Source organism: Physcomitrium patens, chromosome 21, assembly GCF_059467195.1.
Source record: "Physcomitrium patens ecotype Gransden chromosome 21, ASM5946719v1, whole genome shotgun sequence".
Taxonomy (NCBI): domain Eukaryota; kingdom Viridiplantae; phylum Streptophyta; class Bryopsida; order Funariales; family Funariaceae; genus Physcomitrium; species Physcomitrium patens.
In genome coordinates, this window is record NC_143430.1 from 11,364,853 (window position 1) to 11,436,941 (window position 72,089).

General features: G+C 33.2%; 4 protein-coding genes and 1 long non-coding RNA gene across 9 annotated transcripts; 2 read left to right on the plus strand and 3 right to left on the minus strand.

Moving 5' to 3' along the window:
- Positions 1-2,986: 2,986 nt before the first annotated feature.
- Positions 2,987-5,338, minus strand: LOC112274197 (tubulin beta chain). The gene is made up of 3 exons (XM_024503455.2): positions 4,779-5,338; positions 4,342-4,611; positions 2,987-4,137 (listed from the first exon to the last, which is right to left on the minus strand). Exons 1-3 carry the CDS (start codon positions 5,170-5,172, stop codon positions 3,470-3,472), a joined length of 1,332 nt encoding a protein of 443 aa, XP_024359223.2. The 5' UTR covers positions 5,173-5,338; the 3' UTR covers positions 2,987-3,469.
- A 5,281-nt stretch (positions 5,339-10,619) lies between these two features.
- Positions 10,620-12,971, plus strand: LOC112274203 (tubulin beta chain). Its single transcript, XM_024503466.2, has 3 exons — positions 10,620-11,179; positions 11,347-11,616; positions 11,821-12,971. The coding sequence occupies exons 1-3, from the start codon at positions 10,786-10,788 to the stop codon at positions 12,486-12,488; spliced, it is 1,332 nt and encodes a 443-aa protein (XP_024359234.2). The 5' UTR covers positions 10,620-10,785; the 3' UTR covers positions 12,489-12,971.
- Positions 12,972-17,311: 4,340 nt separating this feature from the next.
- LOC141044711 (uncharacterized) lies at positions 17,312-18,454 on the minus strand. The gene is made up of 2 exons (XR_012216377.2): positions 17,869-18,454; positions 17,312-17,716 (listed from the first exon to the last, which is right to left on the minus strand). It is a non-coding gene; the product is annotated as an uncharacterized LOC141044711 (long non-coding RNA).
- Positions 18,455-28,830: 10,376 nt separating this feature from the next.
- LOC112274363 (polyadenylate-binding protein 2) lies at positions 28,831-32,571 on the plus strand. Of its 4 annotated transcripts, none has more exons than XR_002967410.3 (8): positions 28,831-29,318; positions 29,755-29,857; positions 30,225-30,295; positions 30,520-30,623; positions 30,848-30,935; positions 31,115-31,221; positions 31,568-31,674; positions 32,374-32,571. XR_002967410.3 is itself a non-coding variant. In XM_024503802.3 (7 exons), exons 1-7 carry the CDS (start codon positions 29,181-29,183, stop codon positions 31,614-31,616), a joined length of 660 nt encoding a protein of 219 aa, XP_024359570.2. In that variant the 5' UTR covers positions 28,831-29,180; the 3' UTR covers positions 31,617-31,888. The 4 variants fall into 4 exon arrangements, 2 of the variants coding, with proteins under 2 accessions (XP_024359570.2, XP_024359571.2); XR_002967411.3 differs by having other exon boundaries at positions 31,115-31,185; XM_024503802.3 differs by lacking the exon at positions 32,374-32,571 and having other exon boundaries at positions 31,568-31,888.
- LOC112274361 (aureusidin synthase) lies at positions 32,488-35,147 on the minus strand. Of its 2 annotated transcripts, XM_024503797.3 has the most exons (3): positions 35,031-35,147; positions 34,796-34,860; positions 32,488-34,490 (listed from the first exon to the last, which is right to left on the minus strand). In XM_024503797.3, the coding sequence occupies exon 3, from the start codon at positions 34,430-34,432 to the stop codon at positions 32,792-32,794; it is 1,641 nt and encodes a 546-aa protein (XP_024359565.1). In that variant the 5' UTR covers positions 34,433-34,490; positions 34,796-34,860; positions 35,031-35,147; the 3' UTR covers positions 32,488-32,791. The 2 variants fall into 2 exon arrangements, with proteins under 2 accessions (XP_024359565.1, XP_024359564.1); XM_024503796.3 differs by lacking the exon at positions 34,796-34,860.
- Positions 35,148-72,089: the final 36,942 nt, after the last annotated feature.

The window sequence follows — 72,089 nt, forward strand, 5'->3', positions numbered from 1 at the left end:
GAAGTAAGATCACATTTACTAGAATATCCAATATATTATTATAAATGTCAAATTTTTAGTTTCAAGAAATTAGAATGATATTTATATAGATATTTTTAATATACCAATAATTATCTATATAATCTTGCAATTGCCAAATGACAATAATATATATATATATACATACATACATACATACATACATGAGTTTTAAAATAAAACTATCATCTTTGCATAACTTTTTATGTGATACAAATTACTTTTGAACAATCTAGAAAATACTATAACTTGTTTTATTTCATTTAGAGAAAATGTCTTCATAATATCTTGGATCTTTATAAGATCTAATAAATTATTCTTATTAAAAAATTAAAAAAATCTAAATCTATTTAAAAACGTATCAAACAATGTGTATTATTTAGAATGTAACTAATTCTACATTATTACCAACAATTGAAGCATTAGATCAACTTTGATTTTTTTACATATGTTTTTATTATAACCACAAAATTTATTTAAAGTCAACTTTTTAAATGTTTCAAGGTAGTAGATATAACATCGATTTTTAGAGCAACAATTTGGAGTCAAAAATGAAAACAAGTTTTTAGTTATTTATTCTATTTAACAGTGAGGCAATCAATGATGGCCATATGGTGTCATCTATATACTTTATAGAATCTATTCAAAGAAGTTTATAATGAGCCACTTTAGTTATTTTAATGCACTTTGAATTAATGTAATAATGATTTCAATAGACAAGATTTATAATGCCACCTAATCTAATATTGTGTTAGACAATGCAGTCAACCAATGTTTTTGTACTGCTAAAGAAACTTTATTGTCCCAATTCCAAAAACAAATTGCATCAATGCATTAACATTGATTGTCTAAAGTAATAATATTAGTCCAAAAATGGTAAATATATCCAACTTTTGTAGAACAAATTATTCACAAAAAATATATTAAAAATATCAGAATTGGAAATTATACCAGTTCTTGACATAGGAATTCATCTACCATAATGTTTAAAGCTCAATTATTTTAAAACTAATGTTCTGTACGATTCCCAAATTAAATCCTACGGATTTAGCAATTGGCAAGGTTCATTATGTTCTGATTGTTGTTGAATAAGGCAGCTTAACCAAATCAACTTTCAACAAGGTAACGATGCCAAAAACAAAATAATCATGTACGAGTTAAGCAATTTGAAAGTAAATGAATCATCGTCCAATGGTTTGCAGTAGGCACGACGACCAACGATAAAATTATCGTGATATATTTAAAAGTGATGAAGAATTTGACGCATCACTTAAGCAGTTAGATCCATTAAATGACTAAAAATATAAACACGGTTAGTAGACTATTCTATTGGCGACATTACACAAATTACGAATGTACGAAATAGTCACATCCTACTCCGAACATTCCTCCCCATCAAGTTGCGTCTGTTGCTCTCGTGCTTCATTTTCTATTATCATTTTTGAATATGCATAATGCATCAGACAGCGCACAGCCCGATGTTAGGTTTCAAATCTCAGCACAAAGTCCGTGTCTCCCAAGTAATACTCCATGTACACTGAATCATCTAGTAGTCTAAAGTGAGAATCCGGGAAAGTAAAATGCTTGAGCCACCCGCCTTCACTATAAAGACTGACCAAGATTGGAGACTCTCAGTAGTAACGAATTGCCAATGTGCCCTCTGGAACCGCCACCTCTCTGGATCACACGGTTCTCTCACATAAAACTCAAGTAACAAGTTCAGCTTAAGCATGTTTCCAATCCATGTGAAGAACGACGCAACGAAGACATTCTTAGATACCTGGAACGATGGAATTGTCACTGTTTCATGCTCGGAAGCGACGAAACGAGCGTAAGGAGCTTTTAATCACTTCAAGACCACAACAACGGACGAATTTGGTAGATGTTGCATGAAAGACAACATCTACCAAATCGGTCTCATCCGTCCTCACTCAGTACGATAAATGCGCACCGAATACAGGCAAACGTCACCAAAGTAAAAACCGATTTCCAACCGACTAAACAAACCGGTCCAGGACAAGTAATCAAATGATATTCACCATAAACTACGTAAAATCTGAACCGCAGTCTGTGTTCTGCGTACAAGACGGTGGCCACGGTGACGCAGTCATCACCAGGGACACAATATGAAATTGTATAAGGCTGCGAGCACACAGAAACGTACTAATCAATATCAAGACAACGGCAATCGACAAAGACACTATGCTTCAATGAATTTCCATTCCGTAAATTCACTAAACCGTAAAGCAAACGCAAACCAATACTTCAAAATTAGACAAATACGAAACGAAAGAGGGGACCTCTCCCATGGGAATGACAAGACGCACTTAGTTGCTGCCGATAGAAACGATAAAATTTCCATCCAGACCAATACTAACAATCCCAACGCAAACGTCACAAGCAAACATGCGCTGAAGGACAAAGGAGGCTAGGCAGGCGCCAGCCTTAAAAGACAAAACCGAAAAACCATCCCCTTGGAATGTCTGCCTCAATCAAAACGCTCACAGTTCATTGACACAAACTCACCATTCCGGTGTCACACATCGGTGCTCAGGTCTACTTCGCACAACATCGATTCAAACACCACCTCGTGGACATCATCCAGGACACCCTCAACTCTCTCTTCCAATGCAAACTTCCAAGGCAACCCATGACGCCTGAACGTGCGACTGTACCAACTTCCATTTTCCGTATCGGCATCACCAAAAGAGACTTTCATCTGGGCAATACCCGACATGACCCTGTCTTTATTGCGAGCCCATCATCTGCATGCCCGCCTTGTTCACACAAGCACTACAAACATCCACCGTCTCCAGTCCACGAAACCAATGGACCAAATAATCCAGTAAATCATTCCGACAGCACGGCCCATAACCGCCACGTCAAGCACACAACCACGCACTCACACGCCTCGCACACACCAACATACAGGAATCAGACAATTAAACACATCGCCACTACACACTGCTTAAGCTCAGGGTAACAATGTATTTCCAACAGCTCAAACTTCTTAAAAACGTCTTTCAACTGCCTCCAAAAACAACCCGAACTTCTCAACTCCAAGTCCGGTTCCAATTTCAATCCCCCCACCACCCCCATGCAACTACGGTTGCACCCTGGGGTCAAACGCCGGAGCTTATCCGCAACAACGCTCCCGAACTCTCGCTCCAACTATCTACTACCGCTAGCCCCGGTGGTTCGCGCAGGATCAACGTCAGTGTCAGTCTCATACTGTACACGTAAAACCGCCCCAACCCCTCCACCTCGTTGGCCATCGCGTCCTTCCGCCGCGCGTAATCTTACTATATTTACCCCTCGCTTCTGTACCCCAGCCAACCGGCAAAGTCCCTCCGCATCACCCCAGCGACGTGCTGCACCTGACTGCCTGCCCCTCCTGCTGCTGCCGCTGCCGCACATCGCTTCTCGACTCTTCTTCCAGCCAACCGCGCGCCTAAGCCTCCTCCAGATCCTCCTCGTACTCGCCTTCCTCCTCGGCGCTCGCGTCCTGGTACTGCTGGTACTCCGACACCAAATCGTTCATGTTGCTCTCCGCCTCCGTGAACTCCATCTCGTCCATGCCCTCGCCCGTGTACCAATGCAAGAAAGCCTTCCTCCTGAACATGGCTGTGAACTGCTCGCTCACACGCCTGAACATCTCCTGAATCGACGTCGAGTTACCGATGAACGTCGACGACATCTTCAAACCCGTCGGGGGAATGTCACACACACTCGACTTCACGTTGTTCGGAATCCACTCCACGAAGTACGACGAATTCTTGTTCTGCACGTTGATCATCTGCTCGTCCACCTCCTTCGTCGACACCTTGCCCCGGAACACCGCCGACGCCGTCAAATACCTACCGTGCCGGGGGTCAGCCGCGCACATCATATTCTTCGAGTCCCACATTTGCTGAGTCAACTCGGGAACCGTCAGCGATCGATACTGCTGAGAACCCCTCGATGTCAACGGTGCGAAACCAATCATGAAAAAGTGTAGACGGGGGAACGGAATCAGGTTCACGGCCAGCTTCCGGAGATCGGAGTTCAGCTGCCCGGGGAATCGCAGGCAGCAAGTGATCCCGCTCATTGTCGCAGAAATCAAGTGGTTCAAGTCTCCGACTGCGTATCCCCGCAAGACAACACGCATCAGTCACATTCCAACCACACCAAACACCACGTTCAAGAACACACGCCCTACTCCTCACCCATGCACCTCACCTACCCCCACCACATCGACATCCGCGCCCATGTCCTCCCACACCACACCACACCACACCAATGCCGTACAACCAAAAGCTCATCCCCAGGTCATCTGTCACTCACATGAGGGCGTGATCAGCTTCAATGTCCTGAAACAGATATCGTACAGCGCTTCGTTGTCCAACACCATGCACTCGTCCGCGTTCTCTACCAGCTGGTGAACTGACAAGGTCGCATTGTACGGCTCCACAACGGTGTCAGACACCTTAGGCGAAGGAAACACCGAGAACGTCAGCATCATCCTGTCGGGGTACTCCTCTCGGATTTTCGAAATCAGCAACGTCCCCATTCCGGATCCGGTCCCTCCTCCCAAAGAATGACAAAACTGGAAACCTGCACATCGCGCAATCGTGTAACCCACCCTGCCCTGTCAAAACCCGGCCTCACATCTCGCCGCACCAGCTGTGCAACGCAGTCATGGGACCAAGCCATTACACCCTCACGGGATAAGGAACCACACACTCATACGTCCACCAACCACACAACAACGACGGGCATACCTTGCAGGCAGTCGCAGCTCTCCACCTCCTTGCGCACCACGTCCAAAACAGAATCGATCAACTCAGCTCCCTCCGTGTAGTGTCCCTTAGCCCAGTTGTTTCCGGCACCAGTCTGCCCGAACACAAAGTTGTCGGGTCGGAAAATCTGTCCATACGGACCCGTCCTAACGCTGTCCATTGTTCCGGGCTCCAAATCCATCAGCACCGCACGCGGCACATATCGCCCGCCGCTCGCCTCGTCGAAGTACACATTGATGCGCTCCAGCTGCAAGTCCGTCACGCCCTTGTACGACCCCGTAGGGTCGATGCCATGCTCCTCGCAAACAACCTCCCAGAACTTGGATCCGATCTGGTTACCGCACTGCCCACCCTGGATGTGCAAGATCTCTCTCATCTTGCTCAAGCTGTGCGAAGCTCGAAAGACCACAAGACCTAATCCGCAGACAACAGAGAAGAAGAGCAGAGAAGGAGAGGAGAAGAGAAGGAAGGGTGGGAATGCCCAACCTCGGAAGCTCGGTGGGAGAGAAGTAAGCGAGCGGGACAGAGCTCGGTCCGCAAGGGAAGCGCAGATATCGGCCTTTGAAACACACAGCGGAGGTAAAGGGGATGGACGCCTCAGCCAGAAGAACAAGCAACGACATCGTTCCCCTGCCCGCCGGTTCAGGTCTCTCCTCCGCCCCGCCGTCAGATCTCCCATCTGACGCTCCTGGCCTCCCGGGCAGCCGAGGTGAAATGTTCGTCAGGGAGAGGCTGACACTTTCCAAATGCCGGAGGGTACAAGTCCAGGATGGGGCGCAGTGGCCGTCGGATGAGCAGATCTACGGCTGGCACGGCAGAGCAGCTGGCTGGGAAACCCTGGCTGGCCCACAGATATTTTGTCTGGGATGAGCGATTTTCAAATTTTTCTCGGCATCGCTGTCCCACTCGTGGCCTTCAACTCCAAGGGTCTCGCATTAATGATACTCTTCCCGTTCATCCCTGGTCGCATCCTTCCATTTTGTCGTCTACTGCACTCGAGTTTCGTTACCATGGATGAAACCAATGCCGATGAATTTTGGACATACTGTGACATTTTAGCGGATGAGGAGAGAGACTAGTCATGGCCACGCCCTTCCTATTGAACATCATCCATAATACTTTGCGATGTTCGCCATTGAAACCAAATTTATTTATTTATATATATATATATATAAAGTTTTCAACAAAATTGGAGACAAATTTTAGATAGAATTATATATGAATGGTAAATATTGTAGACATACTTTTAAAATTTTCATGTCAATATTCAATTATTTTATGTATTATATTTTAAGTTCTATTAATATATTTTATATATTTATTAATTAAATAATATTATTTATTTTTTAAATCTTATTATTTTTTAAACATAATAAAATATCACTTAAATTAATTGTCTTAAATATTATGAATATAAATGTCAAATATAAAAATATTACAGATATATAAATTTCAATTGCATTTTTGTAACATCATTTAATTAGAGTGATTTTTAGAAATCTAAACTATTTTTTATTAGATTCTTAAAATATTTCAGCAAATTCTAGAAAGTTCTAAGAGGATTAAAGAAGTTGTTCGAGAAGCTTCATAGAGTTGTTTCATCTTCAAGCAACTTGAGAACTTCTAGAGAAGCTTTCTAAAGTTGCTTCATATTTAAGCAACATAAAAAACTTCTTTAAAAGCTTTTTAAGGTTGCTTTGTCTTTAAGCAATATGAGAACTTCTTAAAAAGCTTCCTAATACCTAATATATATTCGAGTCAAGACTCAAGGAACCTCCAATCTTGACAATAGATCTCTTGGAGTTCTAACTCACTTTTCTTGATGTTGATCTTGTATTTATCTGATATAATTAAGTTTTTACTAGTTTTTTTATTTAAATGCTATTATTCAACTTCTTGTTTGGTCTTATACATAGTGTATCCTTGATTGTTTGTTGAGAGTAAGTTTTTATTAATATTAGAGCTTGATCCTTCTTGATAGAGAGTGGATTAGTCCTCTTCTTGAAGGCACTTGAATACTTTAGAAGTTATAGATTATCTTCATATATATTGGTATTGTTTCAATTTTTTATTTTTATTTTTATTTTTTCCTTTTGAAATGGTTGGAAGTGAAGATGTTAATACAATTGAATTTCTCAAATCCAAGTTAGGTATTATTCTAAGTACACTAAATGCTTTGTCTCATAGAATTATTAAATTTAAAGAATTTTTTACAAGATTTTATGATGATGCAAGATCTGAAGTTGTTAAGTTTGTGATGCAACATCTTTCTCAAGCTTTTACCTTTTAGAAGATAGTTGCATTTATACTTCATCAAGATAACTCACCTATTAAAGTCCAAGCATCATCTTTAATATTTTTTAGTTTTTATTCATCATAGCATGGATGGTTTTTTTTGTTAAAAAGATTGAACTTTATCTTAAGGATAATCTATAATGGTTTCAAGAGTTTGTATAACTGATTTCGTAGAAATAATAAAAAAATGCTCTAATTTAGCTCTACTTTGAAATTCTTGATGTAATGACTTTAAAACTCTCTTTAATTTGACATATTGGATCATAAACTATACACATTAAACTCAAAGATTATTGCAAGTAATATTTTTTTTTTCATTATATACACTATTTTAGTAGTAGTTTCATATAAAAGTCTTCCTTAAATAGGTTTAGATTTTTAATGATAGCAATGTTGAAACTTTTAAACCTTTTTTGGCACATGAATTAGATCTTTTGATGGTTGTGACATATGTTTATTGATATCGTAGCTACACTAACGAATAATATACTCTAACTTGCCAATCTTTGCAAAAAATCTTTGATCTTTTTTACTTTATTTTTTTATGATTTTTTAGTTCAATATAAGGCAATACTAGTTATATTATTCTTGGGATAGTTGATTTTGTACAAACCTCTAGGAAAGAAACATGAAAGACTAGATGTACCTTCTTAGATATCAATAATTTCAATCACTTGGCGAGTAGTTTGACTTGCTTTTTAATACAAAATTATAGTCTTTAGTAGTCTTATTTATTGCAAGGTTGATTATTCTTAATATCTTATTAAAGAAGCCATATTTCATCTTCAACTTTAAAAATATGGAATTATTTTCTAAATTTGTTTGAAGATGTTTTTTAAGAATCTTGAACTACTTGTAAAATGAGCTTCAAAGTTGTGTAGAGTTGTAATAATTGTTTTACAAAATTTTGCGTACAAACTCTTATGTTCAAAAACTTATTTGATCTTCTATATGGTTTATCTATGAAAGCAATTTTCCTATATGCATCCCACATTGTTAAGTTATACTACAAGTTATCGACTTATGCATTACATGGCTAACTTATTAGCCAAGATTCTAACCTTTCAACTTAATATAAATATATCTTATGTCAAATATGCATCTATGAAGCTTGTAAAAAGCTATACAATTCAATAATTTAAAATCTACCTATATTTACTTTTTATCTAATAATTCTTGTGTAGATAAATATGAACACCTCTAACATATAGAACTTTGAGTGAAGGCTTTTATACTTTAGAAATGTTCTTCTTTGTTCTAATTTAAGTTTAAGAATTTTTAATATTCTAAATTTTAGCAACTACCCTTTTAGTTTTTTTAAAATATTTATATTGAGTGATTTTAAAAAAATATGGTACATATGTATGAGTCAATAAATAAATAGAGTGTCACTAATATCATTCATAAAGTGTTTGAAAAAAAAAAAAAAAAACATATATATGACATTACATTAAAAAAAACCGTCTCTTAATCAAAATGTTGTCTTTCATTCATCTCTTTCTTTAATTTGCACTAAATGATATGCACTAGAAAGATCTATTTCAGTATAGATTTTGATATAATTGAGGTGCTTCAAAAACCCTAATATCAATAATAATGGATAAAAATTCTTCACCAATATTTTTTTGAGGTTACAATAATCAACAAATATTTAATAAGATCATTTTTTCTTTTTTTCTTTTTTTCTTGTCTTTTTTGTTTCTTTTTTTTCTACAAAAATAATTAGTACACTTGCTAGAAATTCGGGATGTCGAATAAATTTCTTTGCAAGATTTTGGTCAATGCAATCTCTTAATGCCAAAAGCTTATTTTGTGATCTTGCAACAACTTCAGATCTTGCATCATCATAAAATCTTGTAAAAAATTCTTTAAATTTAATAATTCTATGAGACAAAGCATTTAGTGTACTTAGAATAATACCTAACTTGGATTTGAGAAATTCAATTGTATTAACATCTTCACTTCCAACCATTTCAAAAGGAAAAAATAAAAATAAAAATAAAAAATTGAAACAATACCAATATATATGAAGATAATCTATAACTTCTAAAGTATTCAAGTGCCTTCAAGAAGAGGACTAATCCACTCTCTATCAAGAAGGATCAAGCTCTAATATTAATAAAAACTTACTCTCAACAAACAATCAAGGATACACTATGTATAAGACCAAACAAGAAGTTGAATAATAGCATTTAAATAAAAAAACTAGTAAAAACTTAATTATATCAGATAAATACAAGATCAACATCAAGAAAAGTGAGTTAGAACTCCAAGAGATCTATTGTCAAGATTGGAGGTTCCTTGAGTCTTGACTCGAATATATATTAGGTATTAGGAAGCTTTTTAAGAAGTTCTCATATTGCTTAAAGACAAAGCAACCTTAAAAAGCTTTTAAAGAAGTTTTTTATGTTGCTTAAATATGAAGCAACTTTAGAAAGCTTCTCTAGAAGTTCTCAAGTTGCTTGAAGATGAAACAACTCTATGAAGCTTCTCGAACAACTTCTTTAATCCTCTTAGAACTTTCTAGAATTTGCTGAAATATTTTAAGAATCTAATAAAAAATAGTTTAGATTTCTAAAAATCACTCTAATTAAATGATGTTACAAAAATGCAATTGAAATTTATATATCTGTAATATTTTTATATTTGACATTTATATTCATAATATTTAAGACAATTAATTTAAGTGATATTTTATTATGTTTAAAAAATAATAAGATTTAAAAAATAAATAATATTATTTAATTAATAAATATATAAAATATATTAATAGAACTTAAAATATAATACATAAAATAATTGAATATTGACATGAAAATTTTAAAAGTATGTCTACAATATTTACCATTCATATATAATTCTATCTAAAATTTGTCTCCAATTTTGTTGAAAACTTTATATATATATATATATAAATAAATAAATTTGGTTTCAATGGCGAACATCGCAAAGTATTATGGATGATGTTCAATAGGAAGGGCGTGGCCATGACTAGTCTCTCTCCTCATCCGCTAAAATGTCACAGTATGTCCAAAATTCATCGGCATTGGTTTCATCCATGGTAACGAAACTCGAGTGCAGTAGACGACAAAATGGAAGGATGCGACCAGGGATGAACGGGAAGAGTATCATTAATGCGAGACCCTTGGAGTTGAAGGCCACGAGTGGGACAGCGATGCCGAGAAAAATTTGAAAATCGCTCATCCCAGACAAAATATCTGTGGGCCAGCCAGGGTTTCCCAGCCAGCTGCTCTGCCGTGCCAGCCGTAGATCTGCTCATCCGACGGCCACTGCGCCCCATCCTGGACTTGTACCCTCCGGCATTTGGAAAGTGTCAGCCTCTCCCTGACGAACATTTCACCTCGGCTGCCCGGGAGGCCAGGAGCGTCAGATGGGAGATCTGACGGCGGGGCGGAGGAGAGACCTGAACCGGCGGGCAGGGGAACGATGTCGTTGCTTGTTCTTCTGGCTGAGGCGTCCATCCCCTTTACCTCCGCTGTGTGTTTCAAAGGCCGATATCTGCGCTTCCCTTGCGGACCGAGCTCTGTCCCGCTCGCTTACTTCTCTCCCACCGAGCTTCCGAGGTTGGGCATTCCCACCCTTCCTTCTCTTCTCCTCTCCTTCTCTGCTCTTCTTCTCTGTTGTCTGCGGATTAGGTCTTGTGGTCTTTCGAGCTTCGCACAGCTTGAGCAAGATGAGAGAGATCTTGCACATCCAGGGTGGGCAGTGCGGTAACCAGATCGGATCCAAGTTCTGGGAGGTTGTTTGCGAGGAGCATGGCATCGACCCTACGGGGTCGTACAAGGGCGTGACGGACTTGCAGCTGGAGCGCATCAATGTGTACTTCGACGAGGCGAGCGGCGGGCGATATGTGCCGCGTGCGGTGCTGATGGATTTGGAGCCCGGAACAATGGACAGCGTTAGGACGGGTCCGTATGGACAGATTTTCCGACCCGACAACTTTGTGTTCGGGCAGACTGGTGCCGGAAACAACTGGGCTAAGGGACACTACACGGAGGGAGCTGAGTTGATCGATTCTGTTTTGGACGTGGTGCGCAAGGAGGTGGAGAGCTGCGACTGCCTGCAAGGTATGCCCGTCGTTGTTGTGTGGTTGGTGGACGTATGAGTGTGTGGTTCCTTATCCCGTGAGGGTGTAATGGCTTGGTCCCATGACTGCGTTGCACAGCTGGTGCGGCGAGATGTGAGGCCGGGTTTTGACAGGGCAGGGTGGGTTACACGATTGCGCGATGTGCAGGTTTCCAGTTTTGTCATTCTTTGGGAGGAGGGACCGGATCCGGAATGGGGACGTTGCTGATTTCGAAAATCCGAGAGGAGTACCCCGACAGGATGATGCTGACGTTCTCGGTGTTTCCTTCGCCTAAGGTGTCTGACACCGTTGTGGAGCCGTACAATGCGACCTTGTCAGTTCACCAGCTGGTAGAGAACGCGGACGAGTGCATGGTGTTGGACAACGAAGCGCTGTACGATATCTGTTTCAGGACATTGAAGCTGATCACGCCCTCATGTGAGTGACAGATGACCTGGGGATGAGCTTTTGGTTGTACGGCATTGGTGTGGTGTGGTGTGGTGTGGGAGGACATGGGCGCGGATGTCGATGTGGTGGGGGTAGGTGAGGTGCATGGGTGAGGAGTAGGGCGTGTGTTCTTGAACGTGGTGTTTGGTGTGGTTGGAATGTGACTGATGCGTGTTGTCTTGCGGGGATACGCAGTCGGAGACTTGAACCACTTGATTTCTGCGACAATGAGCGGGATCACTTGCTGCCTGCGATTCCCCGGGCAGCTGAACTCCGATCTCCGGAAGCTGGCCGTGAACCTGATTCCGTTCCCCCGTCTACACTTTTTCATGATTGGTTTCGCACCGTTGACATCGAGGGGTTCTCAGCAGTATCGATCGCTGACGGTTCCCGAGTTGACTCAGCAAATGTGGGACTCGAAGAATATGATGTGCGCGGCTGACCCCCGGCACGGTAGGTATTTGACGGCGTCGGCGGTGTTCCGGGGCAAGGTGTCGACGAAGGAGGTGGACGAGCAGATGATCAACGTGCAGAACAAGAATTCGTCGTACTTCGTGGAGTGGATTCCGAACAACGTGAAGTCGAGTGTGTGTGACATTCCCCCGACGGGTTTGAAGATGTCGTCGACGTTCATCGGTAACTCGACGTCGATTCAGGAGATGTTCAGGCGTGTGAGCGAGCAGTTCACAGCCATGTTCAGGAGGAAGGCTTTCTTGCATTGGTACACGGGCGAGGGCATGGACGAGATGGAGTTCACGGAGGCGGAGAGCAACATGAACGATTTGGTGTCGGAGTACCAGCAGTACCAGGACGCGAGCGCCGAGGAGGAAGGCGAGTACGAGGAGGATCTGGAGGAGGCTTAGGCGCGCGGTTGGCTGGAAGAAGAGTCGAGAAGCGATGTGCGGCAGCGGCAGCAGCAGGAGGGGCAGGCAGTCAGGTGCAGCACGTCGCTGGGGTGATGCGGAGGGACTTTGCCGGTTGGCTGGGGTACAGAAGCGAGGGGTAAATATAGTAAGATTACGCGCGGCGGAAGGACGCGATGGCCAACGAGGTGGAGGGGTTGGGGCGGTTTTACGTGTACAGTATGAGACTGACACTGACGTTGATCCTGCGCGAACCACCGGGGCTAGCGGTAGTAGATAGTTGGAGCGAGAGTTCGGGAGCGTTGTTGCGGATAAGCTCCGGCGTTTGACCCCAGGGTGCAACCGTAGTTGCATGGGGGTGGTGGGGGGATTGAAATTGGAACCGGACTTGGAGTTGAGAAGTTCGGGTTGTTTTTGGAGGCAGTTGAAAGACGTTTTTAAGAAGTTTGAGCTGTTGGAAATACATTGTTACCCTGAGCTTAAGCAGTGTGTAGTGGCGATGTGTTTAATTGTCTGATTCCTGTATGTTGGTGTGTGCGAGGCGTGTGAGTGCGTGGTTGTGTGCTTGACGTGGCGGTTATGGGCCGTGCTGTCGGAATGATTTACTGGATTATTTGGTCCATTGGTTTCGTGGACTGGAGACGGTGGATGTTTGTAGTGCTTGTGTGAACAAGGCGGGCATGCAGATGATGGGCTCGCAATAAAGACAGGGTCATGTCGGGTATTGCCCAGATGAAAGTCTCTTTTGGTGATGCCGATACGGAAAATGGAAGTTGGTACAGTCGCACGTTCAGGCGTCATGGGTTGCCTTGGAAGTTTGCATTGGAAGAGAGAGTTGAGGGTGTCCTGGATGATGTCCACGAGGTGGTGTTTGAATCGATGTTGTGCGAAGTAGACCTGAGCACCGATGTGTGACACCGGAATGGTGAGTTTGTGTCAATGAACTGTGAGCGTTTTGATTGAGGCAGACATCCAAGGGGTTGTTTTTCGGGTTCCAGGGTGCGAAGAGTTGGAGCTGCTCATGTTTGGTGTGGTGTTTTGTTTCGGGGTTAGTGTGTTGCGCATGCACTTGTGGCAGCATGCATTGTCAAGTGTGTCAGAGTCGTATGTATGCGGTGATTTTGCTGGAGTATTTGGAGAGGATGTGGATTCCTAACGAGCTGTGGAGATTTTTTAATAGCATGTGGATGGGATGAAATTTCGGCGAGTACGCACGATCGTGTTGACGTGGGTTGCTGCCTACACTGGTTTGCTCTGCTTGGTCGGTCGTTGTTTTGGAGAAGATTGTTTATGCCCCTAGCACTTGTCCCTTCGCTATCGATTACGGGGTAATCGTTCTTCTCAGTCAATTCAACTTTGAACCTCGTTGCATCGCCATTTTTTCGTAAGTGCAGCTTTCCTATGTGGACCGTCTCTATTGTATATCACTTGGGAGGATTGTAAGAGTCAGAGAGGTGGATGTGCCTGAGGGTTCGTGGACTGAGGTTGACAATGGAGAGTTCCCATTTCTATTCAGTCTTCGAAGTATTGGCGCTCGGGCTATTTTCCTGTTAGGAAGCTCACTTGAAACTTCGAGATGATTAAGTCTCCAAGAAAATAGTGCCTGGGTTTTTTTCAATTTGCAATGTCGTAGACATGGACTTAGTGCCGAGACTTTTAATCTTGTCAGGGGCTGGATGAAGTCCGATGCACTAATATGTAGAGATGGTAATGAGAGTGTTAGTATCAGCGCAACATTCTCGACTTTGTGAAGAGGATGTTTGGAGTAAGATATGAGGATTTCTCACATTTGTTTTTTTGCTTCATCCAAGTGCAATGTTGATTCTGATCCTAGTGGTATTAAAAACTTGATTTCTGGTTGAGTTGTCATAACTGAATTGGCATTCACTCCACCCACTTTCAAACCTCAGTTTTGCTTTTGCATCCAGTTGTCCAACTTGTAGAAGGTTTTAAGAGTGAATCAAGCAAAGAATTTAGTCGAGGTTTTGTCCTTGTCTCGATTTCTGTGCATGGAAAGGGATTCGTGTTCACTTTTGTTTGGAAATGAAGTCTCTATAATGGTAGTGTGCCTTTTTTAGCACATGTGGAGGCCCTTCTAATGTTCTACTTTTGCTCTATTAATTTTGCTTCAGAATGCAGTTGCACATCTTCATAAAGAGCGAAAATATCTGTTACTTTATTCTATTTTAACTTACAAGGGTTTAATTTAGCGGTTTTCAATAAGTTCAGTTTTATACTTTACTAGTGAAAATTTGTGTCTTTTTTTTATCATTTAAAACATGACAAATAGGACAATGTCGTTTATTAGAGTATGTGCTACCATTTTAAGTATTAGAGATAGTATTATTTTTGCCATTCTATTTGATTTGAATTATTTTTTACTTTTTTGAAATGTTTTATTTGTAAATTGAATTGATTGGATGACATGGAGTTGAGCTTTGCATGGAGCCTAGGTTTTTTCTTAGATTAGTTTGTTTGGAAGAATTTATGTGTGAATTGATAATTGTTGTTAATCATGTTATGAAACGTTTTATTGCTTATGGTTAGTAATTCTTGGTATATCTGATACAATTTATTGTTATTTTTAAAAATATTTCCTATCATTTTCACGATTATAATTATTTGTTGGATTGAAAGTATGGTGTGTCTTTTTAAAGTTTATCAAGGTTAATTAAGTAAAACAATGTATTGATTTATTTATTGAGAACTTTAGGTGATTGTTGAAGTTATTTGTAAAATTCAAATCTTGATTCACTTAAACTATTGATAAATTTTGCTTTTGACATTATTTCAAAATATTTTATGTGTATTGATGAGCTGGATAATTTTTGATGAACATTGTATACCTTTTTATTTCTTTTTATTATTGTGTCTTTTAAGGTATAGTTTTAAGTGCAATACATTTTTGAAAATTTTATATTTTTTTTTATCATGAGCTAATTATGTAAATTATTTTTGACGTCTGTAGGATTATTATACCAATTAGAATTATAATATTAATCGTAGTCATTATCATTGCATTTTATTGAGATTTTACTTTTACATGTATAAAATACATTCTATTTCATGTTTTACTTTTATAAATTTATTTGTTAATAGATTCGACTATTTTACATTAATGCCAAGGAGAATTTTGATAGATTTGCTATCTTCTATATTATATTTTTTTTATAATGTCTTTAATATACTTGCATTTTTTTATTATGATAGTTTGTTTAGCACAATTTCTTTTAAATTGAACTCCAGTTCAAAAATAAAATCTTCTTAAGTTGTTTATCTTATGTTCATTGTCAATATTTTCTATGATTCTATTATTGTTTTACTTTCCTGATATCGATACCATTATTTTTATTCAAATCAATGCTTTAATATTAAATAAAGTCTCTTGTGATCCAAGTGTTGAATATGACATATTTGATAATCTTTGTTTGTTTTGTTTTGTTTTTTTTTTTTTTTTTCCAAATTTCAAACTTTATACTATTGTTTGTTGGAAAAATATCATACATATCCTTGAAATATGTTGAAATATCATGAGTACCCTTGTATTCTTGACAATAACAAATATACCCCTCACTTTTGTGATAATCGCCAATCTACCATTTAGCTTTAGAAGCTATCACAAGTAAGTTTTATTAAGTGCAACTGGAGTCTTACCTGCTCCACAAACCGTCTTTTACATGCCGCTGCAGTTGCTGCCACCACTGTGTATTTAAATTTCTGAGTTTATATGCATTGCACAGTGCATGTTTCAAAGTGATTGATCCAAAAATCGAATTTGTTGATGCGAGTTTGTTCTAGCGGTGTAGGTACGTGTCACACGAATTAAAAGGTGTGACTACTTGCAACTGGCAATCGAAAAGTTGAGTTCAATTTCTATACCTCCAGGAAGAATGAAACTTTGCCATAGTCTTGCAGAGCATAACGTCGAACACATCTACAGCGGTTTATGCATTCTGTATGCACCACATGACTGGGTGCGGGTGTTGCCTTCGTTGATGAGCATATTCAAAAGTCCAACTAAACAGCAAACCGTTCCTCTGTCATCTGAGTTAAGCTTGGGCGTAACAATTTCGTTCAATGATTTGGGTGAGAGAAGAAACCGAAGTTCCTTAGATGGTTCCTTTGATACCGATTATCAGATTGAGAAACTGGACAAATCGGAGTTGCCACTCATTCGGAATGGGTTTATTTTTTAGAACTCTGGAACATCAAACCATTACAATGTTACTGATTATAGTTTCTTATGTTGGTTGGAACCATTGATGCATGTGGGGTATTTATTAACTTTGATAACACTCCTTGGTGAGAATTTTACCCTACCTTTGGACTACGACTACTTTCGAATGATACGTGCAGTTAAAATAGGAAAAATTCAACAACACGCAAGACGTATTTTGAAGCTTGGCATTGCATGATGTGCCTGGGTTAGGGTGCTCAGCTACAGACAAGCAATAGCAGAGCTGCAAGTTAACCATTTCATGCTAAAAGAAAAAGCAGCAAGTTCAAGAATCGGAAGAGATTAGCCCGAACTGCTCTATTAATATTAGTATGTGTTTTCAACGGAGTATTAACTTTCATATTATACAATGAGGAAGGACTGCATCGATGGCTGGGTGAAGGAGACGCTTTGAAAGATAACCATGAATGCTATTTCTCTTCCACCAAACAGGAACACCAAGCTACCGCACAATCTGCATATTGTATCACTTTGCGCCTCTGCTTGTCTTTACATGTGAAAGCAACATCAGTGCAGCTCTACACCATGAGTTAAGACTGGTGAAGTGAAGGGAAATCCTAGAGTCTTCACATAAAAAGTCCAAGTGAAACCTGGATTGTCATTTTTTAATAGAAAATCCGCAATTATTTTAAACGTAGGAAACGAGGATCGACCAACTCAGGCTAAGAATACAAGATTGTATCAACACCAATGCCTTCTCAGGTGGTGATCCATGAGCACCATCAAAACTCCTACACAAATAAGTGTGATCCATGGGCGATGGAGGCTACGAGATTTGGCCGCGCTGTGGGAGGTGGATGGGGCTTCTCCTCTACAAAATTCGGTATTGTCTCCGATAATATCCTTGGAGCACTAGCAATTGCCAATGGCACGCTGGTCACTGCAACCGCCAACCAAAATAGCAACTTGTTCTTTGCTCTGTGCGGCGCCAGTGCAAATTCCTTCGACATTGTCACGCAATTCACGTTCCGAGTGCACGACGTATCTTTCCCTGTCACACATTTCAAATACACTTGGATCATGAAAAACCAACAGTTCCAGAGTTTTAAGGCATTTCAGACATGGGGAGTTGAGATCTCCGACTACATCTTGGCATCCTTGTACATGGATCCCTAGGGCGACATCAACATCAAAGGAACTTACCTACGACCGAAGAACTCCCTTTCTCAGTTGCTGAAACCTTTTCTCTCAACTGTTACCACTCTCGCATTCCCTGATACTCGACACAAAAATGGCCATGCAGTAGTCTATGCAGCACAAAGAGGGCCTGTGGATATTTGTGATAGCTTATCAAGTTCAAGGGTAAATTTGCAACTATCACAGAAGTGAGGGGTATATTTGCTATTATCAAGAATACAAAGGTATTCTTAATAGTTCAACATATTTCAAAGGTATGTATGATATTTTTCCTTGTTTGGTTATATTTAGTTTAAACTATGTACTTGGTGTTATTTGTATTATATTAGTTAGTCTTATAATTTGGCATTTTAGCACATGCATTGCATCCAAAAATCTTTGTGTGTGTAATTGAAGGCATTATACGCTTTTATGCTTCTATACATAGTATTTGTGCATTATCATGTGTGTTGCACGAATTTTGTCATATAATGTATTTACTTTGACTTATATTTTGAATTTATGGTTGTAATGTTGTGCATATAATATACTCTTTGTCATCTTGGTTATGATATAACTTTCTAAGTGTTCAACCTAATGTTGTTGTAAATTGTAGTTTTTGAGATTTTTGTTGAAATATTATTTATTATAAACATTTACAAAATTGCTAAAATGTAAGTTCAATTTTGATGTATGGCTTATGTTCTTTGATTTTATTTTTAGATTACTTATCTAAAAGTGAATTAAATTTTATAAATTTAAAAAATAATTATTTTTATTTATATGCATACATAATCAGAATTTATCTAAAAATATTTAGTAATGAAAGCAAATGTGCATAACTAGGTTCTATGTATATATAGAATCTTTATTAATACACATATCTTAAAAAACTTTGTTGCATCTTATCAAGTGTAACTAATTTCTTATTTAGCTTTATGGCAATTTTTTTGCTTATAAGTTTATACTTGTACAACATTGAGATGCGAAGTCCATTCTATTAGAGTTAAATTTACTTAAATTTTTATTGGTTAATGTATCATTATACATATATATATATATATATATATATATCTAATTAAAAGTCAAATGATCTTAGTCCTCTATAACTACTTAAAACCTTTCTTAATCTTTTAGAAAATTTTGATATAAATATCTTTGATTTTTTAACTATTTTATAGGTTTTAAAATCTTTCCTAGAATCTTTTACAAAGCCTAGTTATTATACTATAAATAAGATAGTTAGGTGAAGGTTATTTCACTTTTGCCATTAAATTTTTTAAGAAAATCTTAATATTGTCTTGTTTTTAGTATTATATCTAGTATTATTTTTAATTCAATATTATATATATATATATATATATATATATTATTATTAAATCAATCTAAATTTTTACTAAAGCAATCCATCCATCATCACAATCATAAAAAAATAATTACTTTTAGTTTTATTTTTCTATAATTGGATCCACAACCAATAAAAATTTAGAACATTCATCTATAATCATGATTATCTAATTTTCATCATTGTTACAATCATAGCCACTTCCATGTGCTACAGTCCTTTATGATAGAATATTAATTATTTATTTTTAAAAAATAAATAATCTAGTCTTAAAATAATATCACTGCTTTGCTCTTACATTGCATCTCAAGCATATTGTTCCTTACTAGAATTACTATATGCTACTTATTATCATAAGTAACACTACCACTTTAGTAGTAGCTTCACCAATAGTCAAATGCTTCATATCCATGGTCACTAGGTTTAGTCCTATTGATGTAATTTATTGCTTTAGCTTTATTGTTTTGTTGAAATTTTATTGGTATATATTAGAGGTTAATCAATTGTTTATGAAAGTTGTGAATACTTGGCACATTATTTCAAATTCTTATATTTATAATTATGATTCTAGTTGTAGTCAATTCATATAATATAATATTCTTACTTTTTGACCATGTCTTGCTTACATTTTATTGCATGTTTTTGTAAATCTTTTAAATGAAGTAGACAAATACAAAATTAAGCCAAGAACTCAAAAAATCAATGGCCTTTAAATTTACTCTTATTATACATCTAAACTTAAAAATAAGTACTTATTTCAAACCATGGAATTGTACTAATTCTATTAATATGTTTATTAATTGATTAATTAGAAGTTATTGCTGATTATGAGTATTCAATTTTAGCATCTATACAAATCCAATAATATATTGACAAAGTTTGAATTGTATTAAGTTTGCTTTATACGTCATGTATTTGGATCTAATCGATCTTTAAACTAGTAACTTCTCTTGTTTTGAAGGATGCATGATTCAAATAGTGTCATATTTATTAAGTATGCATTCTATTTAAAATACATTTTTCAAGAATCATGGCAAATCATTTTGTAAAGTAAGGCTTATGAAGGATTAATTTGCTAAGGACAAAATGGTGAATTCAAATTTGTGGCTATTAAAAAATATTAGGTACATTAAAATGTATACCGGCTATGTAAAATAAAAATCTTGTATCCAACAAGACTACGTATAATAAAGTGCTACTTGTCTACGTTTATTACTACTACATTCAAATAATTATTGTTGTAATGAAGTAATTGGAGATGATCATTTACAAACCACCATCATGTATGTAGTACTATATTTTAAATACTTTGGCTGTGAACAAAGTAAAAATAGTTGATCCTACTTATTTATGATTTGTGTTAATTATTTTGCATATTTGTATTTATTCATGCTTATCAAATGACACTTCAAATTTAGACATTAGTAGAATTTTTTACAACAACAATATAAGTTGATGATGCAAAATATGTTCTTATTACTTTATAATACTTTAATAACCAAATTATATCAAGAGTTGCATAATTCCTAATAATAGATAAGAAAAGTATTTTTGCCATTGTTGAAATGACTGTATGCATTACTAATGTCACACTTACCAACGAGGCTTCATTCTTTCTTAATTCATCTATTGGCTCAACTTGTGTATATAACCTAATTACTTGTATAGCCTTGGTGCATACCTTGTCCACTTTATAACAATTCAATGTCGCATTTTAAACTTTGGTAGAGATGTAGTATCAATTTAAGATCCATCAAAATACAAAAGAGCTTAAAATCTTGAGGTTCTTGTCATTAAAGCCTCTACATTTTTTTTGTCTTAAATAGGCTCTAGTAAATTAGATGGGATAAATTTAATTTATTTATTTTTGGTAAGAAAGGATGGATGTGAAGAATCACTTTTAATGTCTTAAATTTGCTAATAGTTAGACTTGTGATAATGTGACTAGCTTGTAAATAACTTGCAATATGCATGGATATCAAAGTTTATTGTCTTAAGTGTATGATACTAGAATACTATTTATATAGTGCTTTACTTTTCAATAGAAGTTACTTCCAAATATTGAGCACAAGCCCTCATTTTCTCATATGTTTTGAAGGCATACTTTAAGCTAGCTGAAATGCATGGTAGTGGACAATTAATACTTCTAGCAGCCTTAAATTACATCATATTAGGATGAACAAATATTTGAGATGCTAACCATGCATATCAAACCTTCAAATCTATTAGAAACATCTTTGGACTAATACTTAATATTCATTCCATAAATGCTCTCAAAGAGACTTTTAGAAAGACTAAAAAGCTTTGTGACAATCAAGGTTCTTTAATATGCACACACTAAAAAATTATAGTTGACTAAAAAATATAGATTTTATATTTTTATTTTTCTTCCTTTAAAGTGGTCTTTTTTTGGTTTTAAAAGTTTTATTTTTTATTGTACATAAATAATAGAAGCAATGAAATTTTTCAAGTATATGAACAAGGCTAGCATTACTCCAAATAAGTGACTATTTCAGCTAATGAACATTGCTCATGTTGTCAATTATGATATTCAACCAACTTTTGTTGTTCTTGGTGTATAGTAAGCGTCTTAGTTTGAAATAGTTCATGTTTGAATTTCACATATAGTTGGGTATTGAAGCTACTTTTTAAAGATTATATTTCATTTCAAATTGACTTGCACTTATTACAAGTAATTAAGTAAATATTAGATTAATCATCCTAAATTTACTTTTTGTTTGACTATTGTATGATTTTATGATACTAACTAATTATTCTCTTTTTAAACTAATACTTATTAGAGTCTTTTTGAACAAAAAATAATGCATGTCTTGCTATTCAAACATTCTATTACTTATCCAATTTAGAAATGTTGTTCACTAATACTTAAAATTTTGAGTTGAACAATTTTTTTTATATTAGATTAGATTATATTTTGTTTTCAGTCCTCATAGTTAATAAGATGATACTCTAAGAATACTAAACATAATTTAATTATAGCTCATTTTATTCTAGTAGTTCAATCATAAACAAATTTAAATGTCACAAAATAGAAAGATGTTTTGTGATAAAATATCTTTGCAAAGCAAAGTGTACGTTAAAATATATTTTGCACACTTAGTTAAAATATACTTTATTGATTGACAATACAATTTTAATTAATACCAATTAAAATTATTTAATTATTATATTTACTATTATTTTTATATTAAATATCTTTGTTAGAATACTACTATATATCAGGATCCTTCAAAATATCCCTTTGCTAGTGTAGACATGTATACCTCACTTTCCATTGCAAAATGCAAAACATTAAAAAATATAGAATTTCCTTTCTTCTATAAAGTATATACAATGTGAAAAAGAGCACACTCTAATATACGAGTAAAAAAAAGAAGATTGAGTATATATATATATATATATATATATACCTATAGATAAAATAAGACAAGACAAATACAAATAGACATTAAAAATATCCATTGGAAACCATATTTAAAATCATGGTTTTGTTTATTCAAATATAGATGATGGTCTTTATGATGAAAACGATTTCTACAATCTATGTGCCAATTTGTCATGATAGGTGGATTGCTTTAATAAAATATTGGATTGCTTTATTATTCCCTTAAATATATATATATATATATATATACATATTGATATATATTTATTTATTTTTATTATTTTTTTATTTATATTAAAAAAAATAGATAAAAAATTATCTTATTTCTTGTAGACTAATATTGTATTTTAAAGATATAATATTATTATTTTTTAAATTGAAACTTCAAACAAAGTTGTGTGTTTATTCAAAAATATTATTGCAAAAATATTAAAGTACATAAGTATAGTCTTATATATCTTTAAAAAATAAATTTTTTTATTAATTATAAAATTTGAAATTAAAAAAAAATCAATACATAATTAAAATTTTATTTAAAGAAGTTATATTAGTAATTTAAATAATTATAAAAATAAATATATATTATAAAGATTAAATTTGCATCTTAAAAAGTTGTTCAAATTGTAACCAAGGATTTTTAATTTTGATATATTATACAAAATGACCATAGTATCGATATCTCAATATTGATATATTACCTTTGTATAAAAAAATTTGGTATTTATATCTCAATTTGAAATTTTTTTAATTATTAATTACTTTTTTATCAAAAATATTAAATAATATTTAATTTTTTTCTTAAGTTATATCTTTTTTATTTTTAAAATATTAAGATAATGCTTAATTAAAATTTTTCAATAAACATATTTCTTTAAAAAATACTTATATATCTTTAAAAATCTAATTACTTAATAATAAAAATATAATTACTTAAATTAAATTATCTTTAATATATATATATATATATAGGCATGTAACTTATGTATGTATATATTTTTGTATATAGATATATATATATATATATATATATATTTCTTACTTATTCAAGATAATTTAATTTAAGTAATAATCAAAATAAAAATTATTTATTAAAATAAAAATAAAATATACATATATATAATTAATATTCTTTTATTTTTTCAAATATAAATGTTACTAATAGTTTATTTATAAAGCTTATTTCATAAATCTAATATTATTAAAATAATTTAATTTTTAACTTTGATAAAGTTTTAAATTCTTATTTAATTTCATAACATTCATGTACAAAATACCTCTCTAGTTATTAGTGCATTTAATATATATATATATATATATATATATATATATATTTTTTTTTTTTTGAAGAAGTGTATGTGCTTATAAATTTTATTTTAATCCGTATTTGACATCTATTTTAATTATATATTATTCCTAATTTATTTTAGATAAGTTAATTTAAGTAATGAAGCAATTTCTATTATTACTTATGATGAGTTTAAAAACACTTATGTCTACATTACATAATAAGTTTAATTAGTTTGATTTTTTTGCTTTATTTACATTGTATAAGTTCCAATATGTATTTTGCAGAGATTCATATTTGAAATAACAAAACTTCAATAGAAAGTCTTTATAAATCATCTATTGATATTAAGTTAATTCAAATATAAAATTCAAAAAGATTTAAACCGGAAATTATTTTAGCTATTTCTTAGATATGTTTAAGACATGTTTGAATTAGATTTTTTTTCTTTTTCTTGTACCTACGCCACAAGCTCTCCAATTATTAACAAATAAAATAGATTTGATTATGTCATTTCTTTCATGGATATCTTTGCTAATAAAATCCACTTATATATTTTTAAGTATAAACATAATTTAATAATACCATATACTTTGTGGAATCCAAATGCACAATTTGATACATATAATAGGTATAGATAGTTTTTTGCCCTGCTCTAAATGTGCAAGGTCTCCTATTAATCTTATATTTTACTATATTAGTATTTTTATTTTCTAGTCTTTTAGCTATAAATTAATTTCGAGTATTATAACTTGATATATAAGTTTTTTTATTATGGAATTGATTAAATAATATTACTTTTTTTTATTTATTTTTTTATAAATTTTACATTAAATTAACCTATTTTATTTTAAAGTTTTTTTTCCATACTCTTGGTCACTTTATAACTTAATTTTGTAAGTGCATACTCAATTGTGAGCTCGTAAATATTAGTATAAATTTTAATTCTAATTCAATCAATGCATTATTTCAATAAAATAATAAAAAATTTGATTAGTGTATATGTGTCTGTATGCTTCTGTATGCTAGCAAGTTGGTTTGAAACGTCCTTCAATTTTTTAGTGAATAAAATCTAGTATTGTACCTCATCCCATCTTACATGTAAACAACTTATACTGGAAGATGCTGTTTGTTTTGCTTTGTTTTGTTTTTTTTTTTTTGTCTTTTGTTTTTTGTTTTTATGTCCTTTATCTTTTTATTTTTTGTAGTTATGTTTTTTACAAAATTCTATATGGATTTTCTACTTGATTGCGAAAATGTTAAAGTAAAATATTTCTTTATTTTAAGTTTTTCATCTATAAATTTTTTTTGACTTTATGTATATGTGTGTGTATGTATATATATATATATATATATATATATATTGAAGATTATTTAAAGTTTAATGCTTTGAAAAAAGGAAAAAAAATACCTAATTTTGTTTTTCAATTTTGATATTTCTTTATGTAAAATTTCTTTCACACCCTTAATTTCTTATATTTATTTAGTATTATGTTGGATATAATATACTACTTATAATCGACCAATCTTTCAAGTAAATCAAGATTTGATTAAGAAATAATTGTAAAATAAGATATGAGAAATAAGAAACAAGATATAATTGTTTTGTTTATAAGTAATTTGAAAAAGCTTAAATATAAATTCAGCTACTTTGAAACAATTAAGTAGACAATCTTCTAATTTTTAATGCAATCAGATAGGTTTTAAAATTTCAAAATTTCAAAATTTCAAAATTTTGTGACATATTTTTGCAATATAGAATTTCTTTTTTCTTCTCAATATAAAAATAAAACTTGATATGGTCTTAAAATACATCAGATATATATATATATATATATATATATATTCAAGTTAATCTTTTATGAATAAAAAGATAACCAAAAGAATATATAATATATATATAATAATATTTTAAAACTATCATTTTGTAATTTCACTAAGATTTTTTTTTAAAATATATGTAATAACACAAATATGTGTCTTTATTTTTTTTTAATAAAACAAGTGTATATTTAAGAATACTTTAATTGGTGGTTAATAATTTCCAAATTTTTTTTAACCTTCTTCTATAAGATATAATTCTATACACATCTAAAATCAGAATTGGTATTATTGATGTCTAAATTATATATATATATATATATATATATATATATATATTACTGTTTATCAGAATGTATCATTAAAAACAATCTTGTAGCTCAAATCTCAATACGAGCAGAAAAAATATTTAATTGATATATTGAAGATAACAATTTTTAGATGATAGAAAATAATTAAGATGCAAAGGATAAGATATGTGGAGTATTAAAACATTTTACTTTCAATATCTTTTATTTAGAAATATAGAATAAATCTTCATATATTATTTTGGATTATCATTAAATTCCTTTCAAAAATTAATACTCTTACAACAATTCTCTTAAGTCTTAGTTGCTACCAATCCTACCAATCATTTATATTTTAGCTACTTCTTTCCATGTGATTTTAAGTATTTGTTTTTATTAAAAACTACAGCTAATGAACAAACTAAAATATAAATTATGTCTTGATTATTAATAATATTTTAAGGAATAATATTTTCAAAAACTTATAATATATATATATATATATATATATATATATATATATATATTCTTCATCTTTAAAAAATAAATATAAATTTGATTTCTTGTTGACCTAGCCATAGTATTTGCTTTTATTGACCTAGCCATTTCTTTTGGTTGTTTCATTAAAAACTACAAGTGTTAAAATTATCAAGATGTCTAATTTTTTATAATTTAGATTTTTTCATATTCATAGAATGTCTATATTTTGTAAAATATTATCTAAAAATGATTAGTGCAAATACATAATATGACAAGAGCTGTTTTAATATTTTTTAAACAAATATGAATTTTTGATTAGTCAATTTTTGATTTATTTGCATATTGCAAAAGTTTAATGTATATTAAGAAAAGTTTGAATCTCACTGTTTTATAAAATTTTATATATTGAATTAATTATGAGCCTTTATAATTATTATTTTTAAAAAATTTTCCTTCCTTTATTTCTTTATTTCTTATATTTTACATTTTTATCTTATATTATATGAAGTGTTTTGCATTTATGTTTAGTGTAATTCAATTAAATTGATAAAATAAAACATTCTAATATAAAATATATACCTAAAAGCTTCTTATTCTATATATATATATATATATATATATATTTATTTATTTATAAGAGCAAAATATAGAAATTTTTAATAACAAACAAAACTATGAAAGAATGAAAAAATCAATAATTATAAATTACATACAAAGATTTTATTTTATTAGATTTATATCTAATTTAATTCAAATTTATTGATTTGTAAAGATTTCTATTACATTCATATTGAATAAGTAACACAAAAATTTAAATTTACTTAATATTTACATTTTCTTTTTTATTTAAATATTGCTAGGAAAAATTTAAAAAATAGTTTGTATTTGTCTTCTAATAAAAATATTATCAATAACTATGAGTTTTATTATTTTTTTAATAAATAATATTTTACTATAAATAATTTAATTTTTATATTATCTAATTTTTATTCATAAAAAATGAATTTAATAAAAATAATGTATTGACTAAAAAGAATGTTATTTCTATATATATATATATATATATATAGTATAATTTTTAAATTTTATTTTGTAATAATTTTTATATTAAAAATTGGAAGTTGTTAAAGCCACACCCCAATTTTATTAAAGCCATACCCCTCTTGCCATTTCATGATTAATTCTGTCCATCTCTTGTCCTTGTTTTATGTTCCTGCTTCCTTGTCTCATGTTCCCATTTTCCTATTTCTAGTCCTATGGTTGTAATTTTCTATTCCAAGTCCCCTATTCTCAATCCCATGTTTTTAGTCCTCTATTCCTACTTGCATGTTCCTAGTTTCCTATTTTTAGTTCCATGTCCCTCTTTTCTATCGCTATTTCTTATCTCATGTCCCCCATCCCTTGTTCCTAGTCCCTCTTCTCCTCTCCATCTCTCTTTTAGTCACTTGTTTTGGAATTGGAGGGATTTGGAATATATATTTTCAGCTCTTTTATAACTGCCTCTAATTATTTAAAGAAATACTATTACATAATAATTATTATATTTTTGGAATAAAAAATATTATTTTAAAATAGATGTATTTAATTTAAATAACAGCAGATTAAAAAGTAAAAGAACGTAATTTAGTTACAAATTAAAATAAAATAAATGTAAAAAATTCATAAGTAAATTATTGACACACATTTTTATGTACAATTTTTTTTAGAATATTAAATTAATTTCTGGTGTTTATTTTTACTCTTATTTTTAATTTGTATATGTTTATTTCTTTTTGCACATCCTATATTTTGAAATCTTTTTTCAATCACATGGTTTTAAAGGTGCTGAATGCTGAATACATCAAAATTAGAGAATTTTCATTTTATAACTCAAAATCAATATGATGCCAAATACAATGGATTGTAACTTAAGTTCTATATATTAAATATAAAAAATAAAATAATAAATCATCGATTCAATAACCCACACCAAAAAAGTTCCAACTTGAGATTACAATCAGAACTTAATCCATTGTATTTAATATCAATAAGAAGGAAAGACGAAAGATCACAAATACTCATAGAAAACACAATCAACAAGGATTAACAACATATAATTTTATAGTAAACTAACGCCTTATATGATACAGTTATTTGAGAAAATAACATGGTGGTCTTGATTGAAGATTTGCACCCATAATGGGTCGGAGGGGAAATGGGTGTAAATGAGGGTGTAAATGAGGGTGTAAATAAAGGGGGTGGAAATTAGGTCAGAACTCAGGAGAGAGAGAGAGAGAGAGAGAGAGCGAGGGAGGGTGGGGCCCATCTCTCATTTATTTGTTTATGTATTTATGTATTTATTCATTCATTCATTCAAACTCACTCCTCATTCTACTCGTATTCTACTTCTTCTTTCGTCGTCGTCCTCCTCCTCCTCGAAGAAGTGGATTCTTTACCCTTAACGGACCAACACCTTCGTGGCAGAGAGAGAGAGCGAGAGAAAGCCCACCCGTCGGGACGAGGCCCACGCCTCTTGTTTTGCGTCTCGTTCTCGTTACGGGATCCGTTATACCAAACCCTACGCCTGGTTTCCGGTACTCTTTCTTTAGGGTTTTGGGTTTCGAAGGATTTTTGTGCTTAGTGAGCACAGAAGTTGGGGTGGGTTGTGGGTTGGTTGGTGCAGCTTGTTGTCACCAGGGTTTTAGAGTGTGTTTGACGCCAGGCGGAGAGTTTCCAATGGAGGAGGAGCATGAAGTTTACGGTGGTGATATACCCGACGAAGTGGAGGGGGAGCTTGAGGTTGACTCGGATGGAGATGGGGAGGACCTGCTCCTTAAGGGGGAAGATGTTGGCACCGACGAGGTTGCTTCGAAGGTTGTCTTGTGGGAATTTATTGTGCAATCTATTGAGATTTTTGCATGTGTTGAAGGTGTTTTGGAAAATTTGATGTTATATATATATATAACTCAAACTCGTATGCATTTGAGATCCTTATCTAGTAATAGGTAAATAGTTGGGCTTATAACGGTGCGACTTGCCAAGGGATTTACAGGAGGAATATTCCTGTTCTAAAGGTTTGGTCACAGGAGGATTGTTCTGGGAGCTGTCTTTCAGATATGTGAATTGTTAAGCTTTATAGCTTTAAAGTGTCGCTTGGAAGAATAAATGGAAATAAGGAGAACAACAATGTTGCGCTGTTTTTAGATTAGTCCATAGGTGGGCGTTTGTCAGTAATCATGCTAACATTCTTAGCTGCCATTTGATGTTTTCCTGTTCATTTCCCCATTGTCTCCATTATGTGCCCATTCAGGAGCTAGAGGAGATGAAGAAACGCTTGAAGGAGATGGAAGAAGAAGCTGCTGCTCTGCGCGACATGCAGGCTAAAGTCGAGAAGGAGATGGGCGGTAGTCAAGGTTTGATTTTTCTTATTTACTCTCGCATGTTAACTTCGCACAGCAGTAAGCCTGATTTTGAATCAGAAATTGATTTTTCTTTATGTTTTTACATAACCGAAACGTGTTTGTCATAGTGAGTATCTGAGTCAGGTTCTAGGTATTTAAGTGCAGGTCTTATTGTGACATTAAGTTCATTTTCCTACGTACTCGGCTGAGCGTGCATAAAATATCTGTTGTCGTAATTGACTGTTGAGATGTGGACTGGGAATATATTTTCGTTCATTGTGGTCCCAAGGCGCAACTTACGATTTTTTTCAGGTCTCATGTACAATGTAACAATTTTCTTTCTTCACGAAGTAACTCGCCCGTGAATTGAACTGTTCAGATTCAGCACTCACAAATGGAGATCAAGCGAACCGAGAGGAGGCTGATGCGCGTTCAGTTTTTGTTGGGAATGTAAACACTCTCTCCAATTTTGTTATATTTTGTGATGATGTGTTCATCTGCCTGTGGGAATTTTTAATTTTGACGTCTGCTTGCATTCTTATTTTTAGTTGACTAATTTGTGATTTTGATCTGGGTACACGCAACTATGTTTATGCAGCAGTTTAAGGTCCTGCGTACTTTGTGAAGGAATTTTAGCGAACACTTAGTCTGAGTTTATTGTTTCTGCTTCGCAGGTTGATTATGCCTGCACTCCAGAAGAAGTACAACAGCATTTTCAGTCGTGTGGTACAGTTAATCGTGTCACAATTTTGACTGACAAGTTTGGATCACCCAAAGGGTAATATTCCTTGTTCACCAGCTTGGTCACTGAGCATTTGCTGTGATGCTTTGATAATATCTTACTAGAGGCTTTGAACTTGGATAGCATATGTAGAATATCCTGTGTAAGTGTAGCTCTTTTTTGGAAAAAAAGTAGCTGCTTCGTATTGGCTGGACAATGTTTTTGCGATACGCAAAAGATGGATCATGTTCGGTATCTGACCTCATGCTTCTTGACATCAGGTATGCGTACGTTGAATTTTTGGAGGTCGAAGCAGTTCAAAACGCTATACTTCTTAGTGAATCTGAGTTGCATAATCGTCCAATTAAGGTTTTTAAACTTTTTTTGGCTGCAGATATTGTCCTTTTTACATGCCAATCATGCACTGTACTTTTCATAGGTTTCATGAAAGTTTACTCACGACATGAGACAGTTCTTGAAATGCGATTTTGATGTCTGGAATGCCTTGTATTCCTGTTTTAAGTGGGATAGCTGGAATATGTTTGTAGGTTACAGCGAAGAGGACAAATGTGCCCGGAATGAAGGGCTATCGGGGTCGACCTTACGCCCCTTATTATGGGTACCGCCCACGGAGGCCCTTTTCAGCTCCCTATGGGTATGCTTCCTATGGTTCTGGGTGGGCATCCTTGGTGGATTCCATTCTGAGTTGTAGTGGTGCATATTTCATATGGAGTTCAAAGTTACCGTGCTTCCTGCTTTTTATTTAGCTTGTTGATTTCTTAAGTAGTGTTAATAGTTTTTCTATCATTTTTTTAGATGAACCAATCTCTGACTGTATATTCATAGTGCCTCTGTTTTCTTTGTAGCCCCCCCAAGTTATTCGTAGAATCTGGTACTTTGTAGTTGGTTAAGTGAATTTTAGTTCATCAAGGTTACTTGGTTGCTAATTTTATACTTAAACTCATCGTGCATGGTGCTAACACATTGGAGGTGATGTGCAGGAAAGTGCCCAGGTTTAGGAGGCCAATGCGTTACAGACCTTATTACTAGGCATTTTGTGCTTTTGGAACATTTTATTCTGGCTGTACGATGGCCCATCCATATGAAGGTTAGAAATGAATTTGAGTGGCCTGCTGCCTTCGTTGGTACTCATGACATCGAATTATAGGATGCGTTCTCTCTCTCTCTCTCTCTCTCTCTCTCTTAGAACGGGTTGAGTCGGAAGAAGAGCTGCGCCTGAAAGGATGGGGGCTTGATGCATGGTTGAATTTCAAATGTGTTGGATTCAGTTTACTCTGGAGATGGATTGGTCCTTTAGGCTATCTGGTGAAGCATGTGGATGTTGTTCTATAATGTATGAACTCTTGATTGTGAAAAGGAATATTAGGTCTGCAAATTGAATTCTGTGATAATCTTTCTGCATGTTGGATGATGGGCTGCTTCATAGATACTATAATTGTAATTCTTTAACTCCAAATCCGAAGTTTTAGTATACCATTTAGAGATGCGATTCAATGTTAAGTACGGAGATTTAAATTTTCTTAAATTTTTATGGTGATCGTTAATATCTAGGCTATTGATGTTCGTCAGGGAATTATATAATGTGACGGCCTTTTTTGTTTGTTCTCTAAAACGACCTAGAGATTCCTGCTAATCTGAGTTATTGTTGTAGAGGGAACACCTAACATTCTACAACCTCACTGCTTTGTATTTCCTTATTTAAATCTTTTATTACCTGTCGCTATGTGACATTTTCTGTTATGTTTCAGCGTGCATTTACTATAGTGGATGTGCGCCGTGTGACCAGATTGAACCCTGCATGCTTATCATGCCTGGTACGGGATTGGATCGCGCTTCACAACTGACGGTGTTAATCCCACAGGAGTTAAATTCATCAATCAAGATTTGGCTGGACTAGGTCTAACTGAAACTATTTGTGATAAGATACCATTGTGAATTTCGAGCATATTTTTGAGAAATAAACTAAATGAACGTAATTATTTGACTGGAGGCTACATCTTGCAACTATCCCCTTCACTTTTACTCAATCTTTCCCATATGTTTCACGGTAATGTCAAGTTTCAAAGAATTTAAGTGGTTTCATCGACCAAAATCGCAAATCCTGGCACTTGGTAGATTGGGAGCTGCGCTTCAAGCGTATTCTGGGAAGGATCCCTTCTCAGTACGGTGTCATTGTCACACCAGGAGATTTCTATCCCACAATCCTACTCTTTGGAGTATATGATTGTTAAGCTGGTGAGGTTGAAGCCAGTCTCACCAGTGTCATCCGTTGACGCCACTGGTGCTTCACCGACAAGCGTAATCACGACCTCCTTGAGATGAGCCCTGCTCATGAGCTCCAGCTTGCGCTGGATACCCATACGAAACCTGATCACGGGTTTAATACCCGGTGACATGCCAGTGTGCGGAAAGGAAAGCAGGTTACCGATATACTCGAAACACCCAACCGAGGTCCTTTCATAGTTTGCGTCCGGGTAATAGGCGAATGCGTTCAAAGCATGATTAGAACTCCAGTTGAAGTTCCCCTTAATCTCAAGCATCTCCTCACCGAGGTGCTCAGACATCCAGGGCTGTCGTCTCAGTTTGAACGTTACCCCGTCCTGCTGAACCCATACCGGTCCCTTAAAGCGCCGAGTCCTATTGATCATTGCGGCGATGTCGGCATCAGAAGAATGTGGGTTGCAGAATCTCCAGGAAGGATCTGCGCCTTCCTGCACTGCTCCTTTGTTGGCCCACGCAACCGGCACTTCCTGGTATTTAACCCTCAGCAGGTCGAGGTTCAGCGCCTGTGCCACAGTGACGCTCACCTGGTCGCCGTCTTCGTCGAAGAAGGTGAGGGCCGTGTTGAGGTAATCTGGATCAGTGACATCCTTGCGGTACTTCCCAGGAAATGTTTTCCAGATCTCCCACAATCGGTCCATGTTAGCATGATGCGCGAAAAAAATTGGGTCTGAGGCCGAATCTTTGAACACCCCCATGTCTTTTTCATTCACCCATAAGTGCACTGGTCCATGGGGTCTACCTTCAATCCCACCTATCCCCATGCCACCGTAGTCGCCAAATCGATACGGCGCCCCAGACATAATCAAGGGCGTCACTGAAACTGATACTGCTTGAGTCCACATCAATTGGGCATTCTGTTCTCGAGCTAATGTCAAGTTCTGCGGTTCACATGCCGTAAAGTTGTGGAACTCCGGAAGCCGAGGAGGTTTGCTACAATTGTTGCGGTCGGCGTCATACAGTGACGATGTCTTGTTAATTGCATCTGGTGATAAACTCCACTCAAGATCATATACTCTCGGAACCGCTCCGGGATAGGGGGCAACCGGTGACTGGTTGTCCCAATTCCAGTAGGGCAGGGCAAACTCGTCGTCGCCGATCAGTTTTGCCAGTATTCGCTCGTGGAAGTACATGTAGAGGCGGTGCCAGGGGAGGAACAGCCAGTTTTGGTGAATCTCCAACGGCTGCTCGGGGGACTCGTAGTAAAGATGGTTGTTGCAGTAAGCGCAGTGAAGTCTGTACTGCGCTTGGAATGATCGACCATCCGTTTCTGGAAGCGCTCGCATGAGTTCCATTGCTCTTTGGTACTTGGCAATGTAGGCATCGTCGACAAGATGAGCCGCGGGTCGCACTCGCATGGGCAGATGGGGTTGGAAATCAAATTCCTTTAGAGGGTTCAAGCGTTCCGGTAACGTGCAGCAGGCTTCCGTTGAACCAAACGCCAAGTTACAAAGCTTAAAGTCGGGAGCTGGAAAGGGCTTTCCATCCACAATTTTTACTAAAGCTATGCTTCCCACCGCACACAGGACTGCGAGTGCAATGACGACACTGGGGAGCGACGTCATGTTTTGAAAGGTGTGCTTCCTTCAATCTGCAATCACGAGTCTGCAGTCCGAAAATATCCTGTAAACAACCACAATGAATGCATTCAGTATCAACCAAGTTGGTAACAGGTGACAGTCTTTGCTGCACACCCTCAATTTAGAAAGAAAAACATGTTCAACACTTAGATTGGATGTTTTCGTGAGAACTAGAAAACTACTTTTGTGATTTCCTTGCGAACGATGTTTGAACTCTAATGGAGACCATAGAGACTGGGATCCTGAATTGGTCCAAAAAAACAGAGGAGGGCATCAAGTTAGGGCTCCTTATTCAGAATTTGAGAATTCATCATGTGTCATGATATGAACCAAGTCGATTGAACGCACAGACAAGGCTGTTGTCAAACACAAATAGTAACTTTCTCAAAACTTGGAACACGCCAGTGAGCTACCTACAGCCATCAGCAACAAAAGTTTAGGACTCTTGTTCATGAGCATGTCGCCACAAACTGATACCTTTGGTCAGACCCTGCAGCTTGTCGGATGTAGACAAGTACTGCAGGTTATGAGATCCTGGAAGAATCAATACCCTTAATGCAATAAGCAAGTACAAGAACACTACCTTATGCACATCCAGAGACCGGAGCTGGTATTGTGGATGGATTATCGCAGTTCTCATCTTCAGCACCCCGCCGCACCGCACCGTACTGTATCGTAAGATGTCATGCTTCCATTAATCCCGATCAGTATAAACTACCACTCGTGTGATGTCTGTTTATATACTTGATTTGTAGCAGCCTCGGGGGTTTTCACCGTCCTCAGTGCTACCTAGTAGAAGCACTACCGCATATAAAAACACACTCGCGCCAAAGCGATCGATTGAGGAAAGTGGGACCCTGCCACCAATTTTGAACGAATTCACTAGTGTGAGATCTGTTTTCAGTCAACGAACTGAGGTGTAGAGAAGGACGCCATGTGTCAGCTCTTGGCAAGTGAAACGCCGATTCCCGAGGCTTTTCATTCACAGAACCGTTGTGTTGGAAATTCGATACCCCACTACGGAGAGTAAATGAATGTGCATTTGTGTAGTTACAACGCACGTAGCCTGTCAAATGCACTGGAGGTAAAACTGTTTCCTTTCTACATATGAATCATTAACCTTGAAGCCCAGCTGCCCTCTGCGGCAAGATCTATAAAGCGTGAATCCACAAAAGCACTGAATGGGTTCCACACTAGACTCCAAACTCCATCAATGGTAAAGGTAAAGCAGTGTTAATCGAGTGTTTTTATCTTGTTGATTTCCATGAGACATCAAATTCTGCATTGTACGTCATCTTTCATTCTCTGAGAACTATGCATTTCAATTTTTTTTTTTTTTTTTTTTTTTTTTTTTGTGGCTTTCTCATATGAGTGCTATTTTGTGAGCTTCTAATGATATTAAACAAAATGAGGGTTTCGTCCTAAATACCAGTGTGAGGGTAGTCCTTCAGATAGCTGACAATCTTTGACTTTCTAGTTTCGACTCTTTCATTATCATTAAGCAACACTAAAAGCAACATTTAAAGTGTTCATACACATTTGGTCAATGTACACTACAATATCATCCACGTTGGCAGCTCATTGGCAATATCAGTGCCATGGTTATTGACGCTACTGCACAAAAGTTGAGTGAAGCATTCATTTTTCAACTTTAAATGTATGTTTTCTTCTTCTCTTCTCTTTATTCATATACATATACGTACATTCGGACTTTGAACAAAACTCATAGATGCTAACATTTGTTGTTCTTCATAGACTGCATCACATTTCCTTCACTTATTCAAAAGAGCAGAAAAAATAAACTTGTGTTCGTTGACATGTGGAGCAAAAATAGGTTTAAACTGCAAAATTAAGGTCGAGCTTGAAATAGGAACTTAGGAGTAAAGAATGAAGTAACAGTTGATTCTTTGCCGTACACAATCAAGTAATGTTGGGCACCTTTCAGTCATTCTGCACATTGAGATGAATGCTTCTGGAAAATTGGGCTTAAAAGCACCTTTGAAGGCGCATCGTTTTTCTACTCTTTAGAATTTTTTTAGTAGCAACGTGCTTCACATCGACAATGTCCATGTCCAGACAACCTCCATCCTGACAAATCAACATCATCCTGGTGGACTTTGACTAAGAACCTATCTAGGCTTTTAGAATCTCCATCATATTTGTGAATGGAGGTCTAGCTTTTCCATTTGAGAAAATCTGAGCAAAATCTGGGCTTGTTCAGAACTAGCATGGTTTTCAAAACTGGTCCCTTAAAACTTTTCTCTACTGTTTTTGTTGCTTTCTACTGAAGAGTATTTAGAGGACGTGTTACTTTGCTTCCATTTCCAAGAATAGAAATTAGATAAGTTTTCATAAAAAACCTGAGTTAAATTTCTTAAATTTTCTACAACCAGCTTCTTATATATGTATTGCAATGTTTCTTGTTAGTAGAAGATAATTTTTTATTTAATTAAATAAATTTTCTCTATTTTTTAAAATATTTTAAAAGTGTTTATGAATAGATAGATAAACAATCCTACCACCAAAATTTAGCAATTGTTTTTTATTTTACATACATGAAAAGACAAAAAATCTAATTGACAATTGTTTCTAATTTGATAAGTTAGTTTTTAGACATAAATTGATCTTAATAATTATCAAAAAGTAAGTTCTACTACAATTTATGATTTTTAGAAGTTATGTAGCTTTTTAAAAAAAATAGTAAAATTTTAATTTTATAATTTATTAATAAATACAATTACATGATTCTAACTAATAAGTTTTGAAGTCATCCTTCGTGTACTAAAAATTAACTCAAGATTCTTAGTATTGATATAAGTTGATGATAATTAGAACTTCATTTATTATTATACATATCAAATTTCTCTAAAAACTTATAATTAAATAAAATATCTAAAAAATAAAGCTTTTAATTATTATTACAAGTTGGCCATATGGTGCACATGTTGGAAAATTATTCTACAAATTAGACACATATTTTGCAAGTTTAACAAATGACATATGGCCTATAAGTCATCACTCTGTACTTCTTTAATAAATAGTATATATAGAATAAGGAGTGAGGCCTTTTTCACTCTTATCAATACTTTTTATTTTTATTCTATATTAGTTTAAGACTTCTTAGTGTTTTATTATCAATAACTATTTATTCTTATTCTAATATTTTTCTTATCAAGTCTAAAATATAATCTTTATATATCCAATGCATCAAATTAAAGTTAATTGATTTTTATTTGAAAGGAGTTTTGATTGTATTTAGTATTAAAAGAATAGAATATTTATTATTTTATACGTTTATAGACAAGTTGAATAAATATTTTTTTAAAATATAAATATAAATATATATATTTTTATTTTACTTCTTAAAGTTGTATTTGTTTATCTAATAAATAATTTAAATATATTTATAGATTTTAATTTCTATATATTAGGTTGAAACTTTTTATACCAATTCAATCTTAGAATTTGTCTCTTTTTGAATCTATAAGTAGTTTTGTTTTACTTATTTATTATTAAAAAATAAATTTAGATAAAATTCGTATGTTCTTTACAAACCATTCTTAACCATAGGAAAGTAGATAATAGAAGCTCAAATGATATAATCAACTATTGAATTTAGTATTATATTTAATATATTTTATATACTTCTTATCATATTTATGCATTTAAGAAAGTTTGTTGTTTTTTTGATATCATATGTTATCTACTTTTTACTAATTGATTTTTAAAACAAATACATTATTAATATTTGAAATGATCTATAATTATATTAATATTGAATTATTTGCCTTTTAAAAGTATATAGTAGAATCATTGATATATTGGTTGATAATGAGCTATTTAATCTTAATTAATTATTATTATTATTATTATTATTATTATTTTGTTATGAGTAGTTGAATATAATCTTATATACATTATTATGAATCATAAGCTATGAAAATATTAAAAAAATAATTTGTGAGCATAAGTTTTAATACCATGGATGATATTAGCAATTTTTAGCAAAAGCCGCAACATTGAAGGATATCAACATAGTCAAAAGATGTCAAGGACAAGAACTTGATAAAGAAAAATAAACAAGTGAGTTTTTTCTCAAAGAAAGTTAACAAAATAGAAATAACTCAATATGTATATTAAGAAAGAAACTGGAATGGCTATTGCCAAAAGACAAGAAAACCAAAGACCCTTGAAATTAGACTAGAAGCAAGAAAAGAGTTGACAAGAGTGAAGAGGGCTTCACTCTTGTCTCTATATATACTATCTTACTAGGGGCTACATGGCGACATTCTATAGGGCCTCCAATATGTGTTGACTTTGTAGGATACATGCCTTGACTTACAAGGCAAGTTTTTCTACATGTGGGCCACATAATTAGCTTGGTCTTTAAGCTAACAACATGTGTGATACATGGCCAACTTGTTGACCACGTTTCTAGTCCCAAAAAGTCAATTAAAGATACCTATAAAGTCAAAGCAACATCTATGAAGCTTCTAGGAAGCTTTCATATCAAATACTATAGAATTAACTTATTTTTATTTATTTTTACTTACTTCTATCTATTTATACATGTAATTACAGGCTTACATGCGTATGTCCATGACATTACCTCATCTTCTAGGGACGAGTTCCACAAAGAGCAGTAATCATATTTTGAGGAAATCTATAATACGACGAATTATATTTGTCACATACTCTGATCTCTCTTTTCTTTGAAGATGATTGATAATACCTCTCAACCATCGATAGTGTCCCATACCAGGGCGGGAAGGCCATCCAGTTATTTGATCATTGTTGAGGCCTTCATAACTTCCTTCGAATAAAATATTTGGAACACTGTGAGGAGTTGTTCCTACATCTAATAAAATCACCAAACATCACGAGTTCATTCCAAGGTCGTGATACCAAATGTGTTATATCTCGCCATCTATTTGAGGGAGAACATGTCATTCTTGAAGATCTTCATCTTGATTGTGTCGTCTTGAAGGTTGTGTCAATCATAATGTCTTATTTGGGAAGTCAGTAAATGAAGGTTCTTGAATCAAATCCGATGGTTGTTGGTTCTCTATTTTCTGAGCATCACAACTATAAAGAAGCTACAAATAAGAATTGAAAGTAGAATGTTATCTTGCCTAGATCTTATTTCTTTTATAAAGAAGATTTTTATCTTAATTTTGATAGATGTCATCGATGAAAAGCCTCCACCACCTTTGCTACATTTACATGATTCTTTACTGGCTCCCATGTGCGTTCACTAAGATCATATCCGAGCCAATGGACAAGATATTCTAGTTTATTTTGGCGTCGCCTTGAATCTAAGACTTCTTCTACTTCAAATTCTTCATTATTGTCCACTTCTATAGGAGGAGGTGGAGCTTGTTTTCTTCTTGGTATGTTCACTATCTTGTATGGTTCAAGAAGAGACTTGTGGAATATTGGATGGATTTTCATTGACTCTGATAGGTGTAAATGATATGCAACTGGATTGATTTGTACAGAAATAAAAAATGATCGAAGCCTTCAATAGTCCAACTTATCACAAGGACGAGTGGTCTTGATATTGTGACGAAGTAACCATACCTTGTCACCCATGTGGAATGGTGGTTGTTCCTTTTGATAGACATCCGCATTGACCTTTTGTTGTTCTTGAGCTTTTTTTAATTGTGCCTTCATCGTTGCATGTAGCTTTGAAAAATGAATTGCCAAATCTTTCGCTGTAGGATTATCAACTTTTGAAAAGTCAAAAGTATCAAGTCATGGATGATAACCATAATTGGCAAAGAAAGGTGTTTATTTTGTAGAAGAATGTATCGTGTTATTATAAGCAAACTCTACGAATGGCAAAAGAGTTGTTTGATCATCTTGTTAGTAGTTGATGGTACATCTTAAATACTGCTCCAAAACTTGATTAACACGCTCCGTTTGTCCATCAATTTGAGGATGGAATGCTGAAGATAGTTTTATATCTACTTTTGGAATCTTGAAAAGAATCTGCCAAAATCTTAATATAAACTGGGTTCTCCTATCTGATATAATATCCTTGGGTAATCCATGATAGAGATAGATATTGTCAAGAAAGAGCTTGGTTTTTTCTTCACTTGTGATGGATTTTGTACATAGTACAAAATGTGCCATCTTGGTAAAACGATCTACTATCATGAATATAGAGTCATAAGAACTTGAGATTAGAAGATCTGTGATGAAATCCATAGAAATAAAAGACCATGGTTGTTCTGAAATGGATAATGGCTGAAAAAGTCCGTAAGGTCGATGATGAAGAGTTTTTGATTTTGAGCAAATATCACAAGATTGTACAAAATCTTTGACTGCTTTCCACATTTGTGGCGACCAAAAGTCCCTGGATATTAGTTCCAAAGTTTTTTTGTATCCAAAATATCCTGCTTCTAGAAAGTCATGACGAGCTTGAAGAACACGTAATTGAGCTTCACCTTCTAGAACATATAGGCATCTCTTGAAATATAATAGATTGTTCTTGAATTCAAACTTGGAAGTACCATGAGATTTTGAAGGGTTTCTCTTAATATCATGAATAAGAGAATCAAAAGAGATACTTGACTGAACTTGCTTAATGAAAGTTGAATCAACAGTTAGTGTTGATTTCATTGTTCGAAAATGAAGATGCTTTGACTTTAAGAGAATTGTCCATTGTTGATTGAAAGCAACATCTCCTTCCTTTGGTGCAAGGCAAGATCGTCTAGAGAGTGCATCTGACAAACCTTGTTATTTTCTTGGTTGATAAGTGATGTTGAATTCGAATCTTGACAAAGACATATTCCAACGAGCTTGGTGACGATTCAAAACATATACTGACATAAAATATTTAAGGTTCTTGTGATCCATATACACTGTGACTAGATTAGAAGCACCTTCTAGATAATGGCACCATTCTTGAAACGAATCCACGATTGCAAGAAGTTCTTTGTCGTGGATCTCATAATTGATCTCGACTGCTGAAAATTTTCTAGAATGAAAAGCTATTGGATGAAGTTTATCATCTATTTCCATTTGTGACAATATGACACTCAAAGCAAAGTCCGATGCGTCTGTTTCTATAAAAAATAGCTTAGAAAAATCTTCGCAATATAAGATTGGTGCAGAGATAAAGGTTATCTTTAAAGCTTCAAATGCTACTTCTTCTTCTTGATTCTATTGAAGTTTATCTTTACAAGTCAAACATGTAAGTGGAGCTGCAACTTGAGAGAAGTCTTTGATAAAGATCCGAAAGTAATTGACAAATTCCAAAAAGCATTAGACATCTCTTATCATTTTGGGATCTTCTAATCCATAATAGTTTGAAGTTTCTTAGGATCCATCATAAGTCCATCATTTGAAATGATGTATCCTATAAAGTCGACTTGAGTAGTATAAAATACACACTTTTCTCTCTTGGCATAGAGTCCTGCATCTCGTAGTTTTTGTAACACATGACGAACATGAAGTTTATCTTCTTCTGAGTTTTTAAAATAGATTAAGATGTCATCTAGGTAATATACAACAAAATCATCTAAAAACTCCTATAAGACATCATTCATTAGATGTTGAAATACATCTGGTACATTTATAAGTCTAAAAGGTATGACGTTGTATTTAAAATGTCTATACCTTGTTCGAAACGTAGTCTTTCATTCATCTCCTTTTTTGATGCGTACTAGATTATATGCTCCTCATAGATCTATTTTTATATAGATCTTAGCTTCATTCAACTAATCAAGGAGTCTAGATATCAAAGGTAGCGGGTACATATTCTTGATGGTGATTTTGTTGAGTCCTCGATAATCGACACACATCTGCAATGTTCCATCTTTTTTCTTTATAAATAAAATTGGAGCTCCTGCTCGAGATTTGGAATAGCATATGAAGTTCTTGGCTAGATTTTCTTCAATATACTCCTTGAGTTCAGCCAACTCATTTTGAGATAAATTGATGATTGGTCCAAATAGTAGTTGTGCTCCTTCTTGAAGATCAATTGAGCAATCATAGGAATGATGTTTTGGAAGAGTATCCGCATTTTTCTTCTCAAATACATCTTCAAAATCTTGATATTGGCTTGAAAAGCCACTTGAAGTCTTTCCACCAATAGAAACAAGTGTGGCATAAATGAGACAAGGTGATCCTTCTTTTGCAGCATGCAAGAAAGCTCTTGCACTTACAAATACAGGTTTAATTATACTAGACTTATGACTTTCTACTTGATTAACTACGTTCTTAGTTATACTTTCAGAAAAGTCAGGACTACGAGAAGTCCAATCTATTTTAGGATTATATTTTTCTACCCATGATAAACTTAAAATGACTGAATTAGAGGGAGATCTAATGATATTAAATATTACAAAGCTACTATGACTATTAGTTGCTACTTCTATAGGGAAGATTTCATGAATAACATCTCTTGAAGACAACGGACGACCATCTATGACTTCTACATGAACAGGTTTAGTTTTCTTCACTAAAAGTATGCTATATCTTTTAGCAAATTCTTCATCTAAAAAACATGCTAAGGCTCCTGAATCTAACAAGGCAGAGGCTTTGTGATGTTTAGGTTCTAGAATAAAATTTATCGTAAAACATGGAGAGGATTGTGAGGAGAGAATAGGACCTTCACTGGGTATTGTACAAGGTTCTAGCTGCACGGTCCCTATTGTAGTTGGACAAATTTGTTTTCCAATATGTTATCTTCTTTGATTGCCGTTGTCATGTTGTAGTTCGGCTACTATATGAAAATAATGTAATTATATACTTAATATATAATTTATTAAGTAACATGGTGAGAGCCATGTTAGTAGATTTTAGTTGGTTGTAGAATATAATTTGAATATTACTTTGAGAAGAGGTTGTTTAAAAAGATTACTATAGAATTTGTATAACTTTAATTTCCTTTTGATAGTGGCTTTTAAGATTGGTTTTGGTTGATAGTAACTTCTAAATATTTAGAGTCACCTTTGTTAGACATTGGTGACATTTGAAAACTTATTTTGATTTTTTTATTTGATATTTAGAGCATACATTATGTAAATCTTATAAGAAAAAGGATTGAAGAAGGATTTTGGTAGCAAAGGGAGTAATTAGGGCACTAATATAGATGAATGGAGATGAAAAATAAAAATCTCCATTCCTATTGGTCAAAAATCATGACCAATGGGCTTTAAGGAGCCTACCCGAGGTCATATTAGGGATTAGGGTTAGTTTCTGGAGGCCATTCGAACTTTGAAGGCTAGGGTCAGAAGGTTTAGGTTTTTGGTTAAGGTTTTTGTGCGAGTTTTGTGTCATTTGGGGTTTTTATAAAGAAGTTATAGGCGCTCAAAGTTAAGGTGTTAGTTTTGGACCTACTATCACTCTTTTGGGCATAACGCACGCGTACAGATAGCAATTGAGGATCGGCGACCGCGACTGGAGAAAGCACTTTTGCGGCTATACTTTTCACATACTGCTTACTGGATTCCAAGTTGGAATGAAGGAGTTATTGGATTTTGAAGTCAGTGCATGCAATCTAAGGGTAGTAAGTAAACCGATTTACTAGTGGTTGTCTCTTGAGCTATATCTTGAGCAATTTTGTGAGGTTTTGGCTCAAAATTTCAAGGAATATGTAATTTCATGTTAGTAAACTTTGTGCATAAGTTTTATGACATTTGGAGTTTGTATTTTTGAGATATAAGGAAAATAGTTTTCGGATGCTTGTAAATTAGGGTTTGGAGTGTCTGCTAGGGTTTCTTAGATGCCAAAAGATCGGGAGTGAATTTGCAGTTGGTTTTTTTTGTGGTACAAGTTAAGGGTAATTTCTACTTATCTTGTAAATTTGAATTAAATTGAACGGTTAGATCAATAGTTATGAGTTTCTAAAGTTCGGGGCGAAAAAACCCTTCGCGGGAAAAATATGTTTTGAAGGGATTTTGTTATATTTGGAGTTTTATACAAAAATAAAGGAGTTTTGGAAGCTAAGAAAAAAATCATATAAAGGTTTAAGGTACACTCTCTACAGCTAGATACCCAGTGTATTCTCAAATAGCAAATCACGCCATACGACACCATACTCCTTATTTTATGGTTGTGTCCCTTCTTTGAGCAGTGTTGAGCAGTGTGTTCAGGTTCTCCATAATATAAGCATAATCTTTCCTGACGACGACAAGTCTTTTTTTGCTCAGTAAGAGGTTTGAAATGTACCGCATCGATTTGCATATCCTCTACTTTCAAATGTATATGTTGAACAAATATTGGTGTCTCCATTGAATTATAGTAATGTTGAGGTCCATTTGTACGGTTCTCTGATTGAAATTCAAAAAAATGATTGTCGCACTTCACAGTAAAGTCAATTGCTTGACTCAATGTTTGAGGATCAAGTAAGTTGAGCATTAATTTTTTTACTTCATATTGTAATCCGTAGAAAAATTGGTTAACAAGTGCAACATCATCCCACTTGATATCAGTTGCAAGTTGTTGAAATTGTGAAGCATATAACGTTACTGATTAATTATCCTATCATAAAATATGGATCTTGTTGGTTGCAACATGAATTGCATCATGTTCTCCATACATGGATCAAAACTACGCCAAAAAAGCCTCGAGATTATCCAATATTAGATCTCGTCGTTCAAGAAAAGATGAAAACCATGATAATGTTGAACGTGAAAGAAGCGTACTAATGAATCTAACTTGTGATCCAAGAGTTGGATAGCTTTGGGATTGAAGTTCAATCACAAGTTTTACTTGATTGATAAATCCTCTAAACTTTGATCTGGTGCCATCAAACTTGTCGGGTAGGACAATTCTAGGTTCTCTGATAGTGGAAGGACATTCCACCAGAGGAGAAGGAACATGATTTGGTGTAGATGTTGAAGCAACTCTAATCATTTCTATATCTTTACTTCTTGCTAATCTTGTTGCTCTTTGTGGTGGTAAATTGAGTTGATGCATCACAAGTATTAACTCCCTCAATTGCTCTTGCATTTGTGCCATTATTCTCTTCATTTCAATAAGTTCTGCCATGATGACACTTAAAAAAAAAAAATGCCTAATATTGCTCAAGACAAATAGAAGAGAGGATTTGAAAACAAAGAAAATACTAAGGACAATATTAGTTTAGAAGAGGGTAATCTGCAACTTCTAATATACTTATGCCTTATTAAGAGAAAGGGATAATCTACTCTTAATCAAGATTAGACAAAGCTCTGATATTGTAAGTGTACTCTTATCAATCTTTCAAAGAGAAGAACTTAATAAAGACAAATAAACAAGTAAGACTCCTCTCAAAGAAAGTTGGCAAAATAGAAATAACTCAATATGTATATTAAGAAAGAAATTGGAATGGCTATTGCCAAAAGACAAGAAAACCAAAGACCCTTGAAACTAGACTAGAAGCAAGAAAAGAGTTGACAAAAGTGAAGAGGGCTTCACTCTTGTCTCTATATATACTATCTTACTAAAAGCTACTTGGCGATATTCTATAGGACCTCCAATATGTGTTGACTTTATAGGACACATGCCTTGACTTACAAGGCAAGTTTTTCTACGTGTGGGCCACATAGTTAGCTTGGTCTTCAACCTAACAACATGTGTGGCACATGGCCAACTTGTTGACAACGTTTCTAGTCCCAAAAATTCAATTAAAGACACCTATAAAGTCAAAGCAGCATCTATGAAGCTTCTAAGAAGCCTCCATATCAAATATTATAGAATTAACTTAGTTTTATTTAATTTTACTTACTTCTATCTATTTATACATGTAATTATTGGCTTACATGCATATGTCCGTGACAGAAGATTGAATGAAGATGTGAAAATAGAAGCAACTAGTAACTTATTGCAACATGATTACAAATTTAAGATAAAAGCTATGATTAGGAAACTTTTAGGCATAATGAAAATTCATAGAGAGACATATTTATTTTCTTTCTTATTTGAAATTTGGATATTTAGTCAATACCACAAGCTAGTTTATTACATTTCATAAACATTTAGGCTAAACAAAACTATGTAATATTTACACTCAAATCAATAAAATAGAGAACATTAGTTTATTGAGTATGAAATATTTATAAATTTGGTAGTGTTGTATAGAAGTATGATATCAAATAAAGGATTTATGTCTTGGGTGCATCAATTTATCACTATTACTATTCTACAACACACTACTAACTAGTACAATCTACAAGGAAACATTTTGGCAACCATGTTGAGAAGGATCATTTAACTTGAGACAATAGATTATATGAATGACAAATATGGCTATTTTATTAGAAATTTGACTCAAAAAACTAATAGTATCAAAGAGCATGGTTCCAAAAAAAGACACTTTTACAAGGAAAGATTGTAAAGACAAATTATCTATTGACTTTCTAAAAACATTAGAAAAAAGCTTGGAAGAAGAAGTGGAGTCTATCAAGAATCTCTTCAAATAGATGAAATACCAAATTTTGGCTGTAAATGCCAAAAACAAAAAAATAAAAATAAAGATGCAAAAACTTTCAATACAATTATAAATTGAAAATATTTTTTCATTAGAAAAAACTTCATAAATAACCATATTATCATATTTAGCAAAATTAACCACAATAAAAATTTATGTATCTATAATTACACTGGTAATTATACAAATCACAATAGAAATAATAATATTTTTTAATAATTCACAACGCATAATTCTATACCTAATATTTCAAACAAGTGATGATTCAAATTAACATCTATAATGTTTCAAAAATATTGCTATAATCAATCAAGTCATTGATCTAATAGAATTCAAAAATATTTTTTTTATAATTATAGAAGGAATTAGAATTAATTAGACTTATAATTTTTAGGAAAAAAATTATATTATATCTTAAATAGAAATAAAAAATAGACTTTTAAAAGTAATAAGAAAGCATTGTAAGTATTGAATATAACTAGATAACATTCAAATAAATTAATAGATGTCTTTTATCATTGATTCAATAAAATATTAGATAAAGTAGAAATATTAGTTAATGATTCTAAGAGAATTTACATACTTCACTTCAATAAGGATTAATTTATATGCATGTCATCTTATTTTGTAAAACAATAGAAGCAACTATATAAATTTCTAGAGAACTAAGTAACATTGTTAGTTATAGTGTACCACCATTAAGATTGGTATAAAAACTACCAATGTATAATATATGCAATTATTGGCATCTATTACTTTGCAAATGAAATCTTCAAAAATCAAACATCTACCTTGCAAAAAAATATTAAATAAAATCATAATATTACAATAAAATAAAGTCTATTATAACATATTTCAATCAAATCAATAATTATGTATGAACAAAAAATTTTAGAATTATGGATCTACTCAAAATCACTATCAAAATTGTCTAACAAATAAACCACAATTGCTACTATTTTTTTTATAAGAGTGAAGATTCTAAAGGCAGTGTCATAAATTATAAGTTGAAGAATGAAAGTGCAAGAATTTTAACTATTTTTATAGCAATAATTCAATTAATAAATATTGAAATTTGAAAATAGTGGAACACTAGGTAGAATCTCAAAAATCATTTTTTCCATAGCATTTAGAACAACTATACATCTTTAGAAGTTACATTTGCATGATTGATAAATCTTCTATTTATAATTTAGTTTAGATGTGTCTAAATCCAATTGTTGATATCTTTGGCCTTAACATTGCTACTATTATTATCTAAGTAGTTTCTATTCAACCATACTTCAAAGATCATTTTATTGGGATTCTATATTGTCTTTATAATCTTGACATCTCAAAACCAAGTTATATTTGTTTTAGCTCTCTTTTGCTTACTATCTATAATATTGATTTGTTTTATTTTTATCCTATTCAATCTATTAATGATGTAATTTATTCCAAATATTCTATTTTTTTTCTTTCATTTTTTGTTATGTAGTAAGTAATTCTACAAATATAGTGCAACTAACCACCAAGACATAATTGTAGTTCTATGTCCATAAGGCATTATATCAATGGAAGTAGTACTCCAAAAATACTTAGACATAAGTGACAAATCTATTGACATATTGCAATCACCTCTGAAATAATGTATTTGCCAATTAGTGTAATGACTTTGTCCAATCAATAACCTTCATGAAGAATACACTACTACTATTTTTGAAAAAGTCAAAGTGAATTATATACTTCAATACTTGCATCTTTTTTTGGCTAGAATTCAAAGGAATAGTTGTACAAAATAAGGCCATTTATAAGCATTCTTGCCTAAATGAAAAATAGTTTGTAAATAGAGTACAATAAGACAAGTACACATACTATATTTTTTGAATTGGATAAAAGCATTTGAAAGCCATGTTCACACAATTATGTAACATATTAAAAACCATCTATCTTTGACATACATATTTATTTTAATAATTACCTATATAATTAGATAGAAATAGATAAAAGTAGATTAATTTTATAATACTTTTTAAAAAAACTTTTTAATAGCTTCATAGATATGGCTTTGATTTTACATGTATTTATAGTTTATTAATAGGTTAGAAACTTAACTAATAAGTTAACTACTTATCGCACATGTTGGTAGCTTATAGAACAAGCTAACTATGTAGCACATACATAAGAAACTTGCCTTGCAAGTTAAGATATGTGTCTTATAAAGTCAACACATGTTGCAAGTCTTATATGTATGGAAGCAAGAGTGTAGCCTTTTTCATTCTTGTCAATGCCTTTTTGTCAAGGACATGAACCTCAAAGAAAGAAAATCCTCAATATAATCTTCTATTACTAAAGAGAATTAGAAAGTCACTCAAAAATAATATATTATTCAACTAGAATGGCTATTGCCTAAGATAAGAAGACTAAAAAGTCTTCGAATAAGACTAACGACTAGAAATGCATTGACAAGAATGAAGAAGGCTTCACTCTTGCCTCTATATATACTATCTAACTAAGAGCTACATTGCAATGTCTTATAGGACCTCCAACATGTGTTGACTTTACTAGCCACATGTCTTATCTTGCAAGGCAAGTTACTTATGTATGTACCACATAGTTGACTTGTTCTACAAGCTATTAGATAGAGATAACTTGTTCCACAAACTACCAATACATGATTAGCTTTTTGGCCAAGTTTCTAATCTATAAACACATCTAAAATCAAAATTATATCTATGAAGCTTCTAGGAGGCTTCTCTAGAAGACTTTATAAAATTATTCTATATTTATCTACTTCTACTTAATCATATAAGTAACTATTGAGATAAATATATATATATCTGTGATATTATCCTCCTTCTAGGGACGAGTTCCATGAGGAGTGGTCTTCATATGTTGAAGAAGTCTAAGATGCAGTGAAATGTATTTGCTATATACTCCGATCTTTGTTCTCTTCGAAGATGGTTGATAGGTCCTCTCAACCATCTATAGTGTCCCATACTAGGGAAGGAAGACGACTATGTTATTTGGTCATTGTTGAGACCTTCATAACTTCCTTTAAATAAAACATTTAGAATACGATCAAGATTTGTTCTTATCTCTAATAAAATCATTAAACATCGGGAGTCTCTTCTAAGGTTGTGATACCAAACACATTGTCGTATAGCATGATTTGCTATCTAAGAATATAATAGGTATCTAGCTGTAGAGAGTATAGCTTAAACCTTTATATGATTCTTATCTTAGCTTCCAAAACTCCTTTATTTTTGTATAAAACTCCAAATATAACAAAATCCCTTCAAAACATATTTTTCCTGTGAAGGATTTTTTTGCCCCAAACTTAAAAAAATCATAACTATTGATCTAACCATTCAATTTGTCTCAAATTTACAAGATAGGTAAAATTCACCCTTAACTTTTACCACAAAAAAACCAACTACAAATTCACTCCCGATCTTCTGGCATCTAAGAAACCCTAACAGTACTCTAAACCCTAATTTACAAGCACCCAAAAAACTATTTTTCTTATATCTCAAAAATCCAAACTCCAAATGTCATAAAACTTATGCATAAATTTTACTAATATAAAATTACACATTTCCTGAAATTTTGAGCCAAAACCTTGTCAAATTGCTCAAGATATAGCTCAAGAGACAACCACTAGTAAATCGATTTACTTACTACCCTTAGATTGAATGCACTGACTTCAAAATCCAATAACTCCTTTATGCCAACTTGAAGTCTTGTAAGCAGTATGTAAAAAGTATAGCCGCAAAAGTGCTCTCTCTAGTCGCAGTTGCCGATCCTCAATTGCTATCTGTACAAGTGCGTTATGCCCAAAAGAATGACAATAGGTCCAAAACTAATACCTTAACTTTGAGCACCTATAACTTCTTCATAAAAATCCCAAATGACACAAAACTTATACCAAAACCATAGCCAAAAATCTAGACCTTTTGACCTTAGCCTTCAAAACTTGAATGGCTTCGAAAAAATAACCCTAATTTCTAATATGGCCTCGGGCAGTCTCCTCAAAGTCCATTGGTCATGATTTTTGACCAATAGGAATGGAGATTTTCATTATTCATCTCCATTTATCTATATTGGTGCCTTAATTATTCCCTTTGCTACCAAAATCCTTCTTCAATCCTTTTTCTTATAAGATTTATATAATTTATGCTCTAAATATCAAATAAAAGAATCAAAATAAATTTTCAAATGTCACCAATGTCTAACAAAGGTGACTCTAAATATTTAGAAGTTACTATCAACCAAAACCAATCTTAAAAGCTACTATCAAAAGAAAATTAAAGTTATAAAAATTCTATAGTAATCTTTTTAAACAACCTCTTTTCAAGATAGTAATCAAATTATATTCTACAACCAATTAAAATCTACTAATATGGCTCTTATCATGTTACTTAATAAATTATATATTAAGTACATAATTACATTATTTTTATACAGTAGCCAAACCACAACATGACATTTACCCCCTCTAAATCTGTGCATTCTCCGGTATGCACCAAGAAGAACCAAAGTTGTGGTCGGCATTATATCAACTTCCCAATATTGTCTTTTTTTGATCCATGTCTTCCACTTCTTCATTTGTAAAGAAATTTATGTCTTCTCTATTACCTTCACAAATTTCTTGTTGCCTTAATCAATGCCGCATATCAGTTTTGTCCTTGTATTTCCAGCTTATTTCTTCCAAAATCTTCTGAACATGTGTCCATATATATACTTGCTATTTAAGTATCTTTATCAAGCACATCTACTCTTTTTAGGTCTTTTTCAGTTTTTTGCATACCTCTTTTCTCCCATTTTTGTAAGCCATTAAATTGTGTATGTACAACATATCTATTCTTATATAATTTTACAACACTTGTATGAAAGATATTAATCTCTCCATGCAAGAATACTTTCTTTGATGTACCACTATATTCCCGCTCTATAGTGGTATCCAACAAAAATCTTTAAACTCTTTACTAATCCTTGGTAATAAATCACTTCGTAAATAATTCCAATTGTTCTTATAGTTTGCAGGGTATTGTTAGAAATTGCACTACCCTTTTTCCATCTTGACTTCTAATACAGGCACATTGTCGTATGGCGTGATTTGCTATCTCGGAATACACTGAGTATCTAGTTGTAGAGAGTTTAGGTTTCACTTATATATTATGCCTTAGCTCCCAAAAATCCTCTTTGCTTTGTATAAAAAATTCAAAATATATTAAAATCCTTTAAAACATTTTTCTTCACGCAAAGACCTTTTTACATCAGACTTTAGGATCTCATATATCTCGATCCAACCGTTCAGTTTGTTTCAAATTTCTACATAAGATAAATGCTATTCTTTATCCTTACCACAACAAAAATGAACCGTACATCTATCATCGAACTTTCAGCATCTTAGAAACCCTAGCATGTGCACAAAACCCTAACTTATAAGCATCCGAAAACTATTTTCCTTATATTTCAAAAACCCAAACTCCAAATTCCACAAAACTTATGTAGAAAGTTGTATTACAAGATTTTACACAATCTTGGAAATTTTGAGTCAAAACCTCGTCAAATTGTCTAAGATATAGCTCAAATCACAAGTACAAGTAAATTGGTCTACTTACTACCCTTAGATTCCAAGCGCTGACTTCAACTGCCAATATCTCCTTCATCAAAGCTTGGAATTTGGCAAATAGTAGGCATAAATTGAAGCCGAAAAAGTTCTCTCTCCAATTCTATTCGCCGATTCTCGTTTTCTGTCTGTATGCTTGCGCAATGCCTCAAAGAGTGACAGTAGGTCCAAAACTAACACCTTAACTTTGAGCGCCTATAACTTCTTCATAAAAACCCCAAATGACACAAAACTTGCACCAAAACCATATCCAAAACCCTAAAGCTTCTGACCCCAGCCTCCAAAGTTCGAATGGCCTCGAGAAGCTAACCCTAATCCCTAATATGGCCTCGGACAGCCTCCTCAAAGCCCATTGGTCATGATTTTTGACCAATAGGAATGGAGATTTTCATTATTCATCTCCATTCATCTAAATTGGTGCCCTAATTACTCCCTTTGCTACCAAAATCCTTCTTCAATCCTTTTTCTTATAAGATTTACATAATTTATGCTCTAAACACCAAATAGAAGAACTAAAAGAAGTTTTCAAAGGTCACCAATGTCTAACAAAGGTGATTCTAAATATTTAGAAGTTACTATCAATCAAAACCAATCTTAAAAGCCACTATCAAAAGGAAATTAAAGTTATAAAAATTCTATAGTAATCTTTTTAAACAACCTCTTTTTAAGATAATAATCAAATTATATTCTAAAACCAACTAAAATCTACTAACATGGCTCTCACCATGTTACTTAATAAATTATATATTAAGTACATAATTACATTATTTTCATATAGTAGCCGAACCACAACATGACAACATGCTGATCCATCATCCAAAACTTTGGTCTCCATCCTCACAATTGTAATATATGGTTGACCAAGAATCACTGAATATGAAGTAGTATCTTGAACAAAAAATTTTTGTTCTGTGGTCACATCTCCAACCTTACCTTCACATTTGGGCAAGCACCATAAAAATCTCCTCGTGTATTATTTGGTGCCCGAATCACCTATCCATGGTTAATATCAATGGGCCACCTTCCACGTTTATAGACTTCTTTTGACATAATATTAATTTCAAATCCATGGTCAATGAGAGCAATTACTGGTTCTTCCAAGTCTTCCATTTTTACTAAAGTCTCTATGGTGGCTCTTGCCCAATATCCCTTGGTATTGTGTCCAGGGCCCTTGTTAACATCCTTGTATTCATCCAAATCAAATTGTCCCTTTTTATTGATATAACATTTTACGAATTCATGTTCTTCTTCTTCAGTTAAGATTGTATCCAAAGCATTAGATACAACAGATTCTCATGCCAACTGCCTCTTTCGCTTAACAGTGTCTATGATGACTTCATGAAACTCTCTCTTTGTAATGCCTAAAATTTCTCGTAGAATAAATTTAATTTTGGCATTCAATACTCTTTCTTCCAAGACTCCTTTCAAATCTATGGCTGCTTCAATATCAAATTGAAGCTTATAAGTAATATGTTTACTCTTCTCTTTGTCTTTATCAACCTCCATTCTTTCTTCCTATTTTTCTTTTGGTAGTGAAGCATTTTCAAGATGCAATATCGATGGCCCAACCTTGGATGGTCTATTAGCATGTGATATAGATATTTCTTTATTTTATATTATTTCTGCATGCCTTTGAGATCTCTTCTTGTTTTTTGGCTCTTTTGGATTTTCTTCTATTTCATTTCTTTCCCTTTTCACCTCCATTAGGGCTTTATGTTGAGACTTTGCTAAATAAGCATGTACAGACATAGTATCTATAGGGTCATCCTATCTTGTGGCATTTCTAATTATTGTGGCTGTATTAAGTAATTCTTGCCTTGTTGTTTTTCCTTTATTCATGCTGATGTAGCATGATTCCATAGATCCTCTATATTTACATGTTTATCATAAACATCCTCCTTCTTCCTTACAACCTCAATGCCATGAGTAATAGCTTCTCTTGATGTCATAGCCTATTGAAATAAATGCTCTTTCAAAACCTTTTTCATCCCTCCCTTTTCAAAATTGGTTTTGAGAAACTCACTTGTATCTCGCAACGTAATTTTTCTATTTTTTTATAAAATTACTCCATCTCACAGAATATCAGTAAAATCTCTACACTTCCTTCGAGGATGCTCCATACTATCACACCAAATACATCGTTGTATATATCTTGGCTTTGATACAGATTTACTCTCAGGTAATCCTTCTTTCTCTTCTAGCTTTGCCAGTTTGATTTGTAAGTCTTTCATTCCTTTTACCAACTCATCAATTGCATCTTTCTGTGGTGTAATTGTAGACATAGGAATTGAAATAGTACTTACTGGTGTAGCAAGTTTTGGTATTTGCCTATGAGATATTGTAGTTGATAGAGGTCTCATTTCTTGCCTTACTACCACTTTTTTCCTCCGGTATTTTCTTTTAGCAAGTATGCCCATAGCTTCAGAGACTTTCTTCTAATCAATAGTAAGTCCATTGTCCTCTGTATTATCCTCCAACAATAATTCTAACTTTTTTTTGTAAATCATTGCTAGCTGATTGAAGAAATAACTCCACCTTATTATTTTCAAGTGTAAGCTTTTCCACTCGAGACAATTGAAGAAACTGTCTTTCAAAGTCTCGGAATAACTCTGTTGTAACTAAACCCTTATTGGATTTATTGATCCATTCCATAAATAATTTTCTTGTCACCCTTTCTGCATCTTCTAAAGAATACTCTTCTTTTAGTTGAAGGAAAAAATCCTCCCATTTCTCTCGATGAGTTTTAATAATCCCCTTTATATGCTCACGAAGCTCTAGTACAACTGCAAGCTCAAATGTAAAGATCATATCTTTCTTCGATACTTTATTGAGCTCCATCTTCCGAGAATAATACTTAAGATACTTGGAAATATTTCTTCCATCAAATTGATCCAATAAACCAACAACAGATTGCAAGGCTTTAGTAGCCATTGCCTCCTTGCATTCCACTACTTTTTATAAAAAGTACAAATGCTTGAAATATTTGAGTTGTAGTAGGATCAAGTTACAATGGAGATTCCCCAATGCAATTCTTCCTACGACTTCCTTGCTTCTCTTCCATAATAAAAGCCAAAATATTTCTTCAAAACTCTCTACCCCAAAAAATTTCACGTCGGATTCACCAAGTCTGTTGTATGGCATGATTTGATATCTGAGAAAATATTGGGTATCTAGCTGTAGCGAGTGTAGCTTAAATCTTTATATGATTCTTATCTTAGCTTCCAAAACTCCTTTATTTTTGTATAAAACTCCAAATATAACAAAATCCCTTCAAAACATATTTTTCCTGTGAAGGATTTTCTTGCCCCAAAATTTAAAAAATCATTACTATTGATCTAACCATTCAATTTGTCTCAAATTTATAAGATAGGTAAAATTCACCCTTAACTTTTACCACAAAAAAACCAACTACAAATTCACTCCCGATCTTCTGGCATCTAAGAAACCCTAACAGCACTCTAAACCCTAATTTACAAGCACCAAAAAAACTATTTTCCTTATATCTCAAAAATCCAAACTCCAAATGTCATAAAACTTATGCATAAATTTTACTAATATGAAATTATACATTCTCTAAAATTTTGAGCCAAAACCTTATCAAATTGCTCAAGATATAGCTTAAGAGACAACCACTAGTAAATCGATTTAATTACTACCCTTAGATTGAATGCACTGACTTCAAAATCCAATAACTCCTTTATGCCAACTTGAAGTCTTGTAAGCAGTATGTAAAAAGTATAGCCGCAAAAGTGCTCTCTCTAGTCGAAGTCGCCGATCCTCAATTGCTATCTATACGAGTGCGTTATGTCCAAAAGAATGACAGTAGGTCCAAAACTAACACCTTAACTTTGAGCACCTATAACTTCTTCATAAAAATCCTAAATGACACAAAACTTATACCAAAACCATAGCCAAAAACCTAGATTTTTTGACCCTAGCCTTCAAAACTTGAATGGCCTCGAGAAAATAACCCTAATCTCTAATATGGCCTCAGGTAGCCTCCTCAAAGTCCATTGGTCATGATTTTTGACCAATAGGAATGGAGATTTTCATTATTCATCTCCATTCATCTATATTGGTGCCTTAATTACTCCCTTTGCTACCAAAATCCTTCTTCAATCCTTTTTCTTATAAGATTTATATAATTTATGCTCTAAATATCAAATAAAAGAATCAAAATAAATTTTCAAATGTCACCAATGTCTAACAAAGGTGACTCTAAATATTTAGAAGTTACTATCAACCAAAACCAATCTTAAAAGCCACTATCAAAAGGAAATTAAAGTTATACAATTTTTATAGTAATCTTTTTAAACAACCTCTTTTCAAGATAATAATCAAATTATATTTTACAACCAATTAAAATCTACTAATATGGCTCTCACCATGTTACTTAATAAATTATATATTAAGTACATAATTATATTATTTTCATATGGTAGCCAAACTACAACACGACAATGTTGTATCTTGCCATCAATTTGAAGAAGGACATGTTGTTCTTGAGGATCTTCATCTTAATTCCGTCGTCTTGGAGGTTGTGACAATCACAATGTCTTGTTTGGTAAGTCTGCAAATGAAAGCTCTTGAGTTGAATCTACTAGTTGTTGGTGCTTTATCTCATCACAAATACACAAAAGCTATAATGAAAGATAGAAGGTAGAATGTTATTTTTCTTTGATCTTGTTTCTTTTATAATAAAGGTTTGCTTTTCTTCATCTTAGTTTTGATGGATGTCATTGATGTAAGACTTCAACTTTCTTTGTTGCATTTGCAAGATTCTTTGATGGCTCCCATGTACATTCACTAATATCATATCTACACCAATGAACAAGATATTTCAACCTATTTCAGCGCCACCTTGAGTTTAAGACTTCTTCCACCTCAAACTCTTGGTTATTATCTACTTCTATAAGAGGAGGTGGCATTTATCTTCTTTCTAAGATATTCATTGTCTTATACGGCTCCAAAAGAGATATTTGAAATATAGGGTGGATCTTCATAGACTCTGGTAGATGTAATTGATAGGCAACAGGATTGATTTGTTCACAAATAGGAAAAGGTCCAAGCCTACAATAATCTAATTTATCACAAGAACAAGTAGTCTTGATATTACGACAAAGTTACCATATCTTATCACCTATATTATATTGTAGTTGCTCCTTGCGATAGGCATCTGCATTGGTCTTTTGTCATTCTTGAGCTTCTTTTAATTGTATCTTTATTATTGTATGTAGCTTTGACAAGCGATTTGTTAAATCTTCCGCCATATGATTATCAACTTTTGAAAAGTCAAAAGTATCAAGAAGTGGATGATAACCATAATAAGCAAAGAAAGGTATTTATTGAGTGGAAGGATGTACCAAATTATTATATGCAAACTCTGTCAATGGTAAAAGAGTTGTCCAATCATCTAGATGATAGTTGATGGTACATCTCAAATACTACTCCAGAACTTGATTTATCCATTCCGTTTGTCCATCTGTTTGAGGATGAAAAGTTGAAGAAAGCTTTATATCGACCTTTAGAATCTTGAATAGGATTCTTCAAAACCTTGATATAAATTGAGTCCCCCTATCAGATATAATATCCTTTGACAACCCATGATAGCAATAGATATTGTCAATGAAAAGCTTAGCTATTTTTTCACCTGTGATAGATTTTATATATGGTACAAAATGTGTCATCTTGATAAAACAATCTACTATCACAAATATAGAGTCATAAAAACCTGAGATTGGAAGATCCGTAATGAAATCCATAGAAACAAAAGACCATTGTTGTTCTAGAATGGGTAACGGTTGAAAAAGTCCGTAAGGTCGATGACGAGGAGTTTTTGATCTTGAGCAAACATCATAAGATCATACAAAATCTTTCATTGCCTTCCACATTTGTAGCCACCAAAAATCTTTAGATATTAGTTCCAAAGTTTTATTGTACTCAAAATGTGTTGTTGTTGGAAAGTCATGACGAGCTTGAAAAACACGTAATAGAGCTTTATCTTCTAGAACATATAAGCATCCTTCAAAATATAATAGTTTATTCTTGAATTCAAACTTGGAAGTATTATGGGACTTAGAAGAAGTATCATTGATATCCTAAACAAGAGGATCAGAGGACATGCTTGATTGAATTTGCTTCACAAATGATGAATCAACAGTCAATGTTGATTTTATAGCTCGAAAATGAAAATGCTCGGGCTTCAAGAGAATTAATCTTTGATCATCAAAAGATGCATCTCCTTCTTTTGGTGCAAGATAAGAATGTCTAGAAAGAGCGTCTAATATACCTTATTATTTTTTGAATTGATAAGTGATCTTGAAGTTGAATCTAGATAATAACATGCTTCAACGGGCTTGATGATGATTCAAGACACATGTTGACATGAAGTACTCAAAGTTCTTATGGTTTATATATACCATAACTGGACTTGAGGTGCCTTCTTGATAATGATGCCATTCTTGAAATGAATCTATGATTGCAAAGAGCTCTTTGTCATGGATCTCATAATTAATCTCAGCTACTCAAAATTTCCTCGAATAAAAAGCTATTGGATGGAGTTTGTCATCTATTCCCATTTGTGACAACATAGTACCTATAGCAAAATCTGACGCATCTGTTTCCATAAAGAATGCCTTGGAAAAGTCAACGTAATATGAGATTGGTACAAAAATAAATTCCTTCTTTAAAACATCAAATGATGCTTTTACTTCTTTATTCCACTTAAGTTTGTCTTCACAAGTGAAACGTGTAAGTGGAGCTATAACTTGAAAAAAATTCTTGATGAAGATTCAATAATAATTAGCAAAGCCTAAAAAATATTGCACATCTTGTACTGTTCTTGGAATCTTCTAATCTATAATAGTTTGAACCTTCTTGGGATCCATCATAAGGCCTTTGTTGGAAATGATGTATCCTAAAAAGTCAACTTGAGTAGTATGGAATACACACTTTTTTAACTTGGCATATAATCCTCCATCTCTAAATTTCTTTACACATGACAAACATGAAGCTCATGTTCTTTTGTATTCTTAGAGTAGATTAGAATGTTGTCTAAATAGCAAACAACAAAAACATCTAAAAGCTCACAAAAAATATCATTCATAAGATGTTGAAAAGCGACCGGTACATTTGTGAGTGCAAAAGGCATGACATTGTATTCAAAATATCCATACCTAGTTTGAAAAGCACTCTTCCATTTATCTCCTTCTTTGATACAAACTTAGTTGTATGCTCTTCATAGATCTATTTTGGTATAGATCTTTGCTTGATTAAGTTGGTCAAGAAGTCCTAAAATCAAAGGCAAAGGATACCTATTTTTTATGGTGATCTTGTTGAATCCTCGATAATCCACACATATTTGTAGAGATCCGTCTTTCTTCTTTATAAATAAGATAGGAACCCCAGCTAGAGATTTTGAATAGAATATGAAGTTCTTTGCCAAATTCTCACCAATATACTCCTTTAATGTAGCCAACTCATTCCGCGATAAGCTATAGATAGGTCCGAATGGTAGTTGAGCTCCTTCTTACAAATCAATTAAACAATCATAAGATCGATGCTCGAGGAGAATATCTATATTTTTTTTTTTCAAAAAAGTCTTGAAATTCTTAATATTACTTAGGAATATCAGTCAATATTATTTCATCATTAGAAATGGGTGTAGTATATATATCAAAAGATGATCCTTCTTTTGCAGCATGCATGAAAGTTTTTGTACCTACTAATAAAAGTTTGGACGTACTGGACTTATGTATTTCTACTTTTCTAATGCAATCTTAGATTAAACTATCAAGAAAGTTAAGGTTATGAGAAATCCAATCTATTTGAGGGTTATATTTTTTTAGCTATGATAATCCTAAAATACCTGGATTAGAAGAAGATTTTATTACATTAAATACTATTATGCTGTTATGATCTTTAATTGCTATATCTAAAGGAATAGTTTTATGGATAACATTTTCAAAAGACAACAATCAACCATCTATGACTTCTACATGTACGGATTTAACTATCTTCACTAAAGGTATTTTTTGATTTTTGGCAAAATCTTCGTCTATAAAATATGCTAAGGCTCTTGAATCTAATAAGGCAAAGACTTTGTGATTATTAGGTCCTAAATATACTTCTATTATAAAATAAGGTAAGGGAATTGAGGAGAAGATAAGACCTTTATTAGGTGTTGCATATGATTTAAGCCGCACGACCCCTATTGTAGTTGAAAAAATTTGTTTTTTAGCACATTATCTTCTATAGTAATTGTGCTCCTTATTTTGTAATTGTGTTGCTTCTTTGGACAATATTGAGTAGTGTGTTTAGCTTCTTCATAATATAAACACAACTCCTCTTAGCAACATCAAGTCTTTTCTTGCTTTGTGAAAGGTTTAAAATATATTATAGCAATTAGCATTGGTTCTAGCTTTGATGAATACGTTTCAGAAAACTTGGGAGCTACCACCATTACTTAACTCGTTCTTCTCCAACCAAATCTTTGTTCTTAATGCCTTTCAAAAAAAATGATTGTCACATGCAATGGCTTGAGTAATAAATTATTCCAAAGATTCTATTTTTGGCATTATTAATAACAAATCTTTGATGCTATCTTTCAATCCATATCGAAATTGGTTGATAAGTGCTTTATCATTCCACTCCACGTCGCAAGCAAGATTTTGGAATTTGGCAATATATGTAGTGGTTGATTGTGATCCTTACCATAAGGATAAAAGCTTGGTCTCTGCTACTTGTTCTCGATCACTTTTTTTAAATGTGGCCGTAAATACTTCTATTAATGAATTCAAATCATAAAAGAGTCGTGAATCTTTTTCCATTAAAGGTGCAAACCAAGAGACAACACTTCTTGATAGTAGTGCGCCAATAAATCCAACTTGGGTAAATCCATCAAGATATTGAAAAAGGTGCAATCTTAGATAGAACTTGACTTGTTACAAAAATTGTCAAATTTTTGATCTTGTTCCATCAAACTTCTCAAGTATAATAATCCTTATGTCTATCATACTTATAGAAGCAAAACTCCTTGGATTTGGTTGTGATGTTGATCTACTTGCTTCTTTCAACTGCACAACTTCTTACCACAGACTCTGAATTTTTTCTATATGCGTAGGCATAGTACTTCCATGATTCACGTTGGAAATACATGAGATTTCCACTCTTAGAGTGTTGACAAGGTCATGAAGATTTGTAATAGTTACAAATCTATTCTCACTTCCATTGAGAGTAGCATCCATAATTTTTTCTTTCATAGACAATTCAAACAAATTCAAAAGTTAAATTAGACGAGGGTAATCCACAACCTCTAAAAACAAATCCCACAAAGAAGGGTAATCCACTCTCTTTAAAAAAAAATCAGTGTTAGAAAATAAATTTTTTTGTTTAAAGGTGGGTAGTTCGTAACCTTTAAAACACAATAACAGAAGTGGAGTAATCCACTCATTTCTAAAATAAGACAAAAACAATATATTAGCACTCTTGTCAAACTGTCAAGGATATAAATCTCAAAGAAAGAAAATCCTCAATACACTCTTCTATCACTGAAGAGAATTAGAAAGTCACTCAAAAATAATATATTATTCAACTAGAATGGCTATTGCCTAAGACAAGAAGACTATAAAGTCTTGGAATAAGACTAAGGACTAGGAATGCGTTGACAAGAGTGAAGAAGGCTTCACTCTTGCGTCCATATATACTATCTAACTAAGAGCTACATCGTGATGTCCTATAGGACCTCCAACATGTGTTGACTTAGCTAGCCACATATCTTATCTTACAAGGAAAGTTATTTATGTATGCACCACATAGTTGGCTTGTTCTATAAGCTATTAGACAGAGATAACTTGTTCCATAAGCTACCAATACATGGTTAGCTTTTGGCCAAGTTTCTAACCTACAAACACATCTAAAGTCAAAACCGCATCTATCAAGCTTCTAAGAAGCTTCTCTAGAAGACTTTATGAAGTTATTCTATATTTATCTACTTCTACTTAATCATATAAGTAACTATTGAAATAAATATATATGTCCATGATAATTTTTGATCCTTGGTCTTATTTCAAGTTTTTTTAATCTTTTTATCTTTGGTAATAGCCATTTTAGTTCATTACATTACCATCTTTGTGTAACTTTTTAATCTTTTCAAGTAATACAAAAGTGTATTGAATTTTCTTTTTTTGAGATTTATGTCTTTGATACCATCCTCTTTTGCAATAATTATAATTTTATTCTAAAAGACCATTTATAATTGTATTTAATGGCATATAATTACAAAAATATTAATTAAAATATGATTTTTGTCAAACACTTTTTTATTGAATTTTTTCACCTTCATTGTAAACTACTTGCTAGCAGCCCTATTTGTCCATTTTAAATCTTATATATTTTTTGATACTTGATACACTATTAAAAACATAGCACACCACTTCAACTAAGATTTATGGTTGAGGTACAAAAATAATTACACCAAATCCACAATCAATACAAGCAAGGTGCAAATGTATCAAATCAATACAAAAAATTACATGATACCTACAAATAATACAAACGGGATTTAGAGATATTAAATTCATTCAAAACAAAGAAATTTAAGATGGTCTAAGTATAATAGAATATGAATAAGATATTTATATTATTGAGGCATAAAGATAGGTAATTAGAACCATGTTTAGGAATTTTTTAGAAGTTTTTAGAAGTTTTTAGAATTAGAACTACGTTAGTAGTTTATGTAAGATCCAAATGGATTCTAAAAAAGGCTTAAGGCAATTATCTAGGTAGAATCCACCATTAAAAATATTCTAAAAAGTTCTAGGATGGTTGAAAAGAATATAATTAAGACCAGCTAAAGCCATTTGGATATCTAGTCAAGTATGGCTTTGATCCATTTTTCTTAGTAAAGTTTGGTTTTACCTTTTTCTATTCAATTTTTTTTTATTCTCTTTTCCTTTATTCTACCTTTCATATTTCATTTTGTTTAGTTCTATTCAGTTTTGTTCTAATCTATGTTGTCTTACATTGTGATAGGATTTATATTGCTATGGATTGGAAGGATCTTAGATCTTAGAGATAGTCCAATGCCATTGTCGTAATATAATACAATTATATAATAAAATTATAATTAAAATTGAATTTCTAATTAATATGTAATTATTTTAATTCAATAATAATTCAATATATCTTAAAATGGCTTTTATAAAAGCCTCTTAGTTTATTTTCTTATCTTAATAAATAGTAGATTGAAGGTTGGTTAATACTTTTACCTTCTAGGCTATAAAGACTCTTTTACTACCTTAAAAAGACCACAAAATGGTAAAATCAGATTAAAAGAGGTAAATAATTAGTATAGTTGATACTAAAGTTAAGTTGAGGATAGAGTTGGATTAAAAAATCCTTAGAATAGGTTAGATTGATACCCAAGGATCAACCGTTTGTGAGACAGGATCAAAATCAGACCACTAGCCACTAAAAGGACTGTCTAGGGCAAATAGAATTTCATTCAAAGTTTTGAAATTAGAATATGAGAGCTAATTTGAAGCTTATTTTAGAGATATAAGGTTGGTTTTGATAGGATTTATTTGGACTTTGTAATTATTTTTCAAAATCAGGATTTGTATAAGTAACTTGGAATTTATGCAATAGAATTAGGGCTAGTACTCTCAATTAGTTCATAAAATTGGTGTCACATCTACAATTCAAATTTTGATAGTATTTGATTAATTAGGTGTGATAAGTGTATGTAAAATTTTGTGATAATTCAATATTATAATTGAAATATATCTAGGTTTTCGTACAAGAATATACCAGAAGTTGGTAGTTTGAGATTGGGTACAATTTCTATGATATCTAAATATCTAATAGTTGGATTAAGATGAAATTTGGCATGGTCTTGGAAGACTTAAAGATCAAGCCATACACCAATTTTGAGTTGGAGTTAATAATTGGAGAAGGAGAAATCACTGCTGGAACATTTGCATCAACTTTAAAGTTGGCGGCCAAGTAATATCAATCTGGTTTTTGGACATTTTCTCACTATTTATTAGTTAGATTGGAGTGAATTCTTATTAAATATATAGAAGACTTATAATAGCATTTGTATACAAAATTTTGCTTTAAGTGAACTATTAGATCATAAGCTAAAATTTCCTAAAGCTTACTAATTAAGATTAAGATTTATAAAGAAATTTCAAAATTACATAATTATTAAAGTAATAAGGCAATTGGAATTTATTTATGGTTGAGATTACTAAAAAAAGTATTTTTGAGTACTTTTTATTAGATTTAAGTACTTTTGAATTAAAATTCAAATTATATTCTTCTTATAAAGATGAAACATATTTAGATATTTGTATAATACAATCCTATCTTCTACACCCAGATGTCCAGTGCATTCCCAATAGGATGACAAATAATATGATATTGTTTTATTGATATCATAGTGAGTATTAGTCTGATCTTTAATAGTGTGTTGATAGCCACCATCTTATAGACAGTCAATTATTGTCGTCACATCAAGTATTATTTTGGAGCTACCATGAACAATTTTTAAGAAGTTATCTAGAAGAGAAAAGGCATTACAATAGTAAAGTTTAATAAAGAAATTATAATATGGGAGATATGACAAAGCAATTCCAAATAAAGACTTAATTATAACATCTTTTAGGCTAGATAGCTATTTTGTAAGGGCAAATACAAGCCTCTAAGACAAGAGAATTGACATTTATTAAGCTAAAATTGAGCAAGTCCAAAATATACTCTAAGACTTCAAAGCAAAAAGATGTATGCCAATGGCTCTTTAACATGTGACAATAATTCCAATTATTTGGAACAAATACCACCAAAAGAATTATATATGCAACCATCTATTTGAAAGGTATAACAATTATTTGGTAATAATATCAAATATAAAGCTATGGAGTTTAAGATAGATTTTGTGATTACTAAAAATTTGAGACCAAGCTTAAGAATAAATTTTGGCCCATCAATGTAAAAAACATAGTATGCAATCAATTGACTAACCTTACACAATCCATGTCAATGTAAGATTATATTTTCAAATTTAAGTCCTTATATCTCCAAATTAACAATATTTTAGAGGCGGAGATGATGGATTGATTTGTACAAGGATTAAAACCTATCATCTAGCAAAAAGTGGAATTAAAGAATCTATGAATATTTAAAGAGGCAATTAGGATTGCAGAGCAGGTTGATGCTATAGATTTCAAAAATTATAGAGTACAACCTATACTGCAAAGACTTATGCCACTATCTAATATTATGGCACAAAAATCAACACTAAAAGAAATTAATGCCTTTCAAGGATTATTAACACCACAAAGACCACAAATATTGGCATAGAAAGAACTATGTTTTTACTATTGAGAGCTAAGCTATCAAATTGGAGGTTTTTTAAAATATCATAATTTAGGCACGAAAAAATCAAGGTAGATTCACAATCTCAAGATCCACTAAATAGATAACAAAATAAAGTAGAAAAATGAGGCTCTTCAATAAAAGCACCAAAGACCAATACTAGAAATAGCTGCTACCTCAAAAAAAAAAAATAGTATGATCTTCAGCAACTATTAAAAAGATCAATAGATATGTCTAATGGGTCAACTAAGAGGACAGCCATATCGAGTGCTTGAGGATTGCAACTCCACAAAAAATTATATCTTGAGTAGAATTACCAATTGACTTAGGATTAAGACCAAGGTGATAAAAAAGGAAAGTATATACCTAGCAGATGACCAAGAAAATATATTGAATGAGACACGTAAAGAAGAAATCTTGAGATTGGGTGACATTTATGTCTTAAGAGGAAAGTTGAAGGTAACCAAGCTTAGATATGATATTATCCTCGGTATGTCATGGCTAGAGGCAAAAAATATGCAAATTAATTGATTAATAAGGACAATCTCCTACAAAGATGGTGGATGCAAGGTGACTCTTTGTACCTTCATATTGAGTGAGGTAAAAAAATAATTTGTAGCTAAAGGTTTATTTGTAGAGATCATTTTTATGAAGAAGCAAATATAGCATAAATTATCAATATATATGGTCATTACAAATCTTGCTTTAGTGGTAGAAAAGATAATTAAGAGAATAAAATAGGCAGAGCAATTCATATACAAATATTGAGATATTTTTTCAATTGACTTATTTAGTAGCTTGCCACTTAATTAAGGTACCTCTTTCCAAATAGAACTATTACTTGTGGCCAAATTGGCAAATCAATCAATTTATTACCTAATATTAAATAAACTTAAAGAGCTATAAAAGATATTAGACGAATTCTTGGAGGAAGACCTCATTCAAAAAAGCAAGTCACTACAGAGAGCACTTGTACTCTTTGCACTCAAAAAAGATGATGGACTTTAATTTTATATTAACTATAGAAGACTCAATAAATAAGTTGTTGAAAATGCATATTCATGTCCATGCGTGGATGAACTTCTTGATCAACTTTGAGGTGTAACCATCTTTAGTAAATTGAACCTTTGAAGTGGCTATTAGCAGATACCTATTGCAAAAGAAGATATAGAAAAGATGGCATTTTATACGTGCTATGGATATTTTGAATGGCTTCTTTTATCTTTTGGTATCACCAATATTTTACCTCCTCCATAAGTCATATGAACAAATTAATTTGGGACCTTTTAGATAAGTGTGTAGTTGTCTTTATCGATGATATTTTAGTCTATGGTAAAACCTCTGAGAGCATGAACAATATCTATAGGAAGTGATGTATCTACTATAAGATAGTCATTTTTCTTACAAGCAATTAAAGTGTGAACTTTAGAAGTCAGAGGTCATTTTTTTGGAATATGTTGTGTCTTTCAAAGGCATATGCATACAGCATGATAAGATGAAAGTGGTAGAAGATTGGCCAACCTTCAAGGATGCTTTTGAAGTCAACTCATTTTGAGGCCTTGTTAGAAATTATTGATATTTTATTTGACAATTTATATATATTGATGTCTCACTAATAACCCTATTAGAAAAAGGTGCCCCATTTGAATGGAAACTAGAGTAAAAAAAGACCTTTAATAACTTGAAAGAAGTACTTATTATTTCTCTAATATTATAATCATATGATCTCAATTTTCCTTGTATATTTGATATTGATGCTTTCAACTTTACTTTAGGTATGGTCCTTCAATAAGATTTTAGTAGGATTCTTCAATCTATAGCATATGAATTACACAAGTTCAAAAAGACAAAGTGCAATTACTTTATATGTGATCAAGAGAAACTAATAATTATATATGCCACAAAAATATATCAATACTATCTGTTAGAGAAGCTAGTGACTGTTTGGACTGAATATTGATCCTTGTTATATATTTTGCATTTAGAAAATATAAAATCAGAACATTATTCTTCAAAAGAATAATTAAAATTCTTTGACATTTAGCTTGAATACAAACAAGGACAATAATATACCATGTCAGAGACCTTATTGTATAAATTAGACTTGAAGTCTGAATTGAAGAACAAAGTAGAAGTTGCTACTATGAATAGTATCATTTCAAATCTAACAAGAAGAATAGAATGGAAGAAAGCTATATATTAAGATATTTATTTTAAGATAATGATTGATCAATTAAAGCTGAGCTATATATAATATCAAGATTATTATCTTAATGATGGCTTATTCTATTTCAAGAAGCAGATTTATGTACTTGATGATGCCTTATTTTGGATGCACATATTTCAAGAAGAATATGATATTCCAATATCTGGACATCTAAAGTGTGATAAGACTTTAAAACAAATCTTGAAGATATGATTTTGGATAGGTTTGAATTATAATATTCAAGCTTTTATGTGCTCGTGCAAGTCATGTCAAAGTAAAAAAATATGCAACACAACATCTCTTAGACTATTGCATCCAATTCCATTATTTATGACATATTGAGAACATATGACTATGGATCTCATTATATGTTTACTGCACATGCTTTAGAATCATACCTCAATTGCTGTCTTTGCAGACCAATTCTTGAAGCAACTTCATTTGGCTATGGTGTACTCTAATATTGATGCCTAAGTAATTATATAGATCTTCTTTGATATTGTCTTTCATCACCACGGATTATCTCATGTCATTATTTCAAATCAAGATTTGTGCTTCATGAAAAATTTTGGCATGCTTTGTTCAAATTATTGGGCACACAATTTGTTATATTCAAGGCCTTTTATCCTCAAATAGATGGACAAACTGAGCATGCAAATAATTTTTTAGAAGATATGCTACAAGCATTTGTAGCAATTCATCATAATAACTAGGATGAATATTTGATATTCTTAGAATTTGTTTACAATGATAGCATTTAAATAAGTACCAATCATTTACCATTCTTCCTTACCGTCTATGCCAACAACTCTCTATCGTCCTATTAACACCAACAAGTCAATAACAGAGGAGTTATACAATGGCTTACTATTGTTCTTGTTGCATTCAAGCTTCGATATACCAAAGTAATTGAACTAATAGAGGTGGATTCGAACACGGGGAAAGACTAGTTATATGAATTGAGTTTGTGAGTGTCACAATTAATTATATTCTGGCTATCTGAAATCAAGTATCAAACTACAAAATACCAAGGCTTACTACTTCCGTCTTGATTCAATACATAATCCATTCTATAATTATCAATTCAACAATACTTCTCTCAATCACAATTCTTCATAAGCAAATAATAAAGAAAACAAAGAAGTAGCACCAAGCTTATCTCCGCTTATGACTTTCACAGTCTAGCTCCGATCACTCCTTCTTCAACCTATTTATCCTACCAAAAAGATGATCCGTCTGCCAGCGAATTCCAAAGGTTATGATCCTTTGAATTTTTAACTATTTATTCCACTAACAACTTACTGTTACCAACTAAACTGTCTAACCATCAATCTAATTCTCAAGGTTATCAATAACCAATCAGTAACTTACCACAAAGTTTATTTATCTATTCTATATAGTCCTACTCTTAATTGTGCAACATCCTTGCAAACATTATTTAGCCTCAACTTATAAAGATGTAGCAGCGTTGACTTCTTCAGTCAATGGTGATGGCTTACTACCCTTTGAATTGGTGACCTTCTCTTCTACTACATCTTCGTCGTCTGCCTTAGTATTCAAAGATTCTCCATCCAAATGTATTATCAGATCTTCATTCAACTAATCCAATTCCCGTACCTGAGACTCACGTCGGCCAATTTGGTTGTCACGCTCTTCTTATATCTTCTACCATTCTTCTGTCGATTTCAAAGGCATCTTCGAAGGTGCTATCACTGAAATTGGCATATTGGTTTGCACTAAATTATTGGCCTCCTTAGCTAATGTGACTAGTTTAGTCTACAACATTGCAACCTCTACCTGCAACCGTTCTTGCTATTCCTTCCAATCGGTCTCCACCCTTGCTTTCTCAAACATCATGTTCGTCAAATTTTTCTTAACCACAAAAGAAAACATGATGCTTGTCAAGAGCTCCCCTCCTACTTCTTACTATGGTTCAATCAATTGGGTTGATCTTCCCTTTTGTAACAAAAAATCCATCCCGAGTTTATATATAATAAAGTTTAAGCTGATTATCATTGATCCGTATCGTAAATTTAATACCCATAAAATCTTCCAATTGTACTGAACTATTTGGAAATCAATCAATAACTTGATATGGCCCATGCCATTGAACTTGAAATTTTTCTAAAATTTTTTTAAATCGACTATCATAAAGAAGTACCAAATCATTTGGTATAAAAGCCTTTGGTCTAAGCTTACTATCATAATAAGTCTTCCTTCATTTTTGGGTAGTTTTTATTATCATTAATGTATTGTCTCTAGTTTCATCCAATTTTTCCAATTCTTCTAAATGGTACAGTAATGAATCCTGATCTCCCAATCTATTATCTATAGCAATTCGTAAACTTTGGACTTCCAATTCAATAGGTAATATTACTTCCTGGCCATAAACCAATTGGAAAGGAATACCATTGGTAGTAACTTTATATGCAGTATGGTATGCCCATAAAGCTATGAACAACTTAGTATCCCAATCTGTTCTTGCTCCTGAAACTGTTTTTGTTAAGATTATACATAAAATTTCATTAGTCTTTTCCATTTGTCCATTGACTCTAGGGTGATACGGTGTAGTCTTCTAATGTTTTATCTCGTATTTAGTCGTTAGTGCTTCGATTGTACTATTTATAAAATAAATTTCTCGATCACTAACCAATTCTCGTGGACAACCAAACCGTGTAATAATATTTTCATACAAAAAGGTTGCTGTACTTGCACCATCGATTTTTGTAGCTACGGCTTCAACCCATTTTGTTACATAATTCATTGTTATCAGTATATACTATTTTTGTCCATTTTTCAAAGCTGATACAATTGGTCCCACAAAATCAATTCTCCATTTTTCAAAAGGCGCTTGAGCCAAAATTGGTACCAATGGCATTATTGAAGTTCCAATAGGTCGACTCGTTGTCGTGTTAAGAGTTCTTGCTATAGAAAACATCGGGTCATTTTTGCAACTAAATGACCAAGGAAGAGTCTAACATCGTTTAACACATCCAAATCTTAAAATCAGACCCTAAAAACCCTAAAAATTCACTATATATTCTTTCCTCCTACTGCCTTCAAAATCCCGAATTTATTATTCTCCTTAATTCCTAAACTAGAGTATATATGAGAGTCAATTTTGGATATGTTAGAGTAGACAAGATAAGAAATCAAATCCAAAAAGAAATTTTGAAAAAGGTTAAGTACTCTAAGAGAACCCTTCTCACTCATTTCTTTGTATCTCCTAGCTCATAGGTTGTATGGACTTGAGATTTGGATACAATATTCTTAACTTTATTAGAAACAAAATCCGAAAAATTTCGCCTAAAAAGTTCAAGTGGTCACTAAGAACCAAGGCCCCGAAATTCACTAATCCTCACTGCCCTAGTCTTAGACACCCGCAACTTCGACGACCCATATCTCCCTTGATACTAAATCAAATTACATGAAATTTGTCTCTAATTGTTTCTCACTTTTTTTACTTTAAACCTACAAAAACTCGCATTCAAAATCCTCTCCTAATTCATTCTACACACAAAAACGTTCTACTGAAATCCTCCTTCTCTCATCCTTTGCTCTTCTTCCCTTCTTTATATCTTGAGTTTTTTCCACTTTTCGTCATTTCCGCCAAGTCTTCCTTCCTTTTTGGTCAAAAGAAACCTTATCCCATATCTTTCCACCTCTTCATCTTTATCCTTTTGACTAACTTGGAAAAACTCAACTTTTAAAGTAGATTTTCATTCTACTTTCTCAGTATCTACTTTCTACTATACTTCTCTTCTAATTTCAGCCCACAACCATTAGGTTCAGACCTAATGTAGAAGAAAAACATAAGTAAATTAGATCTAAACTTCATAGAAGAAAATCTAATAAATAGAATAAATTAGTTTAGACTAAATTAAGGATAAAAGAAAGGTAACTACAACTTACACTGCCAAGTCAGAGAAGCTTGTGTGATATAAGCTGTTGGCTATTTTGAAGCTGGCGTGGGTCCAAATCCACTTGACTTTACTATAGAAAGCCGTGGCTTCATGACTTGGTA

What these genes read in the sequence shown, in the direction of transcription:
- LOC112274363 (XM_024503802.3), top strand. Translation starts at nt 29,181, where the DNA reads ATGGAGGAGGAGCATGAAGTTTACGGTGGTGATATACCCGACGAAGTG. An exon ending in TGCATAATCGTCCAATTAAG is followed by an intron (nt 30,936 to 31,114) that starts GTTTTTAAACTT and finishes ATATGTTTGTAG; the next exon opens with GTTACAGCGAAGAGGACAAA. An exon ending in CCCTTTTCAGCTCCCTATGG is followed by an intron (nt 31,222 to 31,567) that starts GTATGCTTCCTA and finishes GGTGATGTGCAG; the next exon opens with GAAAGTGCCCAGGTTTAGGA.
- LOC112274197 (XM_024503455.2), bottom strand. Translation starts at nt 5,172, where the DNA reads ATGAGAGAGATCTTGCACATCCAGGGTGGGCAGTGCGGTAACCAGATC. An exon ending in GAGCTGCGACTGCCTGCAAG is followed by an intron (nt 4,612 to 4,778) that starts GTATGCCCGTCG and finishes CGCGATGTGCAG; the next exon opens with GTTTCCAGTTTTGTCATTCT. An exon ending in GAAGCTGATCACGCCCTCAT is followed by an intron (nt 4,138 to 4,341) that starts GTGAGTGACAGA and finishes GGGGATACGCAG; the next exon opens with TCGGAGACTTGAACCACTTG.
- LOC112274361 (XM_024503796.3), bottom strand. Translation starts at nt 34,432, where the DNA reads ATGACGTCGCTCCCCAGTGTCGTCATTGCACTCGCAGTCCTGTGTGCG.
- LOC112274203 (XM_024503466.2), top strand. Translation starts at nt 10,786, where the DNA reads ATGAGAGAGATCTTGCACATCCAGGGTGGGCAGTGCGGTAACCAGATC. An exon ending in GAGCTGCGACTGCCTGCAAG is followed by an intron (nt 11,180 to 11,346) that starts GTATGCCCGTCG and finishes CGCGATGTGCAG; the next exon opens with GTTTCCAGTTTTGTCATTCT. An exon ending in GAAGCTGATCACGCCCTCAT is followed by an intron (nt 11,617 to 11,820) that starts GTGAGTGACAGA and finishes GGGGATACGCAG; the next exon opens with TCGGAGACTTGAACCACTTG.